Source organism: Saccoglossus kowalevskii, chromosome 11 (assembly GCF_978046115.1).
Source record: "Saccoglossus kowalevskii chromosome 11, keSacKowa6.1, whole genome shotgun sequence".
NCBI classification, from domain to species: domain Eukaryota; kingdom Metazoa; phylum Hemichordata; class Enteropneusta; family Harrimaniidae; genus Saccoglossus; species Saccoglossus kowalevskii.
This window is the reverse complement of record NC_140651.1, coordinates 24,794,938-24,864,585: the sequence shown is the minus strand read 5'-3', so window position 1 is coordinate 24,864,585 and position 69,648 is coordinate 24,794,938. Positions and strand designations below refer to the sequence as shown.

Sequence of the window (69,648 nt, the reverse complement as noted above, 5' to 3'; positions counted from 1 at the left end):
ACATGTTATATATAATATTATAAGTCTGCTATGACGACCTCTCTGGCGATCTTTTACGAGACGGGCCGCGGCGCCTTACACATGCTCAAGTCGAGGGAATCTCTTCAATTTGAACGATTAATGCGCCAATTAATGATACCGTGACATTGCTGTAAAAAGTTACGCTGGCACTAGGCGTGAGTGCCGCCCTCGACGTCCGAAATACATCAGACCCCACTGTGTTGAGAAGGGTTATGCGCACGCCACATTGGGTCGTATCTGGGAGCTCTCAAATAAGACCTCACGAATACGACCTACTTTACATATTACCCATATTGCATTATACAAAATGGCTGGTAGGTTAGTTGTTAGTTTTTTTCGGTTTCTTCGCAGTGTGTACTCGATGTTTTGCGTTTACCAGTAATCGTACGTTTTCCTGACGCAGTATTTGAACCAATATCGCCTCGCGAGATAGCGATTCAGTTTGCATATTTATTCATGTTTATGAACGTAGGATTTATTGACATTTATTGGAATATTTATTGGCATCGGACTGGTTGCGTTGACCCGAATCTTCGACAGCTTGTTAAACGGAAGAATAACAAATAGATTTCCATACTCTTCAGGAGTAAAACAGAGCTGTAACTTAAGCCCAACATTATTTAATCGTTTTTATTCTATAAATGCTCTCCAGACATTTTTGCTATGAACACTTGTGACCCTCCAACCAGTCGGAGCCCAGGAACTTTGATCAACTGTACGCAATCCCTATGAGCGGGGGGGGGGGGGGTTACGGCTGGTATCTAGTTTAAGAAATAAGGGATGAAGGCTCCAGCCAGCTCATATTTTTTAAACTCGAAAAAACAGTCAAACGGAATGAAAAAATAAAATCTAAAAAAAAATACCAGCTTGAAGAATATTGGTTGCTGTTTAAAATTTCAAATTTGATCATAGTTCCTGTGCTCCAACACGGGGGGGGGGGGGGGGCTCCTTTTACCAAAACCACCACCCCATACCACTCCTAGCCCAATTTAATTGCGTATGTCCCTTCTAAGGACGCCTATAGTTATCTAGAGGGGGTATAGGGAAGAAGGCTTATTACTGAAACAAACGTACACTAGTACAAGTTCGTACTAAAACAAACACTCAATTCTGTCTCAAACCTCAAAATAAGCATAGCTCTAAACCTATTTGATAAATTGATAGCACCCATCATTAGCTATGGGTGTGAAGTATGGGGAGAGGAAGTCACTAAAAATAGCGATATTATTGAAACTGTTAACTATTCTTTCTACTGATTACTCCTGAGGGTTAAAAAGAATGCTACTAAGCTTGCAATCTTAGGGGAATTGGGAAGATACCCTCTTGCCATAAAAATTATCACACAAATAATTAAATTCTGGCTCAGATCAAAACTTCCATAGACGCCAAAGTTAATAAAAAGCACCTTTGATGAGGTCAATACAGTAAAAACTAGGTGGACAAGAAATGTTGACAAAATAATCAGTGACAACAATCTTGATAAGGCAATAAAACAACAAATAAAAAAAAAGAAACCACACCAAACCAAGACTATCTCTGCTTTACTGAAAGAAAATTATAAAATAAAATGGAAAGAAGCTCTATTTGCAGACAACAGAGCAAATGGTGGAACAAACAAATTGGAAAATTATAGAACATTCAAAACACAGTTTAAAATGGAAAAATGTTTAATAACAATGAGTAATATTAAACTGAGACACTCCCTATGCCAGTTCAGAATCTCTGATCACAAACTTCATATTGAAACTGGCAGGCATTGCAGAACTCCAAGGAATGAAAGGGTCTGTAAACACTGTGCTAAAAAGCAGATTGAAGATGAGATACATTTCTTTATGGACTGCAGTCTGTACAATACACACAGAATTGAATTATTCAAGTACTGTAAGGAAATTATACAAAATTTTAGGAAGTTAAATGAACTAGAAAAATTCAATGCAATCATGTAATATTGTTCAGGAATAAGAACTGCACAATACATACAAAAATGTATGCAAATGAGATGTGAGCAGCTCCACCAAAATTAAAAATATTCTTTCCACTATAATTATGACTCTAATGTGATTTTAATATGATTTTGTTACCTCTTAATAATATTAGCTAGTGTATTGTATTGTACCGTATAAGTTTATTATGATCTTTTGCGTGTTTGTAATATTATTTAGCTTTATTTAGCATTCTGTGTAGTTGATTAACATTACTGTATCTTAGTGTAGTTTATTTTATTTTATCTTATCTATTTTTATTGTTATATGATCATAGAACAACTCACTGTAGTTCGTTTTAGTGTTGAATAAATAAATTATTTGACAAATTAATTTATTTTTTAATTCAGCTAATCCTTGTTTGAGGTAGTGATGTCTGGGGGCATTGAAGCATGTACTGTTCCAATGTACTATTTAACATCTAGTATGTTAGCTTGTAGCATTTAACTGGTACAATTGTATAAAACCAGTTTAATTCCTCTCCAGGAATTTGACATGTTTCAATAAATGTAAGGTTATCCTGATATTACTTGTTCTAGACCTGAGTGTTTTTGTGTAAATTTTTTTTCTAAGATTGGGGAACACAGCATTAAAGAACTGGGTAATATTCTTTCCACATTAGACGTAAACAAATTTCACTGGCTAACTCAGGTGACTGTGTATTATTGTTGTTGTTAAAACAACACTTCATACCTTTGTAATTTTTAAACATTATTATCTTGGTATAGTAGTGGTTTATACCCCGGTATAAGGAGCAGTATAAATTTGATATCTTAGAACATAACATGTTTCTGTTTTAGCATGTTTGGTCTTATATTGCTTCAGTGATCAAAACATTCAATCCCATTCCTATACACAAGACAGAACCTATATTTCAAAACTGTGATTGGAATAAACATCTTTCATGATGTTGAATAGTTCCTTAAAATAAAAGAAAGACAGTGATTGGTGTGCTTACTACAGGCTAATTACTGCAATGTATTTTACAACAACTTTCTTTTGGTAACCATCAGGTGCTACAATTTCTTTCTCAATAATGATCAATGTATGTTTCTAATTTGTGTTTATTGAAAATCAAATTATTTTACTAATAGATGTCATCTCTATTACTTATAATACATAAAATGTGGCTAATGTTTTTTATCAAATTTACCGCTGCATGTACATAAATCAGATTAAATTATTACCAGTAGCTGATTTGGATGGCTGATAGACAGTATGAACCTAATAAAATGGTCCATGATTTAACAGTAGAATGTATAGTTTACTTTCTCAAACAAGTGAATTTTTAACCTAATGAATATTTCTATTTAGTATCCACTGGAATTCAAACCAGTGAATGTTTTTTAAATACACAGTGCCCTCTATGGGTTGCTTGGAGAAAGATACAAAATAATTTGAACTACCCCCGGTAATTGAAATTGAAGATTGCATAGCAATTGTTAGTTTTATAGAAGTTCAAGAAAGATTAATGTCTGATAATTGTAAATGTAGTTCCACCTTGTTCAAATTCTACCATTTAAAATCATGAAGTGAAGAATATCATTTTTCAGGCATGCCTTAATATATTGTGTGCACCATATTTTTGGAATCAGCTGTCCTGAAAATTCATTTATTTAATATTTTAATCATTCATATTGTGAAAGGTGCAGCATTTGAATATTGCATAATATTGCATATATAAATACAATACTGTATCTTATTGTTCACATTTGTCCAGCCATCCCTTTGTGCTAGGCAGCATTATTCAATTTTTGAGACTAATTGAATCCCACATCCCAAATGCCTGGGTTGAGATTTCTCATGGAAGGAATATTGTTTTGAAATAGAAAAGTGATTGTGTTTACAAATCATTAACGTACCATTGTAGCTATATAAGGGGATTATTAGGTTTGGGCCAATTGATATTTAAGGTAGAGATGCAGTTTATCAGACAGGTATTTTAATTAGTTAATTAGGCAACCAAGATGACCTCCCTTGTCCACATAACTATATATTTTTAGAAAGCTTATTGTATGAATTTTAAAATTTTGTAAGTATTTTTTTTTATGGACATTGTAGTTTGAAATATGCACAAAAATGTTTTTTTTTTGGTCAAAAGTGATTTAAAACAAATTCGCTTCTAAACCATGTCTCTGTTTCCTGTCAAAATTGGTTTACGGGTACATCTGTTTACTATGAAGAAAGTTTTGTCTTGAAAACTGTCTACCTGGGAAGCAGCTCAAATTTCACTAATTCAAGTTTATGCATAAATTAACACCCAGGCTAGTTGTCTGTACGATTGTTGTAACACTGTTCAACCAAAAACAATGCCCCTACGGCGTTTTGAAGATAAACACATTGTCAATCATTTGTGAAAATTTCAAAACAAAAGGTCAAAGCGTAAAGTTTATAAGAGACAATTGCTAATTTGCATATTTTATAGTTAAGTAAAAATATATGCTGATTTACATTGCTATTGGATTTAACACAGTTCCACTAAAAAATGCTCGGCACCATCTAAAAAAAATTGTTATATATATATATATCTGTCAGATTTGTTAAATTCGTGTAAAAATATGGAAATTTAGATTTTAAGTGAATATTTTTGTCATTTTTGATAAAAAATGTTATTTTCGACAACTAGTTCGAAATCGTAAGTCCAAATGCTTTCATATTTCCAGCAATGATACGTTGGATGGTCAGATTTGTTAAACTGGGTTTCAAAATAAGCAAATTTGGATTTTTAGTGAACATTTTTCTCATTTTTGGTAAAAAATGTTATTTTTGACAACTGGTTCAAAACCGTAAGCCCTATTTACAGAGAGCTTTCAACTAAATATAAAACATAATACAGCTTTAAAGTATACTTTGAATATGTAATAGCACAAATGAGTTAAGTAACTGGTATTTTTGATGAAAAATGCGATGATTATTCTGCTTATATCAGGTCCCTTAAATTGCACACATAATAATTTGGACGGTCATTATAAATAGAACATTGATACAGTCATTAGAAACAACTTTTAGATCTTCTCAGCTTATTTCAGAAGCCACCACATATATGGCACAACAATTGATCTTGCATTCAGCAATGTCTTATGTAAAACTGGAGTACATTTGTAATTGACTCTTTTATACCTGATCATAAGATTATTACTGCACAGATTTATTGAACATTTGTTCTTGGGTGTAACAAAACAATTACATATATGTACAACGTATCAGGAAAGATAACATTTCAAAAACATGACCACAATTTTCAAACAAAAACATTTTTTTTTCTCGACTATTTCTCAGGTTTTTGCACATCCATGATTTCTTAAGTTTAGCCTCAATGATGTTTGTCCAATGAAATGCACTATCCTTATAAACACTATAAAAGTTCATAATTGCAACTGCAAGAAACTGCAACTGCAATGTTTTCTAAATGACTGACTATGAATGACAACCACAATGCCACTTCACTGATTCTTGTTCCATGATAATGAAGACAGCGGACCTATTTCGACCGTCAGGTCGCTTGGTTTTCAGTAGATTAATGATTTATTTCACAGCACAAATCATCACTGTGTACATGGTATGCTATCAAATCACATACATGTATGCAATCTATAAACGACAACCATTACAAGTTCTGAATATTAGGGTAACATCCATGTGAAATATAGGAATCTGAGTCTTTGATTTGCACAGAAGATCTGAAGTTTGTGGACTCCTAGTGATACGTCACTCAAAATAGGGAATACTATATAATAGCTTGTGTTGCATGCTCGTTGAATTATGTTTCTTTATTATTTTACCTTTTGATCTTAAAATTTACATTATGTTGTTCCTGATAATAAAATCAACGAAGATCCCATAAATTTGCATGCACAAAGTTTCTTAAAAGTGGGAATAAATATAACCACAGTTTGGCAGTGCCATATTTACAATTAAATAATTGTATTTAATGTATTCATGGTCATTAAAGCGTTGCTGCGCATTCCCTGTAAACAAATGTGTATTTTACACGTATTGTGTATGTCATGAGTTCCATATTGATTAGGACAAGTAGTAGTTTGACCAATCATTTTCATAAACAGATTAAACAGCAAATACAGTGTTTATGTTAGCAACATATTTCTTAAGAACATTTCCCATCATTTCCAATGCTACTACCAGTACTGCAGAATTTACAGTTGATGGAAAATGTTACTGATATTAAAATATACAATCAATACAGTTTTTCTCTATTGGTGCATTAAAATTGTTGTTCTCTATTTCTTTTCTCTAATTTTTTTGGAGTATAAAGAAAACTGGTATTTTTTTTTTACAAAATTGACCATCGCATTAAATGTTTTCAGTTTTCCCCATAGACCACCATGTAAACTGAAAAAGGGTGTATAGTAATGAACCATTTTATTTAGCCATTTCTGAATACAGTCTTGAAAATGTATTGGTCACCCTTAATTTCTGTGCAAATGAATTTATTCACTGATTTCACCTCAAATTTGGTTGTTTTCCAGACTTTTACAAAATTGTTATATAGGCTTGTACATATGACTTACATATGAACATCCATTTGTGATACAGACTTATTTAACATGGACAAACAGTGGCAATTTTAGTGCTAAAAATACATCAAAATTCCCTGTTTTGGCCATTTCAGAAACAGATCTTGGTAATGCATAGACTGATTACATTCAAACTTGGTACAATGAAAACGAATGGGACCTTGATGCACGAGACATGCAGATATAATTAAAAATGGCTTACTGGTGGCCATTTTGTTTTACCAAATACAGTTCCAGGTCTCTATATTGGAAACACTGGAATGGTCAAGTTCAAACTTTATACAAACACCATACAACATGTGCTACTACTTGATTCAAGATTTAGTACTAAAAATGCATTAAACTTATTTAAATTGGCCTTTCTGAACTAATATTGAACCTTGATGCGCGTCCTTTCCTTTTGATTTAACAAATATAATTCTGGTTCCATATCTTGAAAGTACTTGGATAGTTAACCTGAAACTTTAAACATGCACACAACTCGGGATGCATATTTTTTATTCATATTTGTTTTTGATTTGTTTTTTATTTTTAGAATAGTGTGTTTTCTTTTTTTTTTTTTTTTTTAAATTATAGTTTTTAAATTTCTTTTTGTAAGACCCTTTTTATTCTTCCCTGAGGATTTTATGCATCTAATAAATATTATTAAGATGACTGCAGAAGGCCCCATCTTGGATGGATTTTGTTTTTTATGCAATGACTTAAACTTCATAACCAATGAGGACTGTATAACTTGTTAATAGTATTTTTGGGCAGGCAATACAGTAAAACTTGGGTTTTATCTATTTATAGCAGTTTAATTGTACCACAATAAGTCAAAGGTGACATTGTACACTCTTTGCCCCAAAACAATGTTTCTGGCCAAATTATTTTTTCAAAATTGATGCATTTCTTTACTACCATGGCCAACTACAAAAAAAAACATTTGACATGTAATCTTTGAGTGATGTGCATGGTGATCTGAAACATTATTTTGTTTTGTTGAGCTTAAACTATATATAAATCTTAAAAAACATGGCTAAGAAAACAGAAATTCTGTGGAACCACAGATAAATCATCCTTGTATATATCATGTGTGTTTGACATTCTGAGTGCATGCTTTTCTAGTTTGTATGTTACATTAGTATAGGAAAATGCAGAAAGTATTTGGTGTCCCTTGATGCCCTATTTTCACAAGTTCGTACAGAGTCCTGTCAGGAGCACTAGTGCATATAGAGATAGTCACACAGTGTTATAATGAAGACATTGCACACTAGACTTGATTAACCTATTTAACAAGTTTATAATTCCATAGTTTGTAATAAAATGTTGAGATGACGATGACATAAGTATCCACCACATTCCAGTATATTACTTACATGCACTGTAGGCAACTTTAATACAATTATGAGGGTATTAGTGACAACTGATTTTCATGGATGTCAGTTCAAATTTAAATAGCTAATTATTGCTACTGCAGAACTGACACTTGCCATATTAGTCATCTAGAAGGCAGCACATTTACAGTTTTCAATTTTTTTGGAAAATTATCTTTACCTACTTAAGATACTTGATGAAATTTGTGGTGCAAATTTTCACTGGCCCTTTAAATTAGCTGCTCATAATTGTGGATGTACAGTTATTTATATTTTGTGGACACAAATCTCAATTGTCAGTTTTGCGCCTAAAATGTCACACAAATCATATGGACATTCAGAACCAAGTTTATTTAGTATGGAATAACACTGCAACCATTTACAATTATTATAAAACAAATTATGCCAGATTATTTCAGTTTATAATGAAAATATTTTTTTGATAATCATCTTATAAGCTATTTTCATTTGTTAACTTGAGTCTCGAGTCCAGGAAATAATTCCCTTCCCTCGATGGGTTAAATAAAGTGACACTGAAACATTACAATGAAAAGAAATTGTTTCAGATGATATTTAAATGTTTTTCATATTAAAAGTGCTGATAATACCATGAACTAACAAACATTCATTGTCAGCTGGCTACACATGAAGCTCCATGCAATACATAACCCCCAAAATAGCTTACTGCGGAAGCACCCAACACTGTTCTGTACACTGTTCTAATACATTTGGAGTTATTGCTATATACCGGTACTGATAGAAAATTGCGTATTTCTAAAGATGCAATACAGTACAATTGATTAACTCATAACAACCTACTGAAGGAGGTTAAAGGTTACAACAACAACAAAAATTACAGAAAAAAAATTAATCAAATTACAATGGCTAATAGTTTAAAGACAACCAAAAACAGACTAAAAACAGAATAAAAGTTAGTAACGGAAATATATAATAAAGTAAAATAAAACACCAAAAAAAAAACTATAAACTGAATATAAAAACAAAAACCCAATGAATAGGTGTAAAAAAAAATAAAAGAAAAGGTCAATGACTAAGTACCAGGGGTAGGTGCTGCTGTCTAATAGCAAAGCTGTATTTCAGATATTGTGCCAGAGGAATTGCTAAGTTATTATTTGACATTATTTTTATGAATTTATTTTCAGGTGTGATATTAGTAAAGTCAGGAATAATCTTTTCAGCTTCATTGTATAAAACGACCCTCTCTTTACTATATACTGGGCATATTATGAGGAAGTGATGTTCATCTTCAATATTATTTTTATTACACAATTTGCAGATTCTGTCGCTACTTTTGATTCTGTTGTGTCTTTCTTTTTCAATTTCTAAACTGTGATTGCTCAGTCTGAATTTAGTTAGGGTACTTTTCAGTTCTTTATTTTTTAGCTTAATTAAGTAGTTTTCCAAAATGAAGTTTGTTTTAAATTTTTTGTAAGTCCCCAGTTTGTTTTTTGTATTAGTGTTTTGTCTGTTATCATCATTAATTGAGTTAATCCAATGCTTTATAAATACATTTTTTATTTTATCGTATATCCGTGACATTTGTGACGATTTTAGCTCATTATTGTCAATATCTGATAGTGTTGTATTTGTAGATTTAAATACAGTTATTATTATTATGCGTCTTATATCTACTTCGAACAAAAGTAGCCGCTATTCATGATGAGAACTGGAAAACCAACTGTAACTCGGGTAGCTGGTAAACTGACCTAGCTGATGACAAACCACTATCAAAAAAACTTTCGACCCCATGTAGCCACGTACGGCCGTCAGCTATATGAACTGTACTCCGTCTACAAATGTTCATCTGCCGACACGTTATTGGACTTTCCCACCCACGATGACAACCAATAAATCATGTTTGTGACGTCTGGTCTGATTACACCCAGCAGCACAAGCTCTAAATCAGGGAAATATATTGCAGATTTGTATTTGAACAAATAATCGTGCATGGGCATCCTGTCTTCTAAGCTTTGTGAAAGCATAAGGTTTTGAAAGCATTGTGCATATTTACAACTTTCTCGCATTTCACACGTAATGTGCCATATACTGTAAAAGGATCAATTGTTCACCGGGTTTTAATTTGGCTTATTTCGCTGAATGAAAAATGCGCTAAATTAAAACCCAGTGAATATGTAAAATTTAGCATAGAATACATTATCTAAATGACAAAACCGTGAATTTAAAACCCACTTAATATACCTGAAATGGTAAATCAGCGAAATTTAAACCAAGTGAAAATTAGTCATTTTACAGTATGTGTATCGATGTCGCCATGCCAACGTTTCGTTTCGTCCTAGTTGTGATATTTATCTGTAAATGTCAGACCATTGGTCTGAGGTTCATCGCAGACTCTATTTGAAAGGCTGCGGTTGAGGTTTCATGTTGATCCGTCGAAAATGGCAGTTACTTATCACACAACAAAAACTTATTAGTTACGACAATATTTTCTTAACATTTTATGGAAACATTTCGTAGTGTGCATAAACCTTAAAGAAACATAATAGACAAAACAGTAAATTTTAATATTACTTGTTCGTGCTGTTTTGCAGCACTGCGAAGGAAAATGAAAGATTACAACAATTAGCAAATATGGCTGGAAGTTACATTTGCTCCGTTGTGTAGACAGGTTTCAACATTTCATCAGATAATACAATTTATATCCAATCATCTAGAACAAACTTTTCTAGAGAACACACGCGCACAAAGATTTTGTGGTCTCGTATTGGGGGGGGGGGGTCACAGTAATATAAACAAGGATACATTTTGCCGAGATATTCAAATCAGTCGCTATTATGATTTACAGAGGCGGCGGAACGAAATATCCCATGGAGGGGCAAGATCTGCTCATCACCCCTCGCTTACTAGGAGGACCCAGGGGCATACACTTCCTTGAATTTTGAAATCTAGACCCTCTACAACCTAAGCTATTTCCTACATTTTGAGGGGCAAATTGTGCTGACACAAAAGGTTTCAGCTTGATTTTCGAGTGGCGGCATATTTTACATGCCCCTGAAGTGGTTCTCGTTTTTAGAATATTAGAAATAAGTATCGGTCTTATTTCTGATCAAGATAGGTATGAATATCGGTAGTATTTTCCCAATTTGGTGTATTTAGGTAACTGTTTTATTCGAAATAAACAGTGAGGACAGAAATGGTACTTTGGTATAAATATGGGTATAGATTTTGCCACTATCCAGTTATAAAATTGGCCACACTTTTGAGCACTCAGGGGCACTTACCTACCCAGCTATGTATCAACTGCCCCCCCCCCCGCGTGCATGCCCGTGAATGTGGTTATGCAATAGAAAGTAATGTCTACACGTAGGTAGGGTTATTAAAATCGAGAAAACAAAATACGGGTATATTTTTTCCGACATATAAGATAAACGGAAAAGAGGTTACTAATCAATCTTCAAGTTTTACATTTTTGTAATTTCTTCTGTGTATCTCTCCGGCGAACCTACCAGCGAATCTCCGGTAAGGTATACTTAGTAGTACGTGACGTTCAGAATTCCCCCGCCCCTGAATAATCGCGAAGAACAGACTGGCGTGTTAACTGCATAAATATGTATAATTTCCTTCCTGAATACAGAATTTAGTTGATCTAATCGTTAAGGCGTATGATACATTTTGATGTGAGTTAATTTGTAATGAATAGTTCAGCCAAACACTGAATTATATCATGATGGTGGTATGATGAATTATATTTTTTTTCAAAATGATATTTCTGGATTTCATAGAAGTATATTTTCATTTTTTGGCCGGCTAATGTTGGATGTGCAAACCTCATTCGGAAACATGTATATTCGGTGTTTAGAATAAAGATGGGCAAAATGCTAACAGGGCAATCGTTTTTATTGATGTGTTGAAATTACGCCAATAGGGTATGCTTTTGATGTTTTTGTTAATTGAATGTTTTTGTTGTTGTTGTTTTTAAAAAATTGTGTACGTATTTGAAATTTATTTAAAAAGCTGAAGAACCCTTGTATCATCAGAGGGACTGTGCATCATCATAAGAATAGCGGATTTTGCACGGAATAATGTTTACTTTCTCACTTGACTGAACGCTTAAAACCCAGAGTAAAGAATAAACTTTATAAAATAGTCGGATGGTTGAGGTGATCTACTAGTATCACATGAATATGTGTAGTATAGTCAGATGGTTGAGGTGATCTACTAGTATCACATGGATATGTGTAGTGTAGTCAGATGGTTGAGGTGATATACTAGTATCACATGGATATGTGTAGTATAGTCAGATGGTTGAGGTGATCTACTAGTATCACATGTATATGTGTAGTTGTAGTCAGATGGTTGAGGTGATATACTAGTATCACATGGATATGTGTAGTATAGTCAGATGGTTGAGGTGATCTACTAGTATCACATGGATATGTGTAGTATAGTCAGATGGTTGAGGTGATCTACTAGTATCACATGGATATGTGTAGTTGTAGTCAGATGGTTGAGGTGATCTACTAGTATCACATGGATATGTGTAGTGTAGTCAGATGGTTGAGGTGATATACTAGTATCACATGGATATGTGTAGTGTAGTCAGATGGTTGAGGTGATATACTAGTATCACATGTATATGTGTAGTGTAGTCAGATGGTTGAGGTGATCTACTAGTATCACATGGATATGTGTAGTGTAGTCAGATGGTTGAGGTGATATACTAGTGTCACATGTATATGTGTAGTGTAGTCAGATGGTTGAGGTGATATACTAGTATCACATGTATATGTGTAGTTGTAGTCAGATGGTTGAGGTGATCTACTAGTATCACATGGATATGTGTAGTATAGTCAGATGGTTGAGGTGATCTACTAGTATCACATGGATATGTGTAGTGTAGTCAGATGGTTGAGGTGATCTACTAGTATCACATGTATATGTGTAGTTGTAGTCAGATGGTTGAGGTGATCTACTAGTATCACATGGATATGTGTAGTATAGTCAGATGGTTGAGGTGATCTACTAGTATCACATGGATATGTGTAGTGTAGTCAGATGGTTGAGGTGATCTACTAGTATCACATGTATATGTGTAGTTGTAGTCAGATGGTTGAGGTGATCTACTAGTATCACATGGATATGTGTAGTATAGTCAGATGGTTGAGGTGATCTACTAGTATCACATGGATATGTGTAGTGTAGTCAGATGGTTGAGGTGATCTACTAGTATCACATGTATATGTGTAGTTGTAGTCAGATGGTTGAGGTGATCTACTAGTATCACATGGATATGTGTAGTATAGTCAGATGGTTGAGGTGATCTACTAGTATCACATGGATATGTGTAGTGTAGTCAGATGGTTGAGGTGATCTACTAGTATCACATGTATATGTGTAGTTGTAGTCAGATGGTTGAGGTGATCTACTAGTATCACATGGATATGTGTAGTATAGTCAGATGGTTGAGGTGATCTACTAGTATCACATGGATATGTGTAGTATAGTCAGATGGTTGAGGTGATCTACTAGTATCACATGGATATGTGTAGTGTAGTCAGATGGTTGAGGTGATCTACTAGTATCACATGTATATGTGTAGTTGTAGTCAGATGGTTGAGGTGATCTACTAGTATCACATGGATATGTGTAGTATAGTCAGATGGTTGAGGTGATCTACTAGTATCACATGGATATGTGTAGTGTAGTCAGATGGTTGAGGTGATCTACTAGTATCACATGTATATGTGTAGTTGTAGTCAGATGGTTGAGGTGATCTACTAGTATCACATGGATATGTGTAGTATAGTCAGATGGTTGAGGTGATCTACTAGTATCACATGGATATGTGTAGTATAGTCAGATGGTTGAGGTGATCTACTAGTATCACATGGATATGTGTAGTATAGTCAGATGGTTGAGGTGATCTACTAGTATCACATGGATATGTGTAGTTGTAGTCAGATGGTTGAGGTGATCTACTAGTATCACATGGATATGTGTAGTATAGTCAGATGGTTGAGGTGATCTACTAGTATCACATGTATATGTGTAGTTGTAGTCAGATGGTTGAGGTGATCTACTAGTATCACATGGATATGTGTAGTATAGTCAGATGGTTGAGGTGATCTACTAGTATCACATGTATATGTGTAGTTGTAGTCAGATGGTTGAGGTGATCTACTAGTATCACATGGATATGTGTAGTATAGTCAGATGGTTGAGGTGATCTACTAGTATCACATGGATATGTGTAGTGTAGTCAGATGGTTGAGGTGATCTACTAGTATCACATGTATATGTGTAGTTGTAGTCAGATGGTTGAGGTGATCTACTAGTATCACATGGATATGTGTAGTATAGTCAGATGGTTGAGGTGATCTACTAGTATCACATGGATATGTGTAGTGTAGTCAGATGGTTGAGGTGATCTACTAGTATCACATGTATATGTGTAGTTGTAGTCAGATGGTTGAGGTGATCTACTAGTATCACATGGATATGTGTAGTATAGTCAGATGGTTGAGGTGATCTACTAGTATCACATGGATATGTGTAGTGTAGTCAGATGGTTGAGGTGATCTACTAGTATCACATGTATATGTGTAGTTGTAGTCAGATGGTTGAGGTGATCTACTAGTATCACATGGATATGTGTAGTATAGTCAGATGGTTGAGGTGATCTACTAGTATCACATGGATATGTGTAGTGTAGTCAGATGGTTGAGGTGATCTACTAGTATCACATGTATATGTGTAGTTGTAGTCAGATGGTTGAGGTGATCTACTAGTATCACATGGATATGTGTAGTATAGTCAGATGGTTGAGGTGATCTACTAGTATCACATGGATATGTGTAGTATAGTCAGATGGTTGAGGTGATCTACTAGTATCACATGGATATGTGTAGTATAGTCAGATGGTTGAGGTGATCTACTAGTATCACATGGATATGTGTAGTATAGTCAGATGGTTGAGGTGATCTACTAGTATCACATGTATATGTGTAGTTGTAGTCAGATGGTTGAGGTGATCTACTAGTATCACATGGATATGTGTAGTATAGTCAGATGGTTGAGGTGATCTACTAGTATCACATGGATATGTGTAGTGTAGTCAGATGGTTGAGGTGATCTACTAGTATCACATGTATATGTGTAGTTGTAGTCAGATGGTTGAGGTGATCTACTAGTATCACATGGATATGTGTAGTATAGTCAGATGGTTGAGGTGATCTACTAGTATCACATGGATATGTGTAGTATAGTCAGATGGTTGAGGTGATCTACTAGTATCACATGGATATGTGTAGTGTAGTCAGATGGTTGAGGTGATCTACTAGTATCACATGTATATGTGTAGTTGTAGTCAGATGGTTGAGGTGATCTACTAGTATCACATGGATATGTGTAGTATAGTCAGATGGTTGAGGTGATCTACTAGTATCACATGGATATGTGTAGTGTAGTCAGATGGTTGAGGTGATCTACTAGTATCACATGTATATGTGTAGTTGTAGTCAGATGGTTGAGGTGATCTACTAGTATCACATGGATATGTGTAGTATAGTCAGATGGTTGAGGTGATCTACTAGTATCACATGGATATGTGTAGTATAGTCAGATGGTTGAGGTGATCTACTAGTATCACATGGATATGTGTAGTATAGTCAGATGGTTGAGGTGATCTACTAGTATCACATGGATATGTGTAGTTGTAGTCAGATGGTTGAGGTGATCTACTAGTATCACATGGATATGTGTAGTATAGTCAGATGGTTGAGGTGATCTACTAGTATCACATGTATATGTGTAGTTGTAGTCAGATGGTTGAGGTGATCTACTAGTATCACATGGATATGTGTAGTATAGTCAGATGGTTGAGGTGATCTACTAGTATCACATGTATATGTGTAGTTGTAGTCAGATGGTTGAGGTGATCTACTAGTATCACATGGATATGTGTAGTATAGTCAGATGGTTGAGGTGATCTACTAGTATCACATGGATATGTGTAGTGTAGTCAGATGGTTGAGGTGATCTACTAGTATCACATGTATATGTGTAGTTGTAGTCAGATGGTTGAGGTGATCTACTAGTATCACATGGATATGTGTAGTATAGTCAGATGGTTGAGGTGATCTACTAGTATCACATGGATATGTGTAGTGTAGTCAGATGGTTGAGGTGATCTACTAGTATCACATGTATATGTGTAGTTGTAGTCAGATGGTTGAGGTGATCTACTAGTATCACATGGATATGTGTAGTATAGTCAGATGGTTGAGGTGATCTACTAGTATCACATGGATATGTGTAGTGTAGTCAGATGGTTGAGGTGATCTACTAGTATCACATGTATATGTGTAGTTGTAGTCAGATGGTTGAGGTGATCTACTAGTATCACATGGATATGTGTAGTATAGTCAGATGGTTGAGGTGATCTACTAGTATCACATGGATATGTGTAGTGTAGTCAGATGGTTGAGGTGATCTACTAGTATCACATGTATATGTGTAGTTGTAGTCAGATGGTTGAGGTGATCTACTAGTATCACATGGATATGTGTAGTATAGTCAGATGGTTGAGGTGATCTACTAGTATCACATGGATATGTGTAGTATAGTCAGATGGTTGAGGTGATCTACTAGTATCACATGGATATGTGTAGTATAGTCAGATGGTTGAGGTGATCTACTAGTATCACATGGATATGTGTAGTATAGTCAGATGGTTGAGGTGATCTACTAGTATCACATGGATATGTGTAGTATAGTCAGATGGTTGAGGTGATCTACTAGTATCACATGGATATGTGTAGTATAGTCAGATGGTTGAGGTGATCTACTAGTATCACATGGATATGTGTAGTATAGTCAGATGGTTGAGGTGATCTACTAGTATCACATGGATATGTGTAGTTGTAGTCAGATGGTTGAGGTGATCTACTAGTATCACATGGATATGTGTAGTATAGTCAGATGGTTGAGGTGATCTACTAGTATCACATGTATATGTGTAGTTGTAGTCAGATGGTTGAGGTGATCTACTAGTATCACATGGATATGTGTAGTATAGTCAGATGGTTGAGTTGATATACTGGTATCACATGGATATGTGTAGTTGTAGTCGGATGGTTGGGTCATATACTTGTATCACATGGATATGTATAGTGTAGTCGGATGGTTGGGTCATATACTAGTATCACATGGATATGTGTATTATATGTACATGCCGGATATTTTGTCTTTTACGCCTTGATGAGTCTGTCACAGGGTTCACAAAGAATCACGTGTAACTGCCCCTTAAAAGAAAAATAACATTGCATACTCCGAGGTTAGTATTAAAGCCAATCGGCGAATTTTGCAGGGGCTTATTGCCAGTAGCCCATATTCTCGAAACCGTGGCGAAATGAAACATTAAGCTCAGTGGTTAGTTTACGCATCTTTTAAATGTGTTTTGATTCACAGTGCATTCGGCAATCAACTGCAAGTCAGTTATGTGAATATGAATTGCATTCACTGGCAGCCGTACTAATGAACAAGTTGAAATCGCATTTAACGGTAGAAATATGATAATTCTTAAAACATCTACATTTCTATGAAAGGCCTCAGTACTCTATATTGTTTTAATTTTTATGTAGCTGTTGTTGTATTTTCTGATTTAGTAGTAAGTGCAATGTATATTTCATTAAATGAGTGAAACAAAGACGTGGAATTCATCACCTAAACTGAGTATAATAATTTGTCAAAATAGCAATAGAAAATAATATTTCTTTGGCATTACCCAATCTCATTTAATATACTTATTAGACAACAGAAAGACAGACAATATGCAGGGTTACATCCTTAAATGACGATTCACCGTGAATGGAAGGGGTTCACTGCTAAGTTGAAGCTCCTTGTGTTGGAGAGTTATAGGTACATTCTGCGCTACGGAGTTCTCATTTCAAACTCTTTTCAGTGTAATGTAGAACTATGTCTTATTATGACAACACATCTTCATCAAAATGTCGAAATTTGAATATCCATTTTAGTACAATTTACCCAAAATGGAGCCTGAGTTTTAAGACCTTTTCTAATATAAATAAGAAGTGGAGTTTAGAACACCTATTAACACATACCATCTTACATATTTCGACATTGATTTTGCAAATAAAACATTCGCTTGAATGGTATCATCACACTGCTGTCATTTGAAATAAAATTTGCACTCTGAGAGAATTTATAAAGCGTTATTAGTGTACTGGAAAATGCCATTCTCTGTAATAGCACGGACTGTTACAAAACGTGAAACCGTGAGTTCTATATAAGTTTGTTGAACGTAAATAATTCCATTACAGCATTAAAACATGAAACTTAGTGCTGATGGTCAATTCAAATAATGGGTCAAATATTTTTTTAGTCTATGAAGACGAATCATGTATATTTTATGTAATAGATTGAGAGTTTCCTGTCACCCAGATTATTTGGAAATCTGTTTTTCAAAGCTAAATTTAGATAGCACCGCAGTTCTATTCAACCCACACATTTATAATTATAAGCAAACGCTGTTTTATTTTAGAATTATCTTGCGAGCATCATTGTTTGTTGTCATCAGAGTACTTCGCTAGGACCTACAGGACTCTATAGTAAACGTGTCGCTCTCCATGACCAACTTCTACAAAGTACCGAAAAATCTAATTGTTGAAAACATCACTACCGGTAAGTTGAAGATTATGAACTGGAACTCGAAGGCCTCAAAACACATTCTATGCCCAGGAATATAACGGCACACGGCGTTTGAATCAGTCACAGTACCGACCGTTACATCGCGAGTCATCGAATAGTAGCACCGCAAACCAAGGGTCATTCAATAACCAAACACTCCCTTGCTCCCTTGCTCTGTCCGACTGTGTGCGACCCGAGTCCACGTCGCGAGCTCAGTTTCTATTTACGAAATACCAAATATATTGATACTAATGGGCCCGGCAACGTTAAATTATAAGGTGCCACAACGCCATTGAACAATCAATACGTCACTTCCTGAGTCCTATTCGTGAGGTCGTATCTGTGAGGTTCTATTCGTGAGGTATATAGCGTGCGCATACATCAATTGACTGTGTTGGGTTTGGAGCACCGCGGAGGGCGCAACTCACGCGACCTTCTCAGGCTACGCTTGCACAAGGTAACTTAGAATCACATGGTGTGGGCGGTGAACATTGGATAAGGAAAGCCACTAAGATAGTATGTACTGATAATAGGAGTCAAACAAAGCATATACAGTTATAGAGTTCATGTTATTATAAACACCATTATCTCGAAAGGTCAACTCGTGTCAATTGATTTTTTCAACATAGCGATAAAAAAGAGTTTAACTTATAATTAGGGTAATCAAAGTACATAACACAACGCAGATATAACATGTTCAGTTGAACGACCAAATAAACGAATAACAACTACACAATATCCATATAATTGATCAGAATAAAGACGTTATGACAATGACATACGTAGACTCAACTCCTGTCTCGCTTCGCTGCGTTGCGGTCGCAAGAAACTAGGGGAATTTAATGATAGCAATCATTCCAAGTGTGATGAAAAATAATGTTATCAAAATCAAAATTTAACACGTACTTGTCAATGAAATCAGCCAATAACTGGTCACAAATGCAATTACCTTATAATGATTTAATTCAATGTATAATGCACAGCAAGACTCCGCACACTGGCACGCCCGCCTTTTTCATGGTACAAATACAAAATTGTCATCTCTGTTCGAATTTGAGTTGTACATTTTTTCACGTCACTGGAACACATCAACTCATCAAAATATATGAAATATTGGTTGACTAATATATTAAACCCTAAAACATACTCGTTCGACCGTGAATCTGAAATGGGAACTATTTGCTATTTGCTCATGTGAACTGTTATTTTAGCGGGAAAATATAGTATATTTTTTATTCAGCATCCTGTTTAATACGTATCAGTTCTGTTATGGTACCAAGTTCAAGACAAGTTATTTTATTTACTATTAATTATAAGTTCACCAATAAGTTCAAGCTATAATTCCGTTTTCACATACTTTTCTAAAATCACTCATGACAATCGTAGTTCAAACATAGACACTCTACTGTAAAGTTTAAGGTTCAAACAATGAATAATTCAGTGAGGCTGTCATGTAATATATATTTACTCTTTATGTTATCGAATGCAATGCAGTCAAATTACATTCATTACATTATTCACTGACAATACAATATGGATAAAACTTACATTCTTTCACTTACAATGTAGTGCTTAAAGGCGGTCGTCGTTGCGCCACGCATGCGCGAGATATATGGGTCTCATATAAACAACGATGGCGACTTTGACTGTTACGCAGATCAACTGAAATGTTACCAAGCTTTAATAAGGTATTGTTAGGTGATTGAAAGGTATCGAAAGAGTCGCCAGCAGTAATTAGTGCAAGTCGCGCCCAGGGCAAACCTCATACTTGTGATTTTCATTTGAAGAGCGCATTAGATTGTGGGAAAATCAATATTTATCAACACAAATGTCGCACATGCGCAGCGCGACGACCATCACCCTTTAACAACTTTTTATTTTCGGAATAGCACAATTGACTTTATACACGTCTAACCACGGACCGACTGTGGCGAGCAAGATACAATGAAATTGTACACACAACATATATTGAAGTCACTTATATATAGTCACTTACTGACGAAAGACTATGACTGATATAATTATACATCTACTAGTTCTCATAGAAAACTGTAACTGAGGTGTTATAGGGAATAACACAGTGGTTTAATATGTTCCAATATTAATCCAAAAAGTAGCCTATTGTCGCAGTTGAGCTCCGTGACATGCTGAGCTTGAACAAGTTTTATTTAGAAAGCTAGCGGTGTTTGTTTTTTAATTTATAAAGACGCGCATAAAATGTTTTTTTTAAAGATATCGATCGAAATTATGCCAATGTTGCGTTTTGATTCAGAAATGTGTATTGTTATTTAGACATGGCATATGGCTGAATTTAGTCTATTGTATTGGGTATTGAATCCCAAGCGATGATAACAACACACGCTAAAACGCAAAGGTAGACGCTTGATTCTAAACAGTGACAAGCAGTGAAAGCTGATGAGGGTGTGACCGTGGTTGATTGCAACGATGTTTTTAATAATTTCGTAAGCTGAGAAAGTGTTCTAGTTGAAGTGAAATGTTAAATATATTTGTAACATTATGTATTAGTTTGTCCATGAATGTGTTCAGTTTTGAGGTCGAGACAGGTACAAGGCAGTTTGTTTACAGTTCCTTTTGATGATGAATTGGTACTGCTTCAAGTTGTCGCGTTATGTAAGGTCTTCTCTGAATCAGTTGAGATAGTTTCCTTTAAATGAAGTAGCTGCCGAATCTTTCTGTGATGTTATGTCTGCGATTCTTTTATTTGGTTCGTAGTTGACTCCGAGTAGATATCATCTAAATCGACTTGAATTCCAATATTAGTTATACCAATTGAGTCTTCCCCATTTTCCTTTGGTTTTCTACACCACAGAGATGGAATAAAAAAAAATGTGAAAAAATACAATATTTCAAACAATAAGTTCTTTAGAAAACCAACAAATATTCGAGTAACAGTGTCTAAAGTATTGGATTCCATGTGCAAAAACATGGTAAGAGAACAGCACAACTTTGAACATTGGATAGAATAATTTCGACTATCATGATTTTTTGAAACAATTTAAAATTATTGACAATGAGGTGAGATCTCTGTCAGAAACTAAATACTGTTTAGTGTCCCGTAGTTTGAATTGAAACAAAAAACAGGGAAACTAATAAATCAGACATATCAAGTACATAGTTGTACGCTTCAATCTTTCCACGAGTGTACAGTTTACCGAGCATATCTCCACCATAACACAATTTGAGATGACAATAAAATCAGTTCTTTCGTATTTTGAATTATTGCGCTATGCCCACCTGCTAAACGCCTCGCCATCTGCAAGTGTTTCTGGAAGTTCCCTGTGAAGTGTCTCTGGTAGAAACCACGCCAATAATCCAGCGATTATAGTTAACCCTCCAAATATCAACACAGGCAATGGTAACCAGACATATTCACCGAGTAAAACAACATAAGGAGAAAGAATACCACCAACACGTCCCCACATGGACGCTACTCCCAATCCCGCATTCCTGTAGAAACATTCACAAATACAAAAACTTACGTATGCGAGAAAATATAAAAAGTACAGTTGACACTTTAAAATACCTGTCTCGTCTCTGAAACCGTATTACAATTATTCGCTATGAAATATGTTAATAATTACCTGACTGGCGTTGGGAAGAGTTCAGTCGCCCATATATAGATGACAAGGTACGAACCAGCAATACAGAATTTACCAAAGAAAGCCAGTGTAGTCACCACCCACTGCAAAGCTATGATGAATACATACGAATGCACGATTAATTGAATCACACCACGAATTTGCTTTCTGTTATTGTTACCTTTAAATCTGTTAGAATAAATTTAATGTGAGCTTTTTGTGTGTAATTGCGTGTGTGTGTGTGTGGGGGGGGGTGAATTTTAGGTCAGAGTAAATGTTGTTGAATTGTGAATATATGTTGATGTCATTCAAATGTCAAGCGATTCACAATTCACTGCTGTTGATGGCGCCCCAAAACACCACTGTAATTTATTATTTGAGCTGTTGTGGAACGTTAATATCTCCAGAACAAACTTGGCTACATGTAATCGACAATCGCTTGGCTAAACAACAATTTTCAATCAGTGATAAGGGAGTTGAGATTTGCAGGATGCTGCACATTTGAGTATATGTCGAATATTTTACAAACTAGCGTCGAATTGTTGGACTTCACTTTTATTTTCATGATGTATACTCACAATCATCGTCCACCATTGGACCACACGCTATCAATGCTGTGCCACCAAGTAACATGAATGTACACAGCAGAATACGTCTTCCTATTCTGTCGAGTAGAACATAACAAATGGCGTATGCTGGCAATTCCACGGCACCAGATACCAGGAAACCAATATAAGCATTCTTTGCTAAACCATCCGTATTCGTGGAAATGCCGAGGTACACTAAGATAACAACAAACCTAAATACAAATATAAATATAAACAAATTTGTTTCTATGTGCATGAGTAAGTGGTCCTGAACTTCATTCCGACTTTGTGTTGAGATGAACAAGGCAGTATTTTAAATGCACTGTATAATTTGGCAATTCTAGTAGCGAATCTGGGCGTACAAATTAAAGATTTTTTTTTATTTTTGTTACAAACTTATGAAGCAATTAGCATTTTGAGTGCCTGAATAATTACCATAAAATGATGTACGTATTTAGGTAAAATGATGAACTACGAACATATGATTGATGAACATAAGTATTAGTAGAGCGCCCTCATCGTCTAAAATTGAATTATAACCTCAAAACATACAATTGCACTTATCGAATGTGCCTAGCTCCCCTAGGTGTTTTCTATCTTCTGTGTCACACTATTCAACACAGGCGGACCTTAAACAAGTATTTTAAGGTAGAATTATTGTTATTTTTATGCGAATGTTAAAACGCGACGTCATGAATATCAGTGTTCTCCACAAGGGGTTTTAGGCGGGCGGCCCGCCCATCAAGTTTTACGGCCGCCCAGTAACTCTCAACACCCGCCCACCAACGTACATCCAGCTGAAATTATTTGTAAAAAGCTTGCATTGTTCTTCCCAAGCCTAAACAAAAGAGTAGCTGCCCAACCCTTTATTTTGCTATTGTTTCAACAGTCCAAATAAACAATGTCCATTGGAAGTCTGCAAGCAGTTATCAAGTGTATTCATGGCAATGTGTCAATCGCTTGAATTCATTGTCGCCCGACATTGTTGCCACTTATTGCTCACGATACGCAACTACAGTGGTTTCAATTTACAGCTGTATTTTTAATAATCGTCTTCCGATCACGAAAGAAAGAAGTAAATACGAACGAAATGTATATGCACAGAAAATAAACAAATATATTAGCAGATTGCATGTAAACTCGAACAAAAATTTAAATTCTAGCCGTATTTACAACGTTCGCTCGATTTTCATTGTGAAAACAGCATGGAGAAGGCAAACTGATGACCTTTTGGCCTACCCCATTCAAGGACCGTCTGCTACCCACCGCTGTTGGCGCTGTAACGATTTAGTATCTAAGTTGCATAGGGGAACAGCGCATTCTGGGTGTTCGTGTACTGAATTCGGAAAGCGGTAATAAACATCAAACATGGCTGCTGGATTAGTTTACCGCGAGTATTTGTAATTGAATAATATTTTAGTTATCTTTTCCACGTACTTTTTTCAATTTATCTATTTTTTATGTCTAATCTTTCGAGAACATATCAGATTCTTTTATTTTGCCGATTGCTAGCATTTTTTTCTTGAATTCCAAAACAATGTGTAAAAACGCAACGTATCGTGGCCGTACATGCGTAAATGCATCTTACCGTCCGTCGGCACGGGTGAGTACTGATGCCACAAATAAAAATGTTATGGATTTTTTTTTGACAAATTGTCTGTTTTGGCTTTGTGGGCAAATCATCTCGTATATTTTCTACATTATAACTCAATTATGTTTTGTACTTGCTCTTGGTTACTCGAATTGCATTTCATGAACGCAGAATAATTTGCGAACGCATAAATCACCGATTTCAAACTTTTTGCATTTCGTAAATATTGATAGTGACCAATCTGTTTGTATTTCAAAAAATTGTAACATGTTCCAATTAAATTAAATTAAAAAGAGAATAGTAAATAACTTAGTGTGTATTGCAGTTCATGTCATAAATGCGAGAATGCTGTATGTAAATGATATGTAAATTAATATGCAAATTTATGCTAATTAGGCCGCCCACCAGCTAATTTGGATTGTGGAGAACACTGAATATATTAATAAATAAGAGAATTGCAATTGCAACATTACAGACGCCATTAACACGTCCTTTCAATTAATTCTTTCGTTTTTTAAGGCACAATCTAAAACTCGTTGACGGTTCGTTTAATTTGTTTGTCTTTGAAGTGATTCTGACAAAAATCAAGATTTATTTCGATACTAAAAATGGTGTTATTACGTGCTAGATACTCGAGTGCAGAAGACAAAACGTCAATCCTCGGGGGCGGACATCCGGGCATTTTCACCGCCTGGCAACCCGCGGCGGTGAAAACAAAGGCCCAAAACTCGCAGAAAACGGTACTTTGGGATGATTGTTGAGACTTCTCTGACCAGTGCAACAAGATTAGCCCTACGTGTGAAACATATATAAATTTGGTTGTTCGGGATTACTTCAAAGTCGAGTTTGTGTTGTTTTCTCGAATTTTCACCGGCTCGACCGGCGTTCCACAGCAGCGCGCACAGAGCCCATAGAAATACATGTACAGCGGTGCGCGTCTTAGCAACGTGGAACGTCTGTGACGTAGCTCCGCCCCCGAGGATAACGCCCAACCTATCGGCTGGCTACGGCGCCCTCTCAGTTGGAATGTGTTAGAATATAGCGTTCAAAATTGGAATTGTTTTATGCTAATATAGCTGCTAATATCAAGGATATTGTAAATAATTGTTATTATTGTTATATTCCACCAGCATAAATTATTTACTGTTTTGCTTATTATTTCATGTGTAATTTCTTGGGCCAATAAATGACGATACTGAATGTTATCCACTGTATTTATGCTTAGGTGCCAATGTATGGGTTTAAATCTTCTCCTAATTATTATTCGATACTTTCGAAAAACAAAACAAAAACAAAACTGAATGGGCTTTTGAGTATTTATGTTAATTTAATAGGAGTCACTCAAACATTCTACAGAAATGACAACGTAAAATATTATTATATTAGCATAATATTACATTAACAGCGTTCTCTTCATGTACGTCATATGACAACTCTAACACGTGCTATTGCATGACAACAGTGAGACTCACATATTGAAACAAATGTTTAATGTACGACCTGCCAGTCTTGGAGTCTTCATTAGGTCTAACATAGTGTATTTCCTTGGCGTTTCCGTCTGTTTAATTATAGAAACATCAAACGATTACTGTGGTCGCAGTGAAACATTTTAACAATAAATTACTGTGTGCATCTTGCAAACGTTTATTCTTCGTCAACGCTGTTAGCATATCCATCAATATGTATTGTGTTACAAATTGGAAAACTCATATGACGTCATATGATAGCAGGGGATTTGTTGCAGGAGTCGACAGATTCTTGATGATAATTCGACCATGAAACTTTGGAAATTACCTTAAAACTCACCTCTAATTCTTCAAGATTGGCTTTTCTATCAAGTTCTAGTTTTTGTTCTTCAAATATGTTTTTCGGTAGAGTAACCTTATTTATCTTGGCAGCTTTGCGCAGTACATGATCTGCCTTGTCATATTTACCATGTTGTATTAGCCATCTTATAGACTCGGGAACTAACCTAAAAACAAATAGTGTACAACTTTAGACCATGTTGTGCTGGGCAGTTCTATGAGTGCAGGTCACAATAACACAACAAATACTACTATACACCTTTTATCACAAGACACTAATGTAATTAGTTTACTACTTACCAATAATACGATAAAAGAGGTAGTCCTAACACTGATATTGTAAATTGAAGTTTTCTCCAGTGTCCGTCCAACAAAAAAGCTATTAGAGCCAACAGTATGTAACCGATAGCAAAGAATGTGAAAACCATTGTTCCAGCAAATGTGCGTTTTGATTTACCAACCAGCTCCATGCCTGGTGAGAATATTGAATTATATAAGAAATCTGATTTGCAATGAATTGTTACGAAATCTATATTATTGCTGAATTTATTAACGAGTTTTCAGTTGGCTCAGTATTTTCGAATTCAAAAAAGGTTTATATAATTTCTTACATATAACAAATCCGACTATATACATCCCAGAAGTTGTCATCCCAATGAAAAACTGACCAACAGCAAAAGCAGCATAAGTTGGTGAAAAAGCAGTAAGTACACCTACGATGATTCCAAATATGATACTGAAAACAAATACGGGTTTTCGTCCAATTCTGAAAGTGGTGTGTAAGAAAAACATATTACAGTGTATCAACCCCCCAAAAATGCGTCTGATATATCATGAAAATATGTACAAGTGCCACAGACATGTAGTATGGTTTCTGTGTCACTGTGTTAGTATTATCACAGAAGCAACAATAGTGATATTTAATGTATCATATGTAAATTATTTGGCAACTCATATTTAAGAAAATATATTTGGGAAAATTACAGTAAATGTTTTCCAAGGCAAAGCCAATGGAAAAAAAAGCAAGTTTCTAAGACTTATTTCAAAATATAGGTGAACGCGTAGATATATTCGCCTTACCTGTCTGCTAGCTGACCGAATACCAAGGCACCAACTAATTTGCCCAAATAAACAATCGTTTTTGACATCTGCTTCAACCAATCCTTATCGCACACTAAATCAAACTTGAAATGTGAACACTGTAGTTTAGACTATGTACAGAGTTATGATTACAATTAAAGCGGGGTAGTCTTCCCCTGCGCATGCGCAGGTGATAACCCTCCCGCTTTAAGCACGTATCAAAAACGAAATCAGATAATTTTCAACTCGTATTTATTTGCTCATATTATTTTAATATATAGGCCGGATACGCAATACGATTAACTTTTAGCATTATTTTCAGCAGATAGTGTTTGAACACTCACCTCGTGGACGACCGTACTCTCATACGTGCCAGTGTCGTAAACCCATCCATTGTCACATTCCATTGTATCGTACTGATTCGATGCGCATGCGTCCTGGTCGTACGTGGTAATATTAAATCGCTCACATTTTGACCATTCTATATGGCCATCGTCATCAACCTCGTACGGAATCGTACAGTTCTTTAGCATAGAGTTGTCCGTATACGTCTGATCATATAATACCTGGCAGTAGTGGTCAGACGAGGCGCTAAGAAATGTGTTCGCTAAGGTGTAGAACGCACATGGTATAGCAGCCAGACAAATTAGAGCAAGATTCCGTTTTTGGTACCTGCCGAATTCGCCGAGAATTAATAAAAGTTTTTCGAACTTCATATCCTTTACGCGAAGAACTCTTCAAGCTGTGGAACAGCGTGAGATGTAAGACTTCCAAACTGTAACTAAATCTCACTACTTCAAGAATGAAAAAAAACAGATATAAGAGTAATAGTTAATATTGAGGTGGTATACCGTTGCTAGAAACGTTTCCTTTGATGTGAGATGCGATATTTATTTTCTAGCAACTGTACACCGTTGTGTGTAATTTTAATTTCTAAACGTGATGAATGATATCTTTAATGCTGGTAAATTTAGTCATTATCTACCGAATGCACCAGTGAACATATACAATACATATCATGCAACCAAGATAAGTGTCACTATCCAAACTATGAAAAATCTGTGAATTGTGATTGATGGCAAATGTTATCCTCATGAATCCTATTTTAAACAAGGGAATGCTTGTATTCAATTCTTTTAAAATAACGATTACATAATAATATTCATGGCAGATTTGCTCATGTCATGATTTAATTTGTTCTTAGTCAGGTACGCTTTGGTGGTACTAGTGTGGTTAAATCAGATTTAATATTTTTTTAAGATTGAATTTTATTAATCATTGAATTATTATTTTTCGTTGTGATTATAATTTTCTCCATTAGCACAGGGTCAAGGTTCAAGACGTCGCAATGTCGGCCATGTAATACTTAATTCATATTTGTGTGTAGATTTGTTCAATTTTAATTCAACATATGAACTCCTGAACTCAATATTTATGAAATGTTACCGAACTCTTTCAAAACGGCTTGCATTGTTTATAGGAAATCAATACAAGATACCTGTTCTGATAGCAAGATCAATATTCCAATCAGCATGTATGTATATGTCATTATTGGGTCAACTTGAAGTAGAGTTTTACACAATTCGTAATGTAAATAGATTATCCTGAACGTATGTTTATCCCAGATATCAAATGGTATTTATTTAAATTTTGAATACTTTCTGAAAAAAAAATCATTTGAATAAATATATAACTGATAAACTACGCTCAGGGTTTGTTTACATGATAACAAGCCAAGGACGAGAGAAGGAATGCAAACAAAGGGCGAGATATGCCCACAGCTGACCATAAACAGATCACGCAGTCACGTTATCTCCGATTAAATATAATAAGCTTATCTTTGACCCTTGAATAAGATGTCTACGCAGTTTGGCGTGATGGAAATTTACACCATAGAAATTTGAAATAATAATAAAAGTACCTATATTTAATAAATGTGTTTAAACTATAATAATAACATCATATAAAGTATTTTTTATTCGTATTCCCGAACCGGGTAATATATGAAGATTTATATGAATTTTCCTATACTGATTTCTTGTTTTTAATTGTTAAAGCATATCGTAAGTTATAGGGACGGGGGGTATATTGTCAAATGACACAGTTGTAAAGAGTGGCAATTATATCTCAATGTATTTACTGATAGAAAGATGTTTCTTCTCCTATGTCCAACTAAATGTGAGATGAATTATATATTGTTACACCCAGCCGTTATATGTCGCCAAGTGTTAGAGCGCATATAATCAGTTAGATGCTTTTGGAAATGATGCAAAATGCTAATAAACGTTCATAATGTGGAAAGATCCACAGTCTGTTACATCTTACCTTTATATTATGTTTACTGCAGGCAGCCTGTTACTGAAATGAGTCACCGCATCACTTTGGCTAGTTGAATGCCAGCATGCGCATCGGTCATTGGACTTTGCTCCATACCTCATGGTTTTACATATTGTTTTAATGACGATCGTTGAGGGTGACGTAAATACAGGAAGAACGTCGTGCGGGTTTCACCGTATACGGCAGAGATTACCTTCAGTATAACTCTAATAATTAACTTCTCTCAGACTGTTAGTATGAATATCTTGAAAGTCTCCACCGTTCTTCAGATCTTATATTTTCAAAGAATGGTAGCCTTTTTGTGTAAATATATCGCCATAACTGATAATTTGCACAGATGAAAATATCATAGTAATGAATTTAAATAAATGACAACACAATTTATAAGGTTTCTATTTTGATAAATTAACACTATGTGGCGCTAGACTGGCTAGGAGTGTACATGAAATATATGAAATCAAAATTATCGATCAATGTCGGAAGGTAAACTACACTTCATTGATGCTTTTTCATCTGTTTGTCCCTCCGATGAAACTGTACTAATATTTAAACTCGTGAATGTGTTTCATTATTACCTCTTGCCATTATTTCGGACAGTGAGGTTCCTGTTGATCAGCGAGTAATATTTCAAAATATCAATTAAGCCCGAATAGATATTAAAATATCATTTTTAAATATAGGAGTGTAATGTGTTTGACCCTTCCATATACAGGAATACGAGTATGAAATAATTTTCGATAAAAAGACCCGTATGTAGACTCATAAGCTATTGTGTGAGTTGAATAAATCCAGACTTGTAAATATATATACATAATCACATTAAAAGCAAACTTATGTCCAATCATGGAAGGCTTTGAAAAACGAAAGGAAAAATTACCCTTGTAGAAAACAATGATATACATTAGGTGGATTTACGCTAATCCAGATGACAAGACATTGCTAATGATATTATTTCTTTCTGAATATTACAAACTTGCATGTTGAGAAGACTGATATTAAATAAGTTTTTATGATGTATACACACTATTGATATAGCTAAGTATTGAGTATAATAACATCATGCAGCGGTTTATATATGGACATCGGGACTGTTCATATTTTCATCATATGCCTATAGGCAATGCTGCATCGTACCACCGACATTTTTGAAGTTTATAACAAGAAAGTTGAAATAATTAACACCATTGAGCAGTTAAATCAGGAAGATACACGGTCGAAATGACGTACGCTACTAGTCGGTCAATACTCCCGTTATAATTTGTTCATATATAACTCAATATCTTCGTTATAACCTTATATTATTATTACTTCACTTACCGCATAGACCGCCATAAGGTAAGTGTAGCAATAGTATAATATAAAGGTAAGACTAACCTGTCTCACGATGATCTATTCCCAGTGAACGCACATATGAAAATGTCTGCTTACAACACTTTCAAGGGAGATTTACAAAACGATCATCATCTGAATCTTACTTTAAGCAAATAAACTTTCGTTTTCGTTTAGCGCTGAGCTCATCTGTTAAACAGCATAACGATTCTGTTAGTGTCCAAAGAGGGAACACGTCTTTACAAGAAAAACGTGAAAGCTTGATGGATTACATGTTATTACATATAATGTTAAGTTTTGAGGGCTGATGAGTCCAGAAAAGTTCACTAAATGAACCAAAAATCATGCGCTAGAGACGTACCTGTACAGAACGTAAGCTGCATGTTTAACACCTTGGCTATTCTATTGACATTACCTGCTTATTCTATTGATTTATCTATTTAGCTAATTTGAGATGACTGATAACAGACGTTCAAAACTTACACAGAATAGCCACAACTTGCACGTCTCATTTCGATTGATAAAAAAAGTTGTAAATTTCTATATGCTCCTTGTCGCTGGGTGGAAAATCAAACACTTTGAGAATTTTTGATATTCCGTTCGGCTTAAACAATTACACTGGAAATCAGCAGTGTCATGGAGAAACAATCTCAGTCGTGAGCGATAATTCGAAGTTGTTTTTTGCTCTGTCCGAGGCTTATTAGTTGGTCCAATCGTTCACATTCATGCTTTCATTTTTTATTGTTGTATGTTTTTTATTTTTGGTGAAGTGGGATCAAATTATTGATCGAACATTGGATGTTTTGGAAACGGTCAATGTTGTTTCCGATTCGACAAAGCGTGTTCCGTATTTTACAGAAAACCTGCTGACATCAAGGTTGACAGCAATGTATTAGTTCATTGCTTACAAAACACCCTTAACCAACTGTGTTATGTGCAATTATTACGAGTTAAGCTGAGATATTTCTTGTTCGAAAGTGTGCGGTGTCATCACACTTTCAATTGTGTTTCCTGTTATCTTATACACATACTATGTTACTATGATGGGAAGTTGGGTGATATAAACTTCCGAATATCTTACTGAACTACTGACTTTTAAACAGTATTTAATTACTTACAGTAGTGTCTCGAAACCACTTAGTTTGTCGGCCAATACACAACGTAATTAAATTAGATTATTATTTAATATGTAGTTTTAAAATATAATATTGACGACTCACTACTATTTTAACACATTTGAAGTGACTCGAACCACATCATCACCATCAGTGTTGCAACATATGTTCACGGTACTATGTATCGGTTACTAACTCTCATTGGTCAATTTTTTCTCACATTCGTGTTTGACAAGGTAAACTACGTATAAAGGATCATGTCACAGAGATTGAATTAATACTGGTCATCACAGGGGTACCACGTGTTGGGAGTGTTTGCTGACATTTATCATGATATTCAAAGCTATTTTCCTCACTGAAGATTACATTTCCCCACAGCCATGTTATGTTTTCTGTTCACTCTATAACTGGAATTTCTGAAAATCTTATGACTTTTCGACAAAACCATGTTTTTGTTGTGTTTTTTTTTCACAAAAAGATGCATATTTTTTTATATATTTAAAAAAAAGAGTATGAAGTATTGTCGAAATCAGCACTTTAGTGTATTTAGAAAAAAATGTTTCAGAATATTTTTATTTGCATTCAGTTTGCATTCAATAACCACTTCAACTATCGATTTACCGGTAAAATATTTAAACAAATTACCGATTCCATCACAGAAAGCGTTATTTTTCTCATTCTAGAAATGATCTCCAATATATTAGCAGATACGTATAGGATGCATGTGTGGCAATGTCAGACACACCGGTGAAAGCAATGCGGACTTGTATTATTTTTCATTTCCTAATAAGTTTAGGTTAGAAAATCTGTTGTTGGCATCTATCACATATTGGGTATTCAAATGGTAATAACAGCAATATTATTGGTTTAATGTTCTGAAAAAAGTTAAACGTACAGACTGATGTGGGAGTACGTAAACCATGTATGTGTACATGTGTACAATAGTTGAATGACGTCATTGGTTATGCTTATTTTATGCAAATACATAAGTCAGTGTTTTATATGAGACAGGAAATCAACTTGAAAAAGTGTACACAATAAAGATGACTCAGTGTGATTTCAGAAAATTACAGACAAATAAGTTTGGATAAAAAATGCCATGCGAACATGGGACTCAACAGTAAATAATACATGTTTAAAACAAATCTTTTTTGTAAAGAGATATATAACAGTAAGATTTTGTGACAGAGGTATATAATTCCATCATTTGTAAGAATATACAGGTATTAGCGGAAGGTGATATTACGAAATCAACCGTCGAAATTAATGCAAAAAGATATACATGTATGTCAAATACTCTGGTTCTTTAATCGGCACTTTGGTTTGGCACATTATCGGTAAGTTGAATACAATGAGTTAGTCAATGAACAACCTGTTAATCTTTTTCATCCGAATGACTGGTACTGTATGCGGGGTTAACGACGTCTCCGTTGGTGGCGCTTTCACTTGGCACTACCGTCATATCAATATCGTCAAAATCAACTTGGATTGAAGCGTCCATCTTCTCGTTTGGAGGATTCGCGTTTTTCTTATTTTTCTTGGTTTTTCTGTAACACCAAAACAGTGATAGTAATTATATAATCAGCAACAACACTTGTCTGTTTAGAGGATGATTTCAAGCATTTAAATTAGTAATGTTTTGTTAAATAGTGTAGCTAAACATAAAAAACGCCAATCTCGACACAAACATTCAAGTTATTACGGCGACACTGGGTTAGTAAAGTTTATGAAAAAATGTAAATTATACACAATTGACTATCGAGATCTCATTGAGAGCGAGAAAATCACGCAACATGTTGTAGCCCTCTAAATAGTGTTTCATTTCCTCTTGCCGATCGCGCTCAGTTCTACTTTAGAAAGAGAGGGACGGGCAACTGGACTATAAAACAAAGGATTTCACGACATCCGGCGTGCAACTTGGGTTACTATAGTTATAAATGACCAAGCTAAGGGTACCGTATGACGTCACTCACAGTCACTCGCCCGCGCAGTTTGTTTCAGTGCTTGTGCTTATTACATCGAATTTTTACTAGATTTCAATTATACAAGATCCATTTGTTTTTGTACTGGTTATTAGGTAACTGACCCTTGATAAATGTAGAGTTACAATTCGTTTTTCATCAGTATAAATTAACTACTCGGCTGATTTTATGTGTGTGTTCTCGCTGGTGACCAATGGTTGGCTAATACTTATCCGGCGACTGCCGCATTTTCGCCCGTTTTCGGGAAAATATTTTTCACTTAAATCATACTATTTTCAAGGATACTCGCGTATTTTAATTTTGCTAATCTATATTTTAATGTCATAATTCTGAAATTTCCTAACTGTCTGGACAGCCAGGACTCCGATCGTCCAGATTTTTTAGGTCGCTTGATTTTCGCCCGATTTCTCAAAAATAAAACATATGTTTTTTAAATTATTGCGTGTTTTTTTACTCGAGTCGTGCCTTTTTCGACGTAAATAGGGTATTTTAATTTGATGACTCGAAATTCTGAATTTTCGAAAGTCAGCTTACACCGGAAATGGCTGACCAGGTTTTAGATCGCTGTATTTTCGCCCGATTTCTCAAATATAAAGCATATATTGTTCAAATTATTGCGTTTTTTACTTGAGTCGTGCCATTGTCGAAGTAATTAGGCTATTTTATAAAATGATTTGCTTTACAAAAGTCGAAATTCCGAATTTTTGAAACTGTGAAGGTGTGAAAGTCCGGAAATGGCTGGCCCGGTTTGTTTTTAATTTTCTTTCTTTAATATGTGTTCTGCTTGAAACGTTCAAAAAATATTGTTTTTGTATGGCGAGTCCTTTTTTGTAGTGTAGTTGTGTGAAAACCATATTGTTTTTCTGAAGTGATGTGTTAACTGCATTTAACTGTTATTTTTTCATGTATTTTGTTATTGTCATGCTTTGTCTCGACTACCTAGGCAATATTACTCGGAGAATAATCAAACTGCATGTTTTTATTTATTACAAAATTGTTGTTAAATCACTATAAATTAGAACACTCAGTTGCATTATACATGTACGTTTTTTCAGAAATTAGAGTATAAAACAAATATTACAGTTAACCTAACATTTCATATATTTGTTTAAAATTTGCAATACTGCATTTACGTACTTTAACCACCATTCTAAAATGTTTTTTTTTTTTAATTTCTTTCAGCCATGCCTTATAAATATGGTATTGGCAGGCGCACAAAAAACTATGAGAAGAAAAAAATTACCAAAGCTGCTTGCAAAAGAAAAAGACTTGAAGCTGCCAACGCATTGTGTTCATTGGGGGAAGGCATGATACCAGATACACCCCCGAACCACGGTGCAGCCCAATATGTCAACCAATCACCTTCCTGGTTGTTGACCCCAACAGTTAAAGTCTATGGTTCTACCGCAATCTATGCAACCACAACATTTGGAGTAATTATGCGTTGACGGGAGACAATTGAACAATTATATTTGACAAAACGAATTCACCTGATTACTTAACTTTGAGCGAGATGACGGCGACTATTGCTTCTAAGGTTTATTTCATAAACTTACGTAGTATCTCGATTACAGTACAGTGATCACGTGACTTTCGAGCTGTCAGTGTCAAATTACGTGGTAATATATTGAATAAAGTTTACACACTGTGTTACTGTGAATGGTTTGTGTAAACACAGGAATAATATTAATAAGTGGGTTGTTTCTGCCAACTTGGAAACCGTTAGAATAAATATGAACAGCTTCTTTGCTGTCTTATTACAAGTATGGTCTATTCTTTCCATGGTGCAAATGTATTCAGAATTTCTGTGACGTCACATTATAGGAAACACTGTAAATTTCACATTTGCGTTCTTACTTACACGCCAAATTGTTCCCCTTCTTCCATGGTTTCTGGCAATTCTTTATGAAGAGTCTCTGGTAGAAACAACGCCAATAATCCAGCCATTATAGAAAGAACACCAAATATCACAAATGGTAGTGGTATCCAGATGTAATCTCCAAGTAACATCACGTAAGGCGAAGCGATACCGCCAATTCTCGCACTCATTGATGATACTCCTAAACCCGCATTCCTGTCAGAATAAGCAAATCATCACATTCCTGTAAAATTGTGAAGCCATTTGACAGGAGGCGAGTCTTTAGTCAACGTATCTGGCAACAACACAATGCAAAACGATAATAACGGACAGCATAAGGCAACTAACTGTGGCGACGGGCGACTAGTTTGTGTGTTGCTTGACCCATCTAAGCTGACGAGATTTCACCATAAACAAAAAGTACCTCGCGGTAATGGATGCGTTGCTTGATGCTTTGCTCGATGGATTGCGTCGTGTTAACCGCCTAAAGCCTTTACACAACGCCCGAGCAACGTACGAGGAAATGACAGTCGCCTCGCGCGTATTTTACAACGCAGGCTTTCAGGCAACTATTCGCCCATTGCCAGTATTAGTCGCCGCAGTTGTGTACACATTTGCGAACTGTGATCGTTGCACATACGCAAAACGACATTCTACGTAAAGTATTATTTTTTTTCTTTACGTCAAGTGTTCCTTCACCCCCTTGTCATGTAATTCCATCGATAATTGCAACTCACTTTACGTCACGTGTTCCTTCACCCCCTTGTCATGTAATTCCATCGATAATTGAAACTCACTTTACGTCACGTGTTCCTTCACCCCCTTGTCATGTAATTCCATCGATAATTGCAACTCACAAATGATATGCGACTAGGCTGTAAATAATGATTCAAATTTCGCGGCAAACGATTTTATCATGATGATGTCATGCGCAAATTGGTTACAAATCGCGCCTTCATTTATATGATGTTTCTCCTTTTGTACACGTTTTTGACGTCCGCTAGCTAAATCGCATCATGCAAATTGGCCTCAAACGTACTAGGGTCTGGATATCCAGGGGCGTCACGGGCCACTGACAAATCTGCTTGGAAATTGGACCTTGAAGTCCGCTATAGACACAAATCACTTACCTGACTGGCGTTGGGAACAGCTCAGTAGCCCATATGTATATGATGAGGTACGATCCAGCAATGCAGAATTTTCCAAAAAAGGCTAAAGAAGATGCTGCCCACTGTAATGCTAGAAAAAATAATGCCAAAGTTTTAATTCCTAATAATAATAATAATAATAATAATAATAATAATAATATTATGTGTACAGTATAAATTAAAAATTGTCAATAAAGTGGGCTGCTTAGTATGTGTTTTGTTTACATTTTTTGTCTATCACAATGTAATTTCGAGGCTTGTTTCCGATACTATTTAAACGACATTGAAATTGTTATTTTTCCACTTCGATTTGACGAGATTTGCAACTGGATCAAATGTTGTACGGGGAAATTGAATATTTACCCCGATCATTTGAATAACAATAACGCTACGATTCTTTCCCTCAAAAATATTCATTTTCATTTGAATAATTAAAAATGTGTTTTTGTATGTTTTTCTCCTTTTGCCGCGTAACTGAAATTTGAGCGTTTTCGTGCGCTAAACAGAACGTCCGATTTCCGCCCGATTCTTCTTTAGCGTGTATATTTAATTGTTTGAGAGGCATTGTAATTGAACCAAATGACTACATGTTGTCAAATATTATGTCATGATATGGCTCACGCGCGAATTTTTTGTTTACATTATTTGTGCACATCCCCATCTTTCACCTGCTCTCGCGTGCGTGGTCTGTGCGTCGCCGAATATACTCACATTCATCTTCCAGAAACGGACAGGATGCTATGAGTGCAGCGCCACCAAGTATCATGAACGTAGTTAGCATGATGCGCCTTCCTGTTCTGTCGAGTAGAACAATACACAGAGCGTACGCTGGCAATTCCACGGCACCAGATATAAAGAAACTAATATAAGCATTCTTTGCTAAACCATCCGTATTCAAAGAAAGGCCGTAGTACACCATACTATTACAGAACCTGAATTTAAAAAAAAAACATAATTCACCAATATAATAATGTGCCTACGTCTATATAATATGTCATGTGTTTTTTATGGGTTCGTCAACAGGACAGTGTGGTTAAAATGTCAATTTATTTTCCGATCTGATAACTGCAATTTTATTAATAGCAATTAGTCGAACTCATCAAGGTCAATTTGATTCAAATTTGTCATGACAACCGCACTTGTGCACGCCATTTTGTTTTATGAATGAAAAGGGGCAGCCGCTGTATTCTTTGTGTATAGGTAGTTGTTCTTTTTTTCGAATTTTATGAAAAGATAAAACACAATTTAATTCGATAACATTGAAATTCTCTAAATCCAAACTACACCGAAGCATATTTTCTTTTTATTTATATAGCAGGAGCCGTTCATAATATGTTACTTATTAGTAACTCATTTCTTTGCGATTTGTAAAGTTCAGGTTTAGCGTAAATCATGTGTGATACTGTTAATTACGGCGCACGTTGGATTGCTTTTGACTATTTTGAAGGGCGTCTGAATTATGAAAACAAATAAACTTGATGTTGGTGTAAAATGTTAAGGGGTGGTAATACTTATGGGGTTGGCGTATGAAAACATGTTCAACTGAACTTGTAAGTCACGTGGTAAGACACGTAATTAACACATACATACTACTTACTATACGTGCTAAAAATATAAACGATTTGAATTCACAATAATATAGGCTTTACCAATTGAAAAATATGTTCAGCGATCGTATTCGGATTCGCGGCGTCTTCATCAAATCAAACATGTTGTATTTCTTTTCTTTTTCTTCCTGTAAATAATAATTACAATATTCAGACGCTATTTTTGATACGATTAAAGCGCGGTGGTCGTCGCGCAGCGCGTGTTCGAATTTCATGTAAATAAACAATGTATTTTACACGCGTTGTATACGTCGCTATGAGTCCCATATCGAACAGGACGCGGCGCGACGACCACCGCCCTTTAAGCGAATCTAATATTGTTTAACTTGTTCAGAGAAACAGGTACCTATAAACATTATCGTATATTCATTTAAATCTGAATATAACGCACCTCTACAATTTCAACTTTCTTATCTAGCTCAAGTCTTTGTTCGTCGAATATATTTTCAGGTAAAGTAACCTTGTTCATCTTTGCAGCTTTCTCGAGTACTTTCTCAGCCTTGTCGTATTTTCCTTGCTGTACAAGCCATCGTACAGATTCAGGAATCAACCTAAAATAGAAATACTACTACGACTGATCACATTAAGACCCAAAGCAGTATCAGGGGGAAAATCCTTTCTTCTCTCAGGTTCTCCACACTTGTCAGGGGGGAACTCGTCTCGTCTCTCTATCTCGTCCCCTTGAGGTACGGGATCGGGAAAGTCACTTTAACTTTACAGTCAAATAAGACACACACAACGAAATACGTTTCAACTCTCGTCTTAGTCGATCTTTTGGAGCACTCTATAAGACACAGCGCCCTGGGGAAAAGTCCCCAAGACTATATCGCAAGGCTGACCCAAGACTCTCTTAGACTGCGTCAAGGCTCGCCCCAAGTCTCTCCAGGACTGCGTCTGTCGTGGAGTATTCGCCAAGACCAACTCAAACTCTCTTTATTCATTTTCAAAACTCTAACCAATTCCAATGCAGTAAAAAGACTCTAGGGCGTAACCTTCAATCATAAAGCCAATCACACTAAGTACTGAATACGTCATATCTTTTGATTAATCGTTCACTACATTAATAACTACGGATGTCAGAATAGCGACGGTATCTTGTAATTAGTTCCAAACCACTGAGCCAAGTTCCGTCCAAAACTTCAAATAGACCTAAACGATGACGGACATAACACAGCAATTCGCTAATAATCAGTTAATTAAGTCGGTCAACAGATACGCAAAAACAAATTCATGACACATCCTTTCACCCAAACTGAGATATGCCTCTCGGCATTGCACGTTCACAAATCAAAGATACCGTCAGCCACTCATCGTCATACGGGTTAAATACAATACTAATAATAAAAGGTATAAATCAAAAAGAGTAAAACACACTAATTAAGTACAATGATTATAAAGTCTAAATACAATGGTTATAAAGTCTCAAATATCAACGGTTATAAATCAAAAACAAGAGAAAGGCTACCAAAGGACTCACTTTTCTCAAACAGTTCGCTGAGGGTAACCCTTCGCTGCACTGTCTCTCGTTACTAAGGTTACAAACTCTATATCAAAAGGTCAAAAAGCTAAGGCGTGGCGGTGTAACCATGCGATCAGCCAATCGCTGCAGTCGACAGCGTGATCACGTGATTACCAGGGGTGCGTCTCTCGGTTAAAGCATTGCAAAGCGGTAACTAATAAAGAATGAAAAAAAGCTATTAATCAAACTCCTGTCATATACGCTTATGAACTTCAACTGAACTCACAATTCGTTAATCTAAACAAAAGTCATACGGCGTGGTAACAGAATGCAAAGACAAAGCCGCTATATAAAACATTACTCCTCTGGCAAATAAGACGGGGAAAAGCGAAACGATAGAAATTACTAAGTTACATATAAACCTGTCAATCGTGAACAAAAGCTTGCGATATCAAACAATACGTATATAAGCGCACCAAACTCTCACCTCAAAAAGACATTAAAAAACGTTACAAAGGTGCTATCAACTCAAAAAAGCGTCAGAAGTATTCCGGAAACAACACATAAACAAAAACAACTCTTGAAACGTCGATATCTCTTTACTCGACAAATCTCAAAACTCTGAAAAACTCACGTGGGGGCATCATTCCTCCCATCATATTCCGTACTCATAAACTCATAAAAACTCCATAAAAACATCACAAAACTCAAAACACTGTGTTGCAAATACTTGTCCACTGAAACGCGCTTAAATCGTTGTAAAGGACCTCGCACGTCACTAAATATCAGTTCAAAACAAAGATCTGGGCGCTCACGTACATACAATTCAACATTACAAAAAAATGGTAAAACAATAGGAAAAGCAAGCAATACATTACATTACTGAGCAATAGGGTTAGGGTTCTGGAAAAGAGTTCAACGTCCTTATGTTACAGAGTGTCAGTTACAGTGTCCAACGAGCGGTTCTCTAAGCAATACACAGATAGCTAAAGTCAAAGTCTATAAGCGTCTCCTCTTTTGTCGCGTTATTCCGGGTCGTTCTTTGTCATCTTCTTGTCTTTAATGTCGCTCAATTCTTAATTATACAGTCCTATCCGGTACTGGTCCTTCCGAAGGGGTTCTGAAATCTTCATCTCTTCAGCGTTGTACATCGGTGTCGTACTGTTAACGATGTTAGTCGTCAAGCGCGGTTTCGTCTCTGCCATCGAGCCAGTTAGTTCGGTTCACAAGAAAGACACATCTTCGCCATTTCACTTCTCTTCACAGGATGTCAATGTGTGTAAAACACAATGCCCGGGTTCTCCACCACGTATCAGGGGGAAAATCCTTTCTTCTCTCAGGTTCTCCACACTTGTCAGGGGGGAACTCGTCTCGTCTCTCTATCTCGTCCCCTTGAGGTACGGGATCGGGAAAGTCACTTTAACTTTACAGTCAAATAAGACACACACAACGAAATACGTTTCAACTCTCGTCTTAGTCGATCTTTTGGAGCACTCTATAAGACACAGCGCCCTGGGGAAAAGTCCCCAAGACTATATCGCAAGGCTGACCCAAGACTCTCTTAGACTGCGTCAAGGCTCGCCCCAAGTCTCTCCAGGACTGCGTCTGTCGTGGAGTATTCGCCAAGACCAACTCAAACTCTCTTTATTCATTTTCAAAACTCTAACCAATTCCAATGCAGTAAAAAGACTCTAGGGCGTAACCTTCAATCATAAAGCCAATCACACTAAGTACTGAATACGTCATATCTTTTGATTAATCGTTCACTACATTAATAACTACGGATGTCAGAATAGCGACGGTATCTTGTAATTAGTTCCAAACCACTGAGCCAAGTTCCGTCCAAAACTTCAAATAGACCTAAACGATGACGGACATAACACAGCAATTCGCTAATAATCAGTTAATTAAGTCGGTCAACAGATACGCAAAAACAAATTCATGACAGCAGTATCGATGATGTGAATAATAAACCAGGTAATTTGCATAACATAAAAAACAATATATGGACTTACCAATAATACGAAAGAAGGGGTATACACAACGCTGATAATGTAAATTGCAGTTTCCTCCAGTGTCCATCCAACAGAAAGGCTATCACGGCCAATATCATGTAACCGATAGCGAAAAATGCGGTGATCATCGTACCTGCGAACGTACGTCTTGGAGGGCCAACCAATTCCACACCTACATAAAGTATATTGTTGTACGTGTAGCAATTTGTTCTAAATTGAAAAACAAACCGGCACGAACGGTTTTCTTTCTCGATTACCGGAAGTAAGTTCTATGTATTTCATGTTAACCATTAACAACATAATTATAAGGATTTGCATAAAACTATAATTTTAGAAGTTTTAATAATGAACAGAATAATCCTTTTTGAACATCTCAGAAATTCAAGCATTGAATATGACGTGCACACTGAGACTCTGCTTTACATATTTGTTTAGGCAAGGAATCTCGTATACTTGTTTCACGTTCTTGAAATCAATGTTTCGATACGTGTTTATTTTACTTCCTTGTTTAATGTACTCCAGGCTCAATATTCAAATATTGCTAAGCTGACCAGAGAACATTATACATGGGCGGAACATGAAAATGTGCGATCATTATAATTTATTGGAGATTACGAGCACGTGACTTACATATTACGAATCCTACTAAATACATCCCAGATGCAGCCGTCCCCAAGAAGAACTGACCCACTGCAAAAAACGCATAACTAGGAGAAAATGCCGTGATGATACCGACGACAATACCAAAGATTAAACTGAAGAAAAATACAGGTTTACGTCCGATTCTGAAAACAAAAGAGAAAAAGTGTATGTAGGTAATAGCCGTTTGTGACATTTTTAAATAACATGTGAATTCAGTTTAATGTAGATCGAAGACACCAAGCACTCTACATTATTTTATTTCTGTTGCAGGCTGAAGATTGTTTGAGTTAGTGTGCTTCATGAGATTGGCTGGAGTTGCAATGCAGGCAAGGACAAAGTAACACAGTATGTTCTTACCTATCGGAAAGTTGTCCAAATACTAAAGCACCAACCAATTTTCCAAACAAAACAATCGATTTAGACATCTGTTTCAACCAGTCCTTGTCACACACTAAATCGAACTTATGAAAAACACAAAGTAATACAAAAGAACATTAATACAATGACTTTACAAGCACCGCGGGGTCACCTATGTCTGGAGCACACATATTTACTAAATTTGTCTCCCAAATCCAGGTCATGTGGATTGTTAAGCAATTCTTTGAAATTTTCTTCAATTTAAATTTCAGTTTTGGTCAAAATAAATAAATAAATAAATAAATGGAATTACGTTTCATTTCAAAAGTTTTTAGTAATTGACTTGATGAATTTAATACACAAGGAGTTACAAACGGTACATTAGTAATGTTGCTCCGCCGTAATTAGGAAGCAGGAACATAAATGCAATATTATTTAACGCATGCAAATTTGTCTTATATTCACCCACATTTTATGCTGATATACCATCGACATTAGGATAAGTAATATACTATCTGATGCACTGTACCAACGCAGAGTAAAGACATTGTAGCCAGTGTATAGTGTTTTGGCGAGTAAGACAACGTAATCATGGCAACATGTAAAAACCCATTCAATTTCTTCCTCGCGATATACGTCATTTCACTTTAATGGACATTAACCCAGAACTGAAGTTAAAGAAGTCAATTAGGAATCTCGAAGTACAAGCTATTGATGATTACTGACATGACAATCTGCGAAGGAAATACAATGTACATAAAATTGTTCGTATATACTGTAGACAGGTAGCAGTACTTATGGTCGACAGTTCTATCAGTTCCATCTGATAAGAGGCCATTCTCTATACCGTGATAGGGTGGTTTGGGCAGCAATTTTTACTGCCCGTTTAGAAGTCTGGTATAGAGTGGGGGCTAGATAATGCGAGCAAAACCCTTATTTTGTAATGCCCAGGGTACATATTCGCAAAACATATAAGACAAATATGAAGCATTTAGGCTGATCGTAATGTTTGCATACTTGTATGTAAGTGTCATTTAATTCGCTTCGTTTAAGACCGTACGCAAAGGAGTAGCTACATCTTGAACGATAGACACATTTAGCTTCATAAGTAAATCAAAGATAAAATGTTCAAAACATCACTTTCGTAATTCCAGAGCATTTTCGTTAAAATGATATATTATATTGCACTGTAGAATTGGGGTGGTGTACAGACATCGGGGCCGGCCCCGGCATCACACCATAATCTCCCGACACTGTCTTTATTGTATCACGGCAGCATTGCAGAGTAAACTGACTCGATGTGATGTGCGATTGTATATCAATAATTTCTTTGTCATGATTAATGAAGTGATCGTAAGGATCTGGCAGGTTAATGATCAAAATATAATATTATGGCCCTCATATGAACTTTGAGCTTTTGCAGTTGATAAGAAAAAATCAATGCGATTATAAACTCTGCAAATACTCATCTAACAAACATAAATTGTCAATATAAGGTCACGAATAAGTCATATGTACATTATTTATGACTGGCACCAAAATGCGACTGCATATGAGCATGCGCAGTATGTTTATACGCCCTGTTGAATTGCAAGTCTGTTATTTTTTGTTGTATTTGGTAGTTGATAATTCTAGTAAGATTCTGAGTAAAGTAGCCTCTACTATTACACTATCCGTAAACACAGAAACAAGGATTGACAGTTTGAGAAGTCAAAATAAAAATATTACAAATGTGACCTTATACGGGCGAGTATAAAAACACGGATCAAGCGAATATTCATAGTTAGCTCATGATTCGAATGTTGGCCGTAAACTTCATCTGTCGTTGCTTTATATGCCACAACGAAAACGTCCTGACGGTGTACGTAATATAATATAAGAAAACGTCGGCATACTCACTTCGTGGACCACCGTACTCTCATACGTATCCGTGTCGTAGACCCATCCGTTGTCACATTCTATTGTAGCAAGTTGATCAGAGGCGCATTCATCGTACCTAGTTATATTGAACCTCTCACATTTTGACCATTCTATATCGCCATCGTCATCAACCTCGTACGGAATCGTACAGTTCCTTAGAATAGAGTTGTCCGTATACGTCTGGTTATTTAGTACCTGGCAGTAGTGGTCAGACGAGGCGCTGAGAAATGTATTAGCCATGCTGTAAAAAGCGCATGGTATAGCGGCCAGACAAATTAGAGCAAGCTGCCATTTTTGGTACCTGCCGAATTCGCCGAGTATTTTGAGTATCTCCTCAAACTTCATCCTGCTTGGGTGACTGGACTAACAACACAGAACTAAGATGCAGCCATTCTCTCATTTGCTTACATAGCAATAAATATCATGGTTGACAGGGCTCGGGGTCACATGGTGTGTTTGTGACGGGGTACCACCACCATTGTTCGTTCGTACGCTGGATATACGTTTAATACCACTTTTGAGACCACGTCTATTTCAAAGGAAATGTGAATTTGTTTAGTAACACTTTACTAGAAAATCTTTTCACAAAAAAACACTAATATTTTACCGGCTATGTCTGGTCATTGAGGTCGCTAACATAGACACGACCATTACATCTAGTGATGGATACCCCTGAAAGTGCGGTTGGTCATGTTGTAGCAAACATGGTCTTATCACATCATCTGGTTGTATATGAGTATATGAGTAGATAAGTATTACAATGTTTGAGAGGTATGCTTTGTTTACTCATACAAATTACACTATACACTTTATAAGTATTATTTACGATATTAAAATGAGACCCCCAAATATGAAAAAAAAAATCGTCTTATTTTTAGGTTTTTAACTGATCTGTGCTGTTATGTTGTCGAAAAGGTGTCAAACCTGCCCTTATAATCCTAGTGATGTATATACAAACAGATATATTAGTCAATGTTAATACGCCCTCTGGAGTCTATGAAATGCACGTGGCTTAGTGATCTGAACTGAGCCATGTTTTACTTACCATGGTCTGTTACTAAAGACTTGTATAGCAATTTTCGAAACAGGCGACATAACAAGACCTAGATACCTCATTGGGTGTTGTCAGTGTTTGTCACGAGATTAGCATGTCCGTAATACGGGACGGACTGACCTTTGAATGACGTTTTAATTATTTAAGTGTATACGAGAGATAATTTCGTTGATTTACGGTGTAAAATATTACGTTAATTGTACTTGTATAATATAATCATAAATTTACCAAGTGCTCTTTGTGTTAGTTTACGAGTGTTTTTAAGGTCACCTTCGGAGTCAATGGGCGGGTATGTTTAAGATTTCTTTTTATTGGTTTAGCACGAGTCACGTTTTTAGTTATTAAAATGACCGTGTTATAAGTTCGAATTCAAATCGAAAATACTTTCATCCACCAACGACTATACAAAGACTTTTGTGGTAAGAGTGCTTTGACTGATGTTAAAATTTTATATATTCGTTATACATTATGTTATAGACATATAGATGTATTTAAAATGACCGATTTTGTTTCAATGCAGCGCTGTTTCAGAGTAATATCTCTCAATATGGACAAGTACTCATTTGACGATCAGATAGAAGATGTCAATCATTTTAATGTTAAAAAATCATCATCATATTCCTGAAATATTTATATTCCAAATATATTACTATAAACAAAACTATATATCTTAAATTCGATAACTAACGGGACTGTGCATGGCTTGTTATTTACGGTTTATCCCAGAATTAAAAAAAAAGTAAAGAGACAACTCCACGTGGCAACTGGTCTAATCTAGTATTTTCAGTATTCGCCACGTCACGTGTTCAGTTAATCGAATGTTGGTTACTCAAGCGAATATCAGTATATGAGAGCTACTATTTGAATTCAGATCGGACATGTGATGTCAGCAAATGGTGGCATTCAAAACATGTATCACAAAAGACCAACATTAATTCCAACCATTTTTTCGCAATTAAACTATTGTGCAGTCAACTTGTGACAGTCAACGTTGAAAATTACTTTGACCCGAAGAACAAATCCGGCTAGACAACTGTCAGACAAATATTATATAATTATATATAATTTAAACACATAGCTCAATAACAGTGTTATTATTATACGTGTTTTTAGTTTGGATCATATGTAGAGATGTATAATGTGAAATTGTTTCAGATACGACAAGCTAAATCCAATTCCGGAAGATCCACTTGTAATCCAATATCTCTTGATGGCGGATACGATTTTCTGAAACAAAGATATTATTTATCAATAAAACAACTTCATAAAAGAAAACGAGTTAATCTGTTTCAGTTATACACAACGTTCAATGCCGTTTTCCCCGTAACGCTTGCTCCTTCCCCGTGACGTGTTTGGCTAAATTGTTCTGAGGGTAACTCCAAAGTTGGAATCCGTATATCAGAATGTTTAATGAAGAATTACACAGTATGGTAGATTCGGGTAGGGCAATATAGGGTTGGGTCTATAGGGGGAATTATTAACTGTAGACTAGTGGTTGTTATGTGTGTGTAAATCACTTGAGCTGCTCAAGGTGTATAGTATATATTATTGAAATAAATTGGTACATATGACCCATGAGTATTTGTTTAAAATCTATTTGAGCAGTTCACGTGATAAATGTGCATTTGTCAATGTATTATTAACATAAGGAGAGGTACAACATCGACTAGTTGTTTATATAATATATATTATGATAAAACATACCTAGAGAAGTAGTCACATAGATGAGTTATTACTTACTTTCCGAACATTTCCCCTTCTTCTAATGTTTCAGGCAGTGGCACGCCCGTTGTTTCTGGTAGGAGTAAAACTAGGAGACCAGCTATCACGGAGCTTACACCAAATATAAGAAACGGAAGTGGGCCCCACACGTAGTTGGCAAGAAGCATTACAAACGGCGCCGCTATACCACCTAATGTTCCAAAACTACCTGTAAATCCAAGACCAGCAGCTCTGTGTGTGTACAATCATACATGTGGTAATACCATAACATTATTTGAACAACTTAGGTTTTTGGAGAAGCGATATTGCTAATTTATTGTATACGAGCTAAGTTCTATATAAATACATAATTACCTGGCAGGAGTTGGGAATATCTCGGCTGCAAATATGTAGATTACACCAAAAGACCCAGAAATACAAAACTTTCCAAACAATGCCAAAATAGTAACCAACTCATTAAGTGCTGTAGATTTAAATATTCACATTAATAGCAAAGTGAGTAATAAGTTTGTTGACGCATTGAATGTGGGACTGTTTAAAGGCTCTGTCTACACTGCCGCAAGTTTTTGCAACAATACATGTTTCAAGAATAAACTGCAAATAATCGAAAACAAGTCGATTTTGGTCATTTTTTAAAATACATTTACCGCACACTATCATCATCAAAATGTTATCATGTTGTTAACAACTGTTTATATTTATCTGAGAATTCTTTCTTACATTGATTACTAACTGGGACTATCAATATCAACGCCAGTCCCGCTGCTAACATAAATATACAAGTCAACCATCGCCGTCCAATTCGGTCTAGTAAAAACCACGACAAAAGATATGCTGGCACTTCTACCGCACCAGAAACGAAGAAGCTTGCATAGGCATTGGATGAATATACATTAGTGTTGGCAGATAATCCAAGATACACCATAAGGTTGCAGAAGCTATATAGTGCAATATTCAAAAATATAAATATATATCTATGTGTGTGTATGTGATGCATTTATTGATGCAGAAGTCCTTGCAAAAAATAGAACATTTTTGAACTTACATATTGATGGCGATTATAATCGTATTACGTCTCAGATTTTTTGTTTTCATCAGATCCAGCACTGTGTATTTTTTTATTTTCTAAAAATTGATGAATTAAAATCGTTAATTGTATATTTCATGAATATTAGTATAATCAGGTACTTTGATTCAAAGTTAAAAAATGGTGATCATTTACGCTGCAGTGTTCGTATGAACACGATATACTTTATCCGAAGATATGTCTATTAAATATATGTGTGATGCACTGATTGGTTAATGACATTTATATATAGATATACTTGTCCTTTTTCTTGTTCCTCCCGAAGTGTCTCTTGAGCTTTTTTTTCTTCCTCCAAAACATTCTCTGGCAATGTAACTTTATTCATTTTGGCAGCGTTTTGAAGAATCTTCTCTGCGTCTTGGTATCTCCCCTGCTGCATCAACCATCGAACAGACTCGGGAACTAGCCTGAAAATAACATAATATAACATGACATGACATGAAACCAAATTCATGATTCGCATGAAACATAATTCTGTATAAACTACTTAAAAACAAAAGGTACAAATAATCCAAATTTCCCAATTTCACATTAAGATATATGGAATATGTTGATGATGTCCCTTGAAATGAGCAATATAAAATTTAATGATTATGAACTAGTCGATTGCAATTGTGTATTCACTTCAATGACTATGAGTTTGAATATGGTTTGGGGATGCTTTTATTTATATTTTTAAATACTTGATGTTTACAATGAGAATAATACACACGACTGACCAATAGTACGAGAAGAACGGAACGTAAAAAATTGCTATTAATAGTTCAAGCTGCCGCCAGTTGCCGTTGACTGCTTTTGAGAAGACAGCTAACATCATGTATCCACATGCATAGAATATGAGTATAACCATACCAGCAAGGTCACGCTTCCCAGGTCCAACCAGCTCTAAACCTGCAAGTTAGCAAGAGAATGTAACATATCAGAAATGGGGTATATTCAATTTGAAAGAAACAACGTTAGGCAATTATTATGGACACTTGCTACACAAAATCATGCTATTTTCAATATTGTGCCCATGAGGAGGACACTTTATTAGCTCTGCTGTCGTTGAAGATAACAGAGTGAAGATTTTCATATAGGTGATTGTCGGTCGTACATTGCACGTCATCTGTAAACAATTGCTTTTTCGACTTAAAAACTATCAGCTCAATTGCTTCGATACAAGGTAAGAAGATACATTGCGTTGACCTATTCGAGATTTGTCCATTTCTTGCTGATATAACTGATAACAACCAAATAAACTACCATGGATGTGATATGGGAAGAAAATGGTAGGAACATTAATAACCATGGCAATTAGTTAATCGCATCGTACAGAACATTATCAGCCTTTGAGAACGACACTCTACAAAGACAACAGAAGAGCTATTTCGACCGTTAGGTCGCTTTTACTATTAAAGAATAATACTTACCGAGAACAAATGCAACGGTAAATAGTCCAACTGATAGAAACCCAATGAAAAACTGACCCACAGCAAACACAGCGTATACTGGAGCACATGCCGTGATGAATACAACGAGAATCAGTAATAATAAACAAGAGAAAAAACATGGTTTTCGACCAAATCTGAAAAAAATGAAATTACTCATTTCCAACCTGCACACCGACAATTTTCGCCAAGAAGTTAAAACCATGACACCCTGGTGTGCACCAATAAAACAACAAATACACTCACATTTTCTTGTTATATGTCAATTTCAACGAACTTATGTATAAAAATATCTGATGTATATATAATTACGGTTCTCATTGGGCGGAGCCGGAATATTACTGCGTTTACACAGTAACGTAAACATGTTGTTGATGTCTCTATACCAACTGAGTTATGATATTAAATGAAACAGCTTATTCATAGTTGAGAGAAATAATTCGCTGCCGTAATATCCTTAATAATTTTATAAATAAACAATATTATTTCGCACATGATAGAGAATCAAGATTTAAAAGCAAAGAGCTTAGGTTGATGTATGAAGTCATATGACGTGTAGGCCGCAGTTGTATGCGTGATATTTACTTACTTGTCCGATAATTGACCAATTACAGCTGTGCCGAATAATGAGCCAAGCGGATAAATTGCTTTTGACAGCTGTTTCATCCAGTCCTTCTCACATACTAGATCAAACTACACAAACACGAAACATATATTAGAACAGTTGTAATATAGCGCCAATGTCAACAAACACAACAGTTGACAGCATAGAGCAAACGATGAAGGCGATTGTAGAGATTAATACAATTCACCTTCGTGCAATAACATCGACATTTATTTGTAATATAATTAGCCAAATATGCAGATGGGAATTTGATTAGTCAATCCTTCTCGATATATAAATTTATCAAATATATAATTTTCTACGCAAAATTAATTAAATATACTTGCATCATGTACGACTGTTCTCTCGTATGTACTTGTGTCATACACCCATCCATTGTCACATGGCATTACCTCCGTCTCGTCATCGTAACAGTCTTGGTCCGTGACGTTGTACCGATCACATTTTGACCATTCAACCTCACCTTCATCAACTTCGTACGGAATTGTACAGTTCTTCAATCGAGAGTTTTCCTGATATGTTTGATTGTCGTGTACTCTACAGTAGTGATCGGATGAAGCACTGAGGAACGTGTTTGCCATATCATTACACGCACAGAGCATGATCGGGATGCAGATGAGACAATACTGGAATTGCTGATATCGACCAAAATCCCCAAGGATAACAAGGATATCTTCGAATTTCATTGTCTGTCTTCTCTCTTAGTAGTCAGCCATTTTGTGGTAGCAGTCATTTTTTCTTGTGTTCGTTCTGTTTGTACGCAAGGCGACTCAGGTCAGACGTTATTCTATTGATTGGTTGATTATCGCAAAGATAAAACATATATTGTGTTCGAACCTCTTCTTTATGATAGCCAGTCTCAAGGCTTCCCAATTTCTTCTGAAATTAGCATAATCGAGACTCATTGTTACTTATTTATATGCTTAATTGCAGTCTGAAAACAATACAAGGGTGTTTCATATGACTTATCTCATATGTGTATTATCCACAAGTTCATGACTGACTTTGTTTGACTGTTTGCACAAGTTGGACGTTCGACTTGTAAGATTGTTAACGACGACGAGATAAGATTTCGTTTTTGTCAAGCCAGTGCACAGCTATTAATTTAAATATAGCAAAAGAACCGTTATTCTAAATATAATGATTGTTATTATTGATCACTCTATTTATTACTGTTATTCAAAAGCTTTGTCCATTTATATTAAAGTGGTTTGTGCAAAGAAATTATATTAATTATCGAGTGAACATTCAACGAAACGCACTACCACTAGTTTCACGTCTTAAATTCTAAGCGTTTTGTGCTTATATTCATTCAAGAAAGGTAATGTTATGGATGTTTGTGCATCGCAGCTTCATCTTCATCATGAAAGAAATAACACGCTCATTTCATTTTAATATTTTGCCTGCTGCAGACAAATAGCAATGTCATATTTATTTACAAAACACACAAAAATACCCATACGTGCATTATTTTGTATTAAGGTAGCGAGGTAGTGGCAAGGGATATGCCGATCTACAAATTGTAAGAGGGGCGTACGTGAAACCACCAAACCTATATATATTTAGGAAGACCCTGGCTTATAGTTTCGATTAATATTTTTTTTTTCCAATATTGTTTTATGGCCACATGACCTCCAAAATCAATAAGACTGGTAAGTTTGTAACATGGATAAAATTGAAAATGGCGGCACCACTATGATGACAGTGACCCCGATAGTCACGTTATCGTAGAAAAGATGTCATGAAATTCGATCTTGTATTTCTAAATTGTCCTCTTTTTTAATTTTTTTTTTAACAAAAGATTCATATTTCCAACATTTTACGATTTTATAAGTATGTAGTCCGTTTTTCGCAACAACAGTGAAAAAGTGCCGCATGATTCAGTCAAAATTAAAATACGGGACCACAACTTAGCGGCGGTGGCCGGAACGCCGTCATTTTCGATCATTCAAATCGATGTGCTCCGGAAACAAACACTGAGGAAACGAGACAATTGTGAATTCTTACTTTGGGGGCGATTATTTCGTGTTTAGCACATTTGTTTAGCCTAACAACTTCAAAATCAGTTATTTGACATCGACATAAAAACAGGACATCGGTCGCTGTTTCGTTACTGTTACAACTCGATTTATAGAGAGTTTACCATAATCATGTCAAGTTTTTCAACTGCCCTTCGATAACACATAGTGCCGTAACTAATTATAACCCGCGATTATGCAAAGTGGGTGGTATTGTTGTTACATCGCAAATAATCCTTATCTCCCACTTGAGTGTTTATCATAACGGGGTATTTGTTTTTCGTCCGTTTTATTTGAGGCTCAGTTTACTTCAGTCCCGGACTTCAGTATGCCGCGAGTTTTAAAAACATTTAACGGCAAAAGACAGCGACAACGTTCCGAGTCGTCACCAAATTCTCCAGGGTTCTCCACGAGGGGTTTTAACAGGGCGTTGCGCCCTGCTTCCTGAAATTAAAGCCCTATCTAAATTGTCAGCACCCTGTTGTATTTCCTGTGCGCCCTGGAACCAAATAAAGAATTGTTTTCAAAACAGACCATCACGTGAAAATTCCGGCTTGTTATCGTAGCAGGTCAAATATATAAAATCGATATCGGTAAAAACATTCGTCAAAACATAAGGTCCATGGTTAAAACCAAGTTCACGCCATCGCTTGTAGTGGCAACAAGGTCACCGTCGAGCAAAGGCAGCCCCTTGCACGATCGGTAAACGACAAGCGCAGCCGGGGTACCATCACAGACATTGCTGATCACCAAGAAGTCCACACGAATGCTTGCCTAAACACGTAAATGTTTATATTTTGACGAATATCAGTTAAATTTTCGTGATTTAAAAACCCCGAAAAACAGTCATGCTTTCAACTCGCATCATAAGTGGAGGAAATAGATTCACCTGCTTTCTTTTTTGGAACAAATTTTCTGATTGGTTGTTTTTTGCGCAAATGCGTGGTTTTACCCAATATAATGCATCTTTTCATAGTATCGGGGTTCTCACAGTCAATAAACTGTTTCCTGGTCGTAGCTATTTTCAACGAACAGACATTTAAAATAAAATAATGCATGTATGCATCTATTTGATGTCTAACAAACAGTCTAACAAACCTGTTTTTCTTTTTGTGTACGCGATAACCGTGATGCAATTACATGAAGCTCAAATCAGTTGATTGCATATGGTGACGTTTACCTAATAATATCACTTCAAAGTTCTCATCTGACATTTATAAAATGTGCTGGAAAAAACATCCTCCAGTAACGTGGGTGGGTACTATCGTGCAGGTTCCTCTTGTCAAGAAAACTAACAGTGTGCATATCTTCGTTATTTGTAGGTGTTTACAAATGATAAACATTAAGAGTAATTCTATTTGTCATTTTCTAGGCTTTGTTCAGTTATGTTTGTCAGTCATGAATATTAATTAAGAGGTTTTGATTTTGTTTAAGGAAGAGAAAAACATGCATTTATTTACCAGAAAAATTACACTACATAAAGTAATGCAAACAAGTCCCCCAATAACAATCTCGCTACATTAATTCAAAAACCTAGATTGCACATATGTCGACTTTATAGAATCAGCATATCCAACGTTATACAGCAATATTCGTTATTAAGGCATGATTTATTTAAGTAGTACATACACCACATAATTAACTACTACTCAAGTTACAAGCTCAAACTAAGCTGCGCCACCAAACAAACAGGGAGTGGCATGCAATTGTCATGCACTGAACTGTCAAAATTCAGAATGACTTTGGCGTGAAAAACAAATTGTACAAAATCACCTGTCAGTCAAATATTAGATTATACCATGTACACACATAGCTCAATAACAGTGTTATACTTGTTTTTAATTTGGATCATATATAGAGATGTATGATGTTAAATTGTTTCATCTACGACAAGATAAATCCAATTCCGGAAGATCCACTTGTAATCCAATATCTCTTGATGGCGGATACGATTTTCTGAAACAAAGATATTACTTATCAATGAAACAACTTCATAAAAGAGTTACTCTGTTTCAGTTATACACAACGTCCAATGCCGTTTTCTTCGTAAAGCTTGCTCCTTAATCGTGACGAGTTTGGCTACATTGCTCTGAGGGTAACTCTTAAGTTTGAATCCGTTTATCAGAATGTTTAGTCGGGTAATGTACAATATGGCTGTGTATGGTAGAATCGGGTAGGGCAATATAGGGTTGGGTAGGTCCACTATATATTATAGTGTATTACACTGATGATATATAGTATTTGGATTCTTTAGATAAATTGGTACATATGGCCTAATGACCATGACTATTTGTAAAATGTATCCAAGAAGCACTTGTTATGTGCATTGATCAATTTATTATTAACACAATGAGAAGTTCGACATCGACTTATTGTTTATCTAAAGTGGTAATATAACATACCTACAGACGTAGTATCATACGTGAGTTAATACTTACTTTCCGAACATTTCCCCTTCTTCTAGTGTTTCGGGCAGTGGCACGCCCGTTGTTTCTGGTAGGAGTAAAACTAGGAGACCAGCTATCACGGAACTTACACCAAATATAAGAAACGGAAGTGGACCCCACACGTAGTTAGCAAGAAGCATTACAAACGGCGCCGCTATACCACCTAATGTTCCGAAACTACCTGTGAATCCAAGACCAGCAGCTCTGTGTATGTACAATCATACACGTGGTAATAACATAATATTATTTGACAATTTTTCTCATGTGCAAATGATAGTGCATTAGTGCATTTTCACCACAGAAGCCATATTCATGTTTGGGACTACATGGCAGGGATGTACGGCCATCTACCTATCAAACGACAAAAGTCACATTCGTTAGTGAATGAATCTCGGCCACTGGAATTGGCCTTCCCGTTGAGTATGCTAGGGTAAGAGATGGACTTTTTTGGTGTTCAGCGTAATGTAGATTTTGAATACGGGTCTAACGTTCATGATTCTGAAGCAACAACAACTATGCAACCAGTAGAAACGATTACCTGGCAGGAGTTGGGAATATCTCGGCTGCAAATATGTAGATTACACCAAAAGAGCCAGCAATACAAAACTTTCCAAACAATGCCAAAATAGTAACCAACTCATTAAGTGCTGTAAATATTAAATAATCATATTAATAGCAAAGAGAGTGATAAGTTACGCATTACATGTGTGACTTTTTAAACGTACACAGTCGTATAAGTTTTCGTGAGGGTAATTGTTTCATAAATCAACTGCAAATAGCAATAATCGACAAAAAGTTGATAGTGTAAAACGTTTTTTTTTAAATGTTATCATGTTGTTAACAACTGTTTATATTTAACTGAGAAGTCTTTCTTACATTGATTACTAACTGGGACTATCAATATCAACGCCAGTCCCGCTGCTAACATAAATATACATGTCAACCATCGCCGTCCAATTCTGTCAAGTAAAAACCACGACAAAAGACATGCTGGCACTTCTACCGCACCAGAAACGAAGAAGCTTGCATATGCATTGGATGAATATACGTTAGTGTTAGCAGATAATCCAAAATATACCAGGATGTTGCAGAAACTATATAGAGCAACAAACAAAACAAAAATATTTATATGTGATACATTTTGTTTTATAATCAGTGTATAATTTCCATAAATAGAACATTTTCGAACTTACATATTGATGGCGATTATAATCGTATTACGCCTGAGATTTCTTGTCCTTATCAGATCCAGCACTGTGAATTCTTTTATTTTCTGTTCATGAATATCAATGGATTATATTTATTTCCTTTCATGAATTAGCATAATACTGCTGTTTATGTATGAATATTGTTTTTTAATATCACGATATACTTTATCCGTAGATATATATGTATTACATATATGTGATGCACTGATTGGTTTTCCTAAAGCAATTATAACATTTATATATAGATAGATATACTTGTCCTTTTTCTTGTTCCTCCCGAAGTGTATCTTGAACCTTTTTTTCTTCCTCCAAAATATTTTCAGGCAATGTAACTTTATTCATTTTTGCAGCGTTTTGAAGAATGTTTTCTGCGTGTTGGTATCTCCCCTGCTGCATCAACCATCGAACAGACTCAGGAACTAGCCTGTCAGACACAGCAAGGCAACATGATCAGTAATAGAAATATATATATAACATAATATGAGAAATGTTCATATATATATATATATATATATATATATATATATGCTTGATTTGTAATATATTAATGATAAAATTGATTGATAAATTTAATTCACACATTCACACCTTATCCATCGAGCAGGTTATAACAGAAATGGTTACACAAAATTGTTACAAAAATATCCTAATTAGTTAAGATTCTACTGTTGTGAAGCTTTTCTACAGAGTTTCTGTTAAAATATGTTCAATGGAAAGACATTTTATGTCCTTGCTGGCCGATTTATCTTCCTATACGTATGAAACAGAATTTCTGTGTAAACTAGTAAAAAACAGAAAAACAAGCGAAACTCCCAAATTTTACATTAAATATATATTATATAAAATATATTATTGATGCTCCTTCCATTAGCTTGAATTATAAAATTATAAATTTTGTGGTTGAATTTCAATGATATATCCTACTGAACTTGAGACATCGTAAGCAAAACAATCTGCTTCTTACTTAAATATATGTCTTGTATTTGACTTTGAATCAGACTGTATGTCAAATGAAATGAAATGTAATTATCTACACTTCGCACAGCTACTGTTCTAAGTCAACTATTTGCATGTCATCTGTTTTATGTTGTTTTTGGGGGGTTTGTTTTGCGTGATTGCAGTGAACAAGATGATTACAATTGTAAATTCACTTCAATGACTATGAATATGGTTTGGATATGTTTTTAGTTATACTCGATGTTTAAAACGACAATAATACACACGACTCACCAATAGTAAGAGAAGAACGGAACGTAAAGAATTGCTATTAATAGTTCAAGCTGACGCCAGTTGCCGTTGACTGCCTTTGAGAAAACAGCTAACATCATGTATCCACATGCATAGAAAATTAGTATAACCATACCAGCAAGGTCACGCTTCCCAGGTCCAACCAGCTCTAAACCTACAAGTTAGCAAGAGAGTGTAACATATCAGAAGTGGAGTATATTCAAATGAAAAAGAAGCAACGTTAAGCAATTATCATAGACTCTTGCTACAGAAAATTTGTGATAATGTGTTTACATAGTTATGACGAACAAACTTTATCAGCTCCGATGTCATTGAGTTGTTCATATAGGTGATTGTTGGTCGTACATCATACATAGTCAACAACTGTCTTTTTCTTGGCATCTATCAGCTCAATTGCTTTGATACCTGGTATGTAAGTACCTTGGGCGGACCTCTATCAGATTTATTCTTGACGACATTTTAAATTCTCTATGTTTAACGAATAGTTTTGTAATGTTTAGTGAAGTATGATAATTTTAAAATCTACTTGATATCTACCAGCCCAATTGCTTTGATACTTGGTATGTAGAGTACGAGATTTGTAAAAAGATGATAACAACTGCAATTGCAACAGCCAAATAAACTACCATGGGACGAATATGTTACGAACATTAGTATCCATGGTAATTAGTTAATATCGCATCCAGCTGAACATTATCAATTTTCGAGGGAGACACTTTGCAAAGACAACATAAGAGCTATTTTGACCGTTAGGTCGCTTTTACTATTTAAAGAAAAATACTTACCGAGAACAAATGCAACGGTAAATAGTCCAACTGATAGAAATCCAATGAAAAACTGACCCACAGCAAACACAGCGTATACTGGAGCACATGCCGTGATGAATACAACGATAATCAGTAATAATAAACAAGAGAAAAAACATGGTTTTCGACCAAATCTGAAAAAAATTAAATTACAAAAATCTCAAACATACACCACAACAAATTTCGCCAAGAAGTTAAAATCATGACAGCGTTATCATTGTCAAATTGTTCATCAATAAAATAACAAATACAAACAAATTTTCTTTTTATCTGTCAATTTCAACGAACTGGGGTCCGTGAGTAAAATTATACCTTCCTACATTTTATATTAAAATATAGCAGATGTATATAGAATAACGGTTCTCGTTGGTCAGAGCCGGAATATTATTGCGTTTACACAGTAACGTAAACATGCTGTTGGTTTATCTATACTGAATGAGTATTTATATTCAATGAAACTGCTTAGTCATAGTTGCGAGAAATAGTTCTTAACCACAATGACCTTAATAATAAGAATTTTATAAATAAACAATATTATTTCGCACATGTTAGAAAATCAAAACTAACAACAAAACAACTTATGTTGATGTATAACATAGTATACTTGGTGCATTACACACTCTAACGTAATATGAACTGTAGATCGCAGTTGTACGCGTGATATATACTTACTTGTCCGATAATTGACCAATTACAGCTGTGCCGAATAATGAGCCAAGCGGATAAATTGCTTTTGACAGCTGTTTCATCCAGTCTTTCTCACATACTAGATCGAACTACGCAAACACGAAACATATATGAGAAGAGTTGTGATACAACATTAATGTCAATTAACACAACAGTTGACAGCATGGACCAAACGATGAAAGCGATTGTAGAGATTAATAAAATTTACCTTCGTGCAATAACATCGACAATCATTTGTAATATGCTAGTAATTAGCCAAATATGCAGATGGGTATTTGAATAGTCAATCCGTCACGGTATATATTTCGCAAAATATAATTTTCTACGCAAAATTAATTAGATATACTTGCATCATGTACGACTGTTCTCTCGTATGTACTTGTGTCATACACCCATCCATTGTCACATGGCATTACCTCCGTCTCGTCATCGTAACAGTCTTGATCCGTGACGTTGTACCGATCACATTTTGACCATTCAACCTCACCTTCGTCAACTTCGTACGGAATTGTACAGTTCTTCAATCGTGAGTTTTCCTGATATGTCTGATTGTCGTGTACTCTACAGTAGTGATCAGATGAAGCACTGAGGAACGTGTTTGCCATATCATTACACGCACAGAGCATGATCGGGATGCAGATGAGAAAATACTGCAATTGCTGATATCGACCAAAATCCCCAAGGATAACAAGGATGTCTTCGAATTTCATTGCCTGTCTCCTTTTTTAGTAGTCATCCATTTTGTGGTAGCAGTTATTTTTGTTTGCGTTCGTTCTGTTTGTACGCAAGGCGACTCAGGTCAGACGTTAATCTATTGATTGGCTGATTATCACAAAGATAAAACATATATTGTGTTAGAAACTCTTCTTTATGATAGTCAGTGTCTTGTTTTCCCAATTTTGTCTGAAATTAGCATAATCGAGACTCATTGTTACTTATGTATATGCTTAATTGCAGTCTGAAAACAATACAAGGGTGTTTCATATGACTTATCTCATATGTGTATTATCCACAAGTTCATGACTGACTTTGTTTGACTGTTTGCACAAGTTGGACGTTCGACTCGTAAGATTGATAACGACGACGAGATAAGATTTCTTTTTGCCAAACTAATACACAGCTATTAATTTAAATATACGAATGGAACCGCCATTGTAAATACAATGAGTAATTGAGACAATTTGGGGGGGGGGGGTTCTATGGTATCTCATTTAAAAAAAAACTAAATAGCCGAGTAAAACATTATTCGAGTATTAAATGGAATAATAATGATAATTGTGTCAAATTTTATTGAGAGTGAATAAATTACTGAGTTGGAGGTACCACATTATGACGTCATGGCACGAAACATTAGGCCAAAAAAAACTTATGTTGCCCTCAATTCGGAAAATTGAAAAATTGGGTCGGTCGGTCGGAATTTTTTTTTAAACTTAGTTTAAAATTTAATAGTTGATCCAGCTTTTGCTGTCATGCACACAGCAAACGTGTTCGCCACGTTCGCTACCGCTGTACACATGTACGTACACACGATGACAACCCCGGAAGTGAGAAAACTGACAGCTCTAAAACAACGTGCAAAAGCCGTCGTTTTGTTTGTGATGTAAGCGGATGAGAGTTTTAATATAAAAGGTCACGTTTTGTAAATTCAATAAAATTTTGTGCATGTATTAAAACGTATTGTTTTTGATTTCGATATTTTTAATATTGTGCACCAACGCAAATCGCAAATGTCAAATCGGCCTGAAATGCAAAAGACGTGTTTGCTCTTCAGACTTCATAGTATTCAGATCATGTCAGAGAAATACAGATCAACCCGAGGTTCAAAGTCGCCACTTATCCCCCGGGGTCCCTGGGGATCAAACAACGGACCAGGATCGTAAATTTTAGAGGAAACACTTATGTACTGCTTAAATTGGTGAGTTTTTAATATTTGGGTCTATTAAAAAAAACGCGACCCGATATTTCATATTTTGCGGTCGGTCGCTGAGGGCAACAAACCATTTTTTTCATTTCCAAAATGGGTCAGAAACCTTGGCTAAAATCATATAGTAAATATACTCTATGATATTGGTCCAATGAAAAGCTCCCAGTTAATGATTTGAAAATATTAAAAGCTAGTTAACACAGCAACCCAGAAGAACGTAATATGGGGGTGAAGAGAGATGGGTCGGTCCAATACCATATTTTCTAATATCTATACTGTGTTTGCAATCAATGGAGATTATTACAAAGTATTCTTTCATTTACATTACAATTACTGAGTTCAAATTTCAAATTGAGATATGGGAACTGTAGCAGCCACACATAACTTTTTTATTATTATAAATCATATAATTTATTATTATTATTATTATTATTATTAACATGCTCACTTAACTTTAATATTTCGCTCGATGCAGACACATGTCATATTTATTTCCAAAACACATACAAATATTCACACGTGCAATATTTTGTATTAATTCAATAACCTAACTCGCACATATGTCGACTTTATCGAATCAGAATATCCAACGTTATACAGCAATATTCGTTATTAACGCATGATTTTTCTTAAAGTAGTACATACACCACATGTCACAATTAACTACTACTCAAGTTACAAGCTTAAACTACAAACAACAGACATTACCTTCGCAGAAACCAAGATGATACAACATGCCTGTCGCAGTCGACTGTTTTCGGTTTTCCAACTTCTTCCGAAACCAAACTGCGACACCAAACAGAAAAGGGGAGCCATGAAATTGCCATGCACTGAACTGTCAAATTTCAGAATGACTTTGACGTGAAGAACAAATCTGACAAAACTACCTGTCAGTCAAATATTTGATTATACCATATATATATTTTTGGTCAATAAGATTGTTATTATTATTATTATTATACATGTTTGGATCGTATGTTGCGGTGTATAATGTTAAATGTTTTAGATACGACAAGATAAATCCAATTCCGGAAGATCCACTTGTAATCCAATATCTCTTGATGGCAGATAAGATTTTCTGAAATAAAAATATTAAACAAAACGAGTTTATCTGTTTATCAGAATGTTTAGTGAATAATTGGTAGGGTAATGTACAGTATGGCTGTGTATGGTAAAACTGGGTAGGGCAATATAGGGTTGGGTAGGTCCACTTTATTATTAGAGTTGTGGTTGTGTGTGTATGTCACTGATGATATATAGTAATTGTAGTCTTTAGATAAAATGATACATATGACATAATGACCACGACTATTTGTAAAATGTATCCAAGAAGCATTTGATATATGCATTGATCAATTTATTATTAACACAATGAGAGGTTCGACATCGACTAATTGTGGTAATATAACATACCTACAGACGTAGTGTCATACGTGAGTTGATACTTACTTTCCGAACATTTCCCCTTCTTCCAATGTTTCGGGCAGTGGCACGCCCGTTGTTTCTGGTAGAAGTAAAACTAGGAGACCAGCTATTACGGAGCTTACACCAAATATAAGAAACGGAAGTGGACCCCACACGTAGTTGCCAAGAAGCATTACAAACGGCGCCGCTATGCTACCTAATGTTCCAAAACTAGCCGTAAATCCAAGACCAGCAGCTCTGTGTGAGTACAATCATACATGTGGTAATACCATAATATTATTTGACCATTTTTTTTCATGTGCAAATAATAGTGATAGTGCTGACAGAAGCCATATTCATGTTCGGGGCGACATGACAGGGCTGTAGCCATCTTTTTATCAAATGGCAATACAAAGTGCTATCCTTCGTCCTATTAATGCGTCAACCAGTCCCGTCGAACACAAGCACCTGCGGACCTTAACCAAGGTTCACGCAAAGTCGCATTCGTTAGTAAATGATTCTCGGCCAGTGGAATCGGCTTTCCCATTGAGTGTGTGGCGCACTCACCCGGGGTAGGAGGTCGACCTTTTTTGGTGTCGCGTAAGGTAGGTTTTGAACTTAGGTCTACCGATCATGAGTCTGAAGCAACAGCCACTATTCTACCAGTAGAAACGAGCTTAATGTATACTAGACCTAGCCTTACTATGAATTACATAATTACCTGGCAGGAGTTGGGAATATCTCGGCTGCAAATATGTAGATTACACCAAAAGAACCAGCAATACAAAACTTTCCAAACAATGCCAAAATGGTAACCAACTCATTAAGTGCTGTAAATATAAAATATTTAATCAATAGCAAAGAGAGTGATAAGTTTGTTGATGCATTACATATGTGATTTTTTTTAACTATAGTATGTACACTGTCGAAAACAAGTTGATAATGCAAATCATCTAAATGTTATCATGTTGTTAACACCTGTTTATATTCAACTGAGAAGTCTTTCTTACATTGATTACTAACTGGGACTATCAATATCAACGCCAGTCCCGCTGCTAACATAAATATACATGTCAACCATCGCCGTCCAATTCTGTCCAGTAAAAACCACGACAAAAGATATGCTGGCACTTCTACCGCACCAGAAACGAAGAAGCTTGCATAGGCATTGGATGAATATACGTTAGTGTTAGCAGATAATCCAAAATATACCAGAAAGTTGCAGAAACTATATAGTGCAACAAACAAAACATAAATATAAAATTACATGTATGTATGTGGCGTATTTTGTCTTTCTTTTGAAGACAATTAGTGTATAATTCCAAAAAAATAGAACATTTTCAAACTTACATATTGATGGCGATTATAATCGTATTACGTCTGAGGTTTCTTGTTTTCATCAGATCCAGCACTGTGAATTCTTTTATTTTCTGGTCATGAAAATCGATGAATTATATTTATTGCATTTCATGAATTAGTATAATACTGCTGTTATGTATGAACATTGTTTTTCAATATCACGATACACTTTATCCGAATATATGTCTATTACATGTGTGTGATGCACTGATTGGTTTTCCTGAAGCAATTATAACATTTATATATAGATAGATATACTTGTCCTTTTTCTTGTTCCTCCCGAAGTGTCTCTTGAGCTTTTTTTTCTTCCTCCAAAACATTCTCTGGCAATGTAACTTTATTCATTTTGGCAGCATTTTGAAGAATCTTCTCTGCGTCTTGGTATCTCCCCTGCTGCATCAACCATCGAACAGACTCAGGAACTAGCCTGTCAGACACGGCAGGGCAAAATGATCAGTAATAGAAATATATATAGACACTCAACAAGTGGTGATTTATGACAATATTAAGTAACATAAGATAACATAAGATAACATAACATAACATAACATAACATAACATAACATAACATAACATAACATAACATAACATAACATTATAACAACATTTGATGCATATAATAATATGAGGAATGTTCATGTGTTTTTTGAAATTGTAGTGTACTGGTTAATTGTTTCCCTTTCATGTATTTTTTGTTGTTTGTGTGATTGTATTGTAGTAGTCAACCATTTGCATATTTTCGGGGTTTTTTGGTGGATGTGTATTGTGAAAAAGATAATTGCAATTGTGAATTCACTTCAATGATTATGAATATGGTTTGGATATGTTTTTATTTTACCCGTAAATAAGTGATGTTTGAAACGAGAATAATACATCTACTCCTCACCAATAGTACGAAAAGAACGGAACGTAAAGAATTGCTAATAATAGCTCAAGCTGACGCCAGTTGCCGCTGACTGCTTTTGAGAAGACAGCTAATATCATGTATCCACATGCATAGAAAATGAGTATAACCATACCAGCAAGGTCACGCTTCCTAGGTCCAACCAGCTCTAAACCTGCAAGTTAACATGAGAATATGACATATCAGAAAGTGGGTATATTACAATTATTATGGACACTTGATACAGAGAAGTTGTGATAATGTGCTTGCATAGTTATGACGAACAAACTTTATTAGCTCGGCTGTCATAGAGCTGGTTCTTGTTGGCCGTACATAAGTCGTCAATAATTGTCCTCTTTTTGACATTTATCAGCCAAGTTGATTTTGTTCTTGGTATGCGAGAGACTTGGGTAAGCCTCTTCCAGATTTAGTTATTTCTTGATGATATCTTCAATTCTCAATGTTTAGCAAATATTTTTGTATTTTTTCGTAAAATATTCTATTTTCATTTTCTTCTTGAAAACTACCAGCCCAATTGCTTTGATACATGGTATGTGAAGTATGAGATGATAACAAATGTAATTGCCATAGCAACAACCAAATAAACTACTACGGGAAGAGCATGGTAACATTATCAACCATGGCAATTATTTAATATCGCATCATACAGAACATTTACAACTTTTGAGGTAGAAACTCTACTAAGACAACAGAAGAGCTAATTCGACAGTTTGGTCGTTTGTGCTACTTAATGAATAATACTTACCGAGAACAAATGCAACGTTACATATGCCAGCTGATAGAAACCCAATGAAAAACTGACCTACAGCAAACACAGCGTATACTGGAGCACATGCGGTGAGCAGTAAAACGAGAATCAGTAATAATAAACTGGAGATAAAACATGGTTTTCGACCAAATCTAAAAAAAAATGAAATTACACATCTCCAACATAAACAATTTTCGTTGAGAAGTGAATATCATGACAGCGTTATCACCGTCCTACTACACGCAAACAAATTAGTACAACAAATACACACACATTTTATTAATATATGTAAATTTCAACGAACTGGGGTCAAAAAGTAAATTACATCATAATACTTTTTTATATTTAAATATATCTGATGTATATAGAATAACGGTTCTCATTGGGTGGAGCCGGAATAATATTGCGTTTACACAGTAACGTAAACATGTTGTTGATGTCTCTATACCAACTGAGTAATGATATCCAATGAAATAAATTAGTCATAGTTGAGAAAAATAATTCTCAAATAAACAATATTATTTCGCACATGATAGAAAATCAAGACTAACAACAAAACACAATTACACACGTAATATGAACTGTAGACCGCAGTTGTACGCGTGATATATACTTACTTGTCCGATAATTGACCAATTACAGCTGTGCCGAATAATGAGCCAAGCGGATAAATTGCTTTTGACAGCTGTTTCATCCAGTCCTTCTCACATACTAAATCGAACTACGTAAAAACGAAACATAACAATTGTGATACAAAGGTATTGTCATCATACACATCAGTTGGCAGCATGGATCAAACGATGTAGGCGGTTTGAGAAGATTAATACAATTTCACCTTCGTGCAATAACATCGAAATTTATTTTTAATAGCCAAATACGCTGATGGATTATTAGATATTCTTCACAAAATTAATTAAATATACTTGCATCATGTACGACTGTTCTTTCGTATGTACTTCTGTCATACACCCATTCATTGTCACATGGCATTACCTCCGTCTGGTCATCGTAACAGTCTTGATCCGTGACGTTGTACCGATCGCACTTCGACCATTCAACCTCACCTTCGTCAACTTCGTACGGAATTGTACAGTTCTTTAATTGTGAGTTTTCCTGATATGTCTGATTGTCGTGTACTCTACAGTAGTGATCAGATGAAGCACTGAGGAACGTGTTTGCCATATCATTACACGCACAGAGCATGATCGGGATGCAGATGAGAAAATACTGCAATTGCTGATATCGACCAAAATCCCCAAGGATAACAAGGATGTCTTCGAATTTCATTGTCTGTCTTCTCTCTTAGTAGTCAGCCATTTTGTGGTAACAATTATTTCGTGATGTGTTCGTTCTGTTTGTACACACGGAGACTTTAATCAGGCTTTAATCTATTGATTGCCTGGTCATCGCGAGGAAAAACGATAAATTGTGTTAGAAACCTTTCTTAATGATGTTTTCTAAATTTTGTATGAAATTAGCAAAATCGAGACTCATTGTTACTCACTTATATGATTAATTGACTGACGGTAGTTGTCTGTTTGTACAGGTTGGACGTTCGATCCGTAGGACTGTTAACGACAACGAAATGCGATTTCGCTTTGGGAAGATAATACACAGCTATTTTATTCAAATATAGCAAAAGAATAGCCATTGCAAATAACTTGAGATTTTTCTTCACAAATTCCGACATTTTCTAGGTACAGATGGTATTGTGCTATGCTGTTTTGTGCTGATTACGAATATTTTGTTTACCAAGCTAAATTCGTATTATTTAAAAAGGAAACTAAAATGCCGATTTAAACCGATTTACCTGTCTTTTGAGTTTAAAATGGTACAATAAAATTGTTTGCATCAAATGTTAATTAGAGTTGGAAATACTATGACGTCATGGTACGGAATACTATGAAACTTTAACAAACTATACACATCGTTTTCACATTTCCAAAATGGGTTAGAAACCTTGGCTAAAAGCATACAGTAAATATACCTTCCAGTTATTGATTTGAAAATATTACAGGCTAGTTACCACAGCAACCCAGAAGAACGTATGGGTGAAGTGAGACGGGTCTAATAGCATATTGTCTAATATTTATGTTGAGTTTGAAATCAATGGAGAGATTATTACAAAGTATTCATTCATTAACATTACAATTATTGGGTTCAAGGTACTAAATCACGACTCTGCAAATTGCAAATTCAGATATGTGAACTGTAGCAACCACATGTGATTTGTTTTATGCAAAATACAGCTGACATTACGCAAGTAACTGCATGTGGTATGATATTACGGTGTCACAATCTAAATACCACAATTGGTATGTAGGTTGTATTTGCCACTTATTTAGCTGCCAACCATCGGAGTGCAAACATTTCACAAGCTGCTGAAGAAAACAATCGAAACTAAATCACGTAATATGCTGATCAGTGATGTGGTGTTTAGTACAGTAACTTAGAGACTATTTCAATTTCTAATAGTATGATGATCGGCACAATAATAGCGGTGTTAAATTTATTTTCAGACAAACTAAAAATCGTTATTAATTTTAATTACCAAATGAGTTTTGAAATAGTCGTTTACTAAATAATTTAGTGAGATGATACGCATATTTCATGTATTAGATTTGTGACCTCAAATTTGTTTCAAATTACATTTTCTGGAGAAACATATTTACTGAGTTAAAAGAGCAAGTGTTGTTGGATTTAGTACATTCTACCATTCTACCACATATAATGGTAAACACACTATGTTTACTAGTTTTTCATTAAGAGGCCTGTGTAATTTTTGATGTTAATTATGGTGGATTTTAACACAATACGTTTTCACGTTGGATATGGTCTTACGTGTTGAATTGATTTGAATGTTCGGTTCAATCCATGATTCACGATGACCAAAGCAAGTTTACACATCGTTGAGACTCATAAATGGAGTAAATTGACTAATTTCGAAATGTTATTTCCGCTTTCGAAATGTTAAAAGCCATGTATTTTCATTCATAAATATGTGCAGTATTTTGTATTAATTCAATAACCTAGCAAGCACATGAATTGTATCGAATCAGCATATCCAACCTTATACAGCTGCGATATAAGTACTACGTAGTAAATTACTACATACGCTACGTGTCATAATAGGTGATTTTCCAAACAATTGCGAGATCTCGCGAGATGCATGAAAGACGCGCGTCGAACGTCTGCCGCAAAAATCGAACGATTTGATTTTGAACTAGAATTTCTTTATTTCGCAGCTTACATTGACCGGCCGATCTTCGACAGAGGAATATTGCTTCCGAATACCCTCACTTAATCGAAATTGCCTATCATCAAATGTGGACAGCACATTATTAAGCATGGAAATGTCCCCGAAATACTTTCGCGTTTGTCGAATCCTACGCGATGTTTGACGCGACTACGACGCTATGACCTTTGTTTGTCCTGTTTTTACGTTCGATTTCACGCATAACGCGTGATTCTCGCAGTGTACGGAAAATGGTCTATTAACTACTACGCATGTTACAGGCACAATCTACAAACAACAGTCAATACCTTCGCAACAACCCACATTATACAACACGCCTTTTGGGTTTTCCGACATCTCCCGAAAGAAAAACTGCACCACCAAGCAAAGAAGGGAAGGCATGCAATTGCTATGCACTGAATACAGTAAAAACTCGTAGTTGTAAAACTATTACTTTTACCAATGCGTGAATTACGTAAATCGTTGTTTGCGGCTTATTATAATATTTAATGATAATATGATAATACGCGATTACTAACATACGATCGCCGCTTACTAAGTGGTGTTGGCGGATTTAATTGAAAACGTGGTTATAAAAAGTGCAGTATCATCTCAAACAAATCGCACTGAATTTCCGTCTATCGTTAATTGTGTCTTAACATTACAGACACAACCTTAAGTTGTCTAAACCGAACTAAGCATGAATCGGCAACTTTAATGAAAGGTAATCAA

General features: G+C 35.5%; 9 protein-coding genes and 1 long non-coding RNA gene across 10 annotated transcripts; all 10 read right to left on the bottom strand.

Annotated features, from left to right (window-relative positions):
• Positions 1-21,280: 21,280 nt before the first annotated feature.
• LOC100372002 (organic cation transporter protein-like) lies at positions 21,281-25,890 on the bottom strand. Its single transcript, XM_002730659.3, has 5 exons — positions 25,829-25,890; positions 22,757-22,977; positions 22,182-22,290; positions 21,835-22,047; positions 21,281-21,398 (listed from the first exon to the last, which is right to left on the bottom strand). The coding sequence occupies exons 1-5, from the start codon at positions 25,888-25,890 to the stop codon at positions 21,281-21,283; spliced, it is 723 nt and encodes a 240-aa protein (XP_002730705.2).
• Positions 25,891-26,168: 278 nt separating this feature from the next.
• LOC146736560 (uncharacterized) lies at positions 26,169-26,535 on the bottom strand. The gene is made up of 2 exons (XR_014930950.1): positions 26,462-26,535; positions 26,169-26,328 (listed from the first exon to the last, which is right to left on the bottom strand). It is a non-coding gene; the product is annotated as an uncharacterized LOC146736560 (long non-coding RNA).
• A 175-nt stretch (positions 26,536-26,710) lies between these two features.
• Positions 26,711-27,774, bottom strand: LOC146736559 (organic cation transporter protein-like). Its single transcript, XM_085505301.1, has 3 exons — positions 27,586-27,774; positions 27,242-27,372; positions 26,711-26,927 (listed from the first exon to the last, which is right to left on the bottom strand). The coding sequence occupies exons 1-3, from the start codon at positions 27,772-27,774 to the stop codon at positions 26,711-26,713; spliced, it is 537 nt and encodes a 178-aa protein (XP_085361427.1).
• Positions 27,775-33,397: 5,623 nt separating this feature from the next.
• Positions 33,398-37,942, bottom strand: LOC146736558 (organic cation transporter protein-like). The gene is made up of 4 exons (XM_085505300.1): positions 37,722-37,942; positions 36,993-37,101; positions 35,866-36,078; positions 33,398-33,569 (listed from the first exon to the last, which is right to left on the bottom strand). The coding sequence occupies exons 1-4, from the start codon at positions 37,927-37,929 to the stop codon at positions 33,398-33,400; spliced, it is 702 nt and encodes a 233-aa protein (XP_085361426.1). The 5' UTR covers positions 37,930-37,942.
• A 1,045-nt stretch (positions 37,943-38,987) lies between these two features.
• Positions 38,988-45,301, bottom strand: LOC100372148 (organic cation transporter protein-like). The gene is made up of 5 exons (XM_078008114.2): positions 44,990-45,301; positions 43,091-43,194; positions 42,722-42,876; positions 42,092-42,263; positions 38,988-39,168 (listed from the first exon to the last, which is right to left on the bottom strand). The coding sequence occupies exons 1-5, from the start codon at positions 45,248-45,250 to the stop codon at positions 38,988-38,990; spliced, it is 873 nt and encodes a 290-aa protein (XP_077864240.2). The 5' UTR covers positions 45,251-45,301.
• A 2,499-nt stretch (positions 45,302-47,800) lies between these two features.
• LOC146736557 (organic cation transporter protein-like) lies at positions 47,801-49,690 on the bottom strand. The gene is made up of 6 exons (XM_085505299.1): positions 49,593-49,690; positions 49,112-49,280; positions 48,832-48,911; positions 48,507-48,724; positions 48,141-48,249; positions 47,801-48,017 (listed from the first exon to the last, which is right to left on the bottom strand). Exons 1-6 carry the CDS (start codon positions 49,688-49,690, stop codon positions 47,801-47,803), a joined length of 891 nt encoding a protein of 296 aa, XP_085361425.1.
• A 43-nt stretch (positions 49,691-49,733) lies between these two features.
• On the bottom strand, positions 49,734-51,509 carry LOC146736556 (solute carrier family 22 member 21-like). The gene is made up of 3 exons (XM_085505298.1): positions 51,321-51,509; positions 50,893-50,996; positions 49,734-49,764 (listed from the first exon to the last, which is right to left on the bottom strand). Exons 1-3 carry the CDS (start codon positions 51,507-51,509, stop codon positions 49,734-49,736), a joined length of 324 nt encoding a protein of 107 aa, XP_085361424.1.
• A 3,317-nt stretch (positions 51,510-54,826) lies between these two features.
• Positions 54,827-59,947, bottom strand: LOC144353269 (organic cation transporter protein-like). Its single transcript, XM_085505297.1, has 10 exons — positions 59,759-59,947; positions 59,328-59,431; positions 58,635-58,789; positions 57,832-58,003; positions 56,857-57,025; positions 56,587-56,666; positions 56,270-56,487; positions 55,932-56,040; positions 55,385-55,597; positions 54,827-54,902 (listed from the first exon to the last, which is right to left on the bottom strand). The coding sequence occupies exons 1-10, from the start codon at positions 59,945-59,947 to the stop codon at positions 54,827-54,829; spliced, it is 1,485 nt and encodes a 494-aa protein (XP_085361423.1).
• A 2,213-nt stretch (positions 59,948-62,160) lies between these two features.
• LOC146736555 (organic cation transporter protein-like) lies at positions 62,161-63,751 on the bottom strand. Its single transcript, XM_085505296.1, has 4 exons — positions 63,694-63,751; positions 63,392-63,500; positions 62,716-62,928; positions 62,161-62,344 (listed from the first exon to the last, which is right to left on the bottom strand). The coding sequence occupies exons 1-4, from the start codon at positions 63,749-63,751 to the stop codon at positions 62,269-62,271; spliced, it is 456 nt and encodes a 151-aa protein (XP_085361422.1). The 3' UTR covers positions 62,161-62,268.
• A 108-nt stretch (positions 63,752-63,859) lies between these two features.
• On the bottom strand, positions 63,860-66,863 carry LOC146736554 (organic cation transporter-like protein). Its single transcript, XM_085505295.1, has 6 exons — positions 66,675-66,863; positions 66,299-66,402; positions 65,679-65,833; positions 64,916-65,087; positions 64,288-64,456; positions 63,860-63,898 (listed from the first exon to the last, which is right to left on the bottom strand). The coding sequence occupies exons 1-6, from the start codon at positions 66,861-66,863 to the stop codon at positions 63,860-63,862; spliced, it is 828 nt and encodes a 275-aa protein (XP_085361421.1).
• Positions 66,864-69,648: the final 2,785 nt, after the last annotated feature.

What these genes read in the sequence shown, in the direction of transcription:
- LOC146736554 (XM_085505295.1), bottom strand. Translation starts at nt 66,863, where the DNA reads ATGGCAAACACGTTCCTCAGTGCTTCATCTGATCACTACTGTAGAGTA. An exon ending in GTTACGATGACCAGACGGAG is followed by an intron (nt 66,403 to 66,674) that starts GTAATGCCATGT and finishes GTTTTTACGTAG; the next exon opens with TTCGATTTAGTATGTGAGAA. An exon ending in AGGAACAAGAAAAAGGACAA is followed by an intron (nt 63,899 to 64,287) that starts GTATATCTATCT and finishes TGCACTATATAG; the next exon opens with TTTCTGCAACTTTCTGGTAT.
- LOC146736556 (XM_085505298.1), bottom strand. Translation starts at nt 51,509, where the DNA reads ATGGCAAACACGTTCCTCAGTGCTTCATCCGATCACTACTGTAGAGTA. An exon ending in GTTACGATGACGAGACGGAG is followed by an intron (nt 50,997 to 51,320) that starts GTAATGCCATGT and finishes GTGTTTGTGTAG; the next exon opens with TTTGATCTAGTATGTGAGAA. An exon ending in ATTGGTCAATTATCGGACAA is followed by an intron (nt 49,765 to 50,892) that starts GTAAGTAAATAT and finishes GCTAACTTGCAG; the next exon opens with GTTTAGAGCTGGTTGGACCT.
- LOC100372148 (XM_078008114.2), bottom strand. Translation starts at nt 45,250, where the DNA reads ATGGCTAATACATTTCTCAGCGCCTCGTCTGACCACTACTGCCAGGTA. An exon ending in AGAGTACGGTGGTCCACGAA is followed by an intron (nt 43,195 to 44,989) that starts GTGAGTATGCCG and finishes GTTTTTCATAAG; the next exon opens with TTCGATTTAGTGTGTGACAA. An exon ending in CCCCTTCTTTCGTATTATTG is followed by an intron (nt 39,169 to 42,091) that starts GTAAGTCCATAT and finishes TTTCTATTTTAG; the next exon opens with GTTGATTCCTGAATCTGTAC.
- LOC146736558 (XM_085505300.1), bottom strand. Translation starts at nt 37,929, where the DNA reads ATGGTGTACTACGGCCTTTCTTTGAATACGGATGGTTTAGCAAAGAAT. An exon ending in TCCGTTTCTGGAAGATGAAT is followed by an intron (nt 37,102 to 37,721) that starts GTGAGTATATTC and finishes TATTTTTTCTAG; the next exon opens with CATTACAGTGGGCAGCATCT. An exon ending in CTGTTCCCAACGCCAGTCAG is followed by an intron (nt 36,079 to 36,992) that starts GTAAGTGATTTG and finishes TTATTCTGACAG; the next exon opens with GAATGCGGGTTTAGGAGTAT.
- LOC146736559 (XM_085505301.1), bottom strand. Translation starts at nt 27,774, where the DNA reads ATGCTAAAGAACTGTACGATTCCGTACGAGGTTGATGACGATGGCCAT. An exon ending in AGAGTACGGTCGTCCACGAG is followed by an intron (nt 27,373 to 27,585) that starts GTGAGTGTTCAA and finishes CTCTGTACATAG; the next exon opens with TCTAAACTACAGTGTTCACA. An exon ending in TTCGGTCAGCTAGCAGACAG is followed by an intron (nt 26,928 to 27,241) that starts GTAAGGCGAATA and finishes CACCACTTTCAG; the next exon opens with AATTGGACGAAAACCCGTAT.
- LOC146736555 (XM_085505296.1), bottom strand. Translation starts at nt 63,751, where the DNA reads ATGGTTGACATGTATATTTATGTTAGCAGCGGGACTGGCGTTGATATT. An exon ending in ATATTCCCAACTCCTGCCAG is followed by an intron (nt 62,929 to 63,391) that starts GTAATTATGTAA and finishes GTACTCACACAG; the next exon opens with AGCTGCTGGTCTTGGATTTA. An exon ending in GAAGGGGAAATGTTCGGAAA is followed by an intron (nt 62,345 to 62,715) that starts GTAAGTATCAAC and finishes TTTTTATTTCAG; the next exon opens with AAAATCTTATCTGCCATCAA.
- LOC100372002 (XM_002730659.3), bottom strand. Translation starts at nt 25,890, where the DNA reads ATGTTAGACCTAATGAAGACTCCAAGACTGGCAGGTCGTACATTAAAC. An exon ending in CTCTTCCCAACGCCAGTCAG is followed by an intron (nt 22,048 to 22,181) that starts GTAATTATTAAC and finishes ATGTTTCTACAG; the next exon opens with GAATGCGGGATTGGGAGTAG. An exon ending in GATGGCGAGGCGTTTAGCAG is followed by an intron (nt 21,399 to 21,834) that starts GTGGGCATAGCG and finishes TCTGTGGTGTAG; the next exon opens with AAAACCAAAGGAAAATGGGG.
- LOC144353269 (XM_085505297.1), bottom strand. Translation starts at nt 59,947, where the DNA reads ATGGCAAACACGTTCCTCAGTGCTTCATCTGATCACTACTGTAGAGTA. An exon ending in ATTGGTCAATTATCGGACAA is followed by an intron (nt 58,790 to 59,327) that starts GTAAGTATATAT and finishes AATTTTTTTCAG; the next exon opens with ATTTGGTCGAAAACCATGTT. An exon ending in AGTCCCAGTTAGTAATCAAT is followed by an intron (nt 56,041 to 56,269) that starts GTAAGAAAGACT and finishes TAATATTTACAG; the next exon opens with CACTTAATGAGTTGGTTACT.
- LOC146736557 (XM_085505299.1), bottom strand. Translation starts at nt 49,690, where the DNA reads ATGATGTTAGCTGTCTTCTCAAAAGCAGTCAACGGCAACTGGCGGCAG. An exon ending in CCGTTCTTCTCGTACTATTG is followed by an intron (nt 49,281 to 49,592) that starts GTCAGTCGTGTG and finishes TGTTATTTTCAG; the next exon opens with GCTAGTTCCCGAGTCTGTTC. An exon ending in ATTATAATCGCCATCAATAT is followed by an intron (nt 48,725 to 48,831) that starts GTAAGTTCAAAA and finishes TGCACTATATAG; the next exon opens with CTTCTGCAACCTTATGGTGT.